Below are 60,948 nucleotides of genomic sequence, written 5' to 3'. Positions count from 1 at the left end.
ATATTGAAAATGCTAATGAGAATGTTAGAAAAACTCTGCCGGTGATGGAAGACTGCGGTGTCTGAGGGCAAACAATTATTTCAGTGATAGTATCACTATTAGCTAAAATTCATAAGGAAATCCACTAGAAAACAACAAATGAATTTTTAAAACTTCAGTGTAAACAAAGCAAACAGCATCAAGTAGGTTCAAAATTCTGGGCCAGTGGAGGCCACAAGTGGGTGGAAAGCTGGAATATCTGGCAGTTCTGGTCCTGAGATGCCACCAGATTTCCAACCCCCCATCCTGCAATGTCATGTGAGAAGTGAGCTGTACTTTAATGGTCAAAGTCAAGGTGTCATCTTAACTAAGACTTGTTGCCTGTCCCATTTGATAAATTTGACTGAAAGCTTCTGGCTTTAGGTAAAGGATTTTGTTTTCAATTTTATTTCCTTTTGACATCTTTCCTCTTTTCTCTAATTGCCCTCCTGTGATAAGAGTCTGGGAGCTTAGCCTATATGTGAATTCAATTTCCTGGGATTTCACAGATTTGTCAGGAGAGGAGTGGAAGATTTGCTTGGACTTCTCTTGCCCTTTTACAAGAGCCTGTGGTTTCCCCAACACTCCTTGGTCCCCCCATGTGGCTGCTGTGTGGCCCTAGGGGAGTGGCTGGAGCTTTTAAGATCTAAGCTCTGTCTGGGCCCAAGTCCAACAAATCACAGAAGGCTCAGACTAGAAAAAAAGAAAAAAATGTCCTGATGGTGCAGTTCTGCCTTAAAGGTCATCTCCTTCTGATTCTCCTGGTATTCCAAGCACATCAATGAATGCGGGGTCCTGGGAGCACCAACAAGCCTCCTCTAGAGTGGGGTTTTTGGAGAACCAGGAAAGAGGAAAGAATTATACACCATTTTCTGCATTTACTGAAAATGTTTAGTTTCTAAACTGGGTATGTGGTGGTTGGGACATGTGTGTGTGAGTGACAGCTGACTCTAAGGAAAATATGAATATTACCACATGGGAACAATCCCAAGGGAAAACCCACAAAGAGACATTTCAAAAAACGTTTATATTTCAAGAAAATTTGTATTTTCTCCTCCAGAGAAATAAAGGACCTGTGAATAGTGACTCTAAAAATACACAGGATGGCTCTGTTAGTTTAAAGGGGAAAGGATGAGATATAGCCAACTTCAAGTATTTTTTCCCAAATCATATAAAAGGGGAGAAGAAAAACACTGAGTTAGTTTTGAACCTGGAGACTTAAATAATTACCATCATTAAAACAAACTGCTTCAGAATCTGAGTCATTTGAGGTTCCTGCCCAACTGGCAATAACTTGAAAAGAATGAGGAAGCACATGTTTTCTCCCCAGCTCATAGAACACAATTGTAAATTGTGCCCACTGCCTTGAACTTGCTAGCCTGGCTGCATAACTGGAAGAAGCAATTGGCAGACATCAATTCCATGCCGCTTATATACAAGGGAGGAAAATAGGAATCAAGGGGCAGGTCCCATGTCCTCAAGGAGCTAAATAAACACTCAGGTTGGAAAGATGAAGCACAGAATTTACACATGAAAAATGAATAGAACAGCAATACTGTCTCCCCCAATAAATTTCCATAATGGGCTGGGTTTCCTGAGGGAAAGAAAATTGAAAAATAAGGATAAAAAGAGAAAACAATTACTTGCAGTATATATTCTGTAGTACATATTTATTTGAAAGACCAATCAACTGCCTAGAAGAGAAGTCTTCTCCCTGTAATATATACATATTTTAACTGATGATGGAAGGAAAACATTCATGGGCTTTAATCAGTTCTCTGATGAAAGCAACCCAGTTCCTCACAGCTGACCCAAGCTGTTCTGGAAACATGGATCCCTACTGTTTTTTTTTTTTTTTTGGCAGCTTGCAAGATCTTAGTTCCTTGACCAGGGATTGAACCTGGGCCCTCGGCAGTGAAATCACAGAATCCTAACCATTAAAGTCAGATTTCATCCCGAAATTATGATGCAATACGGTATGTGCAATAAAACAGAATTTTATATGAACTGTTTTGGCAACATGGTGGGTTGGCTCCATCACTTACAGCCCAAATGACACTGGACAAATTAGTCATTCTCAAGCCTGTTTCTTCATCTGTAAAAAGAGGATAATGTGAGTATCCACCTCGGGTCTAGTGCATAGTAGAGGATAGTAAATATAGTCACCATTCGTTATTTTTATTAGTTGTTATTATTATGTTAATTAGGCAATGGGAGGAAAGATTAGTTCAACAGGTAGAAAACCAGCCCAAAAGAATACTCAAAGCACTTGTGAATATGCAGTATCTATTTTTCTGGAATGAAACTGAGTCACATTTTACAGAGGGCCAGTTCCTCCTCTGCAAAATGAGAGTAATTCCCATTTTGTAGCATTATGAGAATTTCCTGATAATAAACGTCAAGTTCCAGGGTGCAGGAGCCCACCCAATGGGAGCTAGTGTTCCGCATGGGGACATTCTGAGCAATCGGGAAAAGTGGGCAAGGGCAGGTCCCAGACGTCGGCTCCGGCCTTCCGCCGTCCAGGACCGCTGGACATCAGTCCCTGTCCGTGTCCGCCGTCGGGTCCTGCGTTTGGGCGGAATGTCCACAGGCTCCAGCTTCTCCCTGCACCGGGCAGGATGCTCCTACCCTGCCAGGCTTGCCCGGAGTGCGGCCCCGCCTCCGTGCAGCGGTTCCCCACGGGCCGCACAGAGAGCGCCTCCCGACAAATATCACAAAGACGAAAACCAACGAACGTCCCTTCTTGGAGCGACCAGCCTTCTCGGAAGGCGATGCGGTCCGGTCTCGCCTTCCACTCACTACCCAGACCGGACACCAGGTCTCCCATAGCAACTGCCGTCAATAGCAACTAGCGCCCCCGCCAGGCCAGTGCCCTCTGCGCAGGCGCAGAAAGGGGCGGACAGAAGGCTTCCGCTCGCGCCCAGAGTCCCTCGCAAGCAAGGGGCGGTGCCTGCGTGATGGCGTCATGGGGTGAGGTCTCGGGCAGCGGGAAGAGGCGGCGGGAGAATGGAGGCGCCGGAGAGCGGCGTTGGCAGTGGCGAGTGCGGGGCCCAGGACCCTGACCCGGCCCCCAGCAAGGCCCCCTGCAGCGCCGGCCAGTACGAGCTGCCGTGGTGAGGATCCAGGCTATCAATGATGGGTTCTCTGGACATGTGGGTGGGCGAGTGGTGGGCCGTGTGCCCCGGTGTAACCAGGGGCGGGAGCTCATTTCGGGGTCACCTGAGCGGAGCAGGAGGCCTCGGGGTGGTGTCCAGTAGATTACTATTTGAAGAAGGCAAGGGATGTGGGTGTCTAAGCCCACCTGGGGTGGAGAGTGACCAGTCTGAACTCTGGAAGCTGGGTCTTGGTCAGAACAATGCTAATTGTGATAATAGCCGCCCGCTGCGACCACCCACTGTGCACCAGGCGCTGTGCCAGCCGCGACTCCGATGGTCGCTCGGCGGGAAGTGTCGGACGCAGATTCGGAATCGGGACGGTGTGAAGGCACCCGCCTGTTTTCCGTGGCTTGCTCACTTTAAATAGCAGCATCCTGGGCAGCTGGGAGGAAAGGTGACTTGGGAAGTCACGTGCCAACTGGCGCAGGTGTAGGGCAGGCTCTCCACTCGGTTTCCACTCCCTGTGCGCACCTCTCGGAACTCTCCACTGGGCGTGGGAATGGTTTCCTCCCTGTCCGCTGCGTATTCCCATCCCTCCAGCCCACCCCTCTTCTTGGCGAGAGCAGATACCTAAATGAAGGGCCGTATAGCTTACTGGAATATCTACGCTGCGCTATCCAGTCCCCCCGCCACTAGCCACATGAGTCTGATGCTAGTCCGAACTGAGATGGGCTTGTAAGTGTACAATACACACCGTATTTCAAGGACTTAGTTTTTAAAAATCTCATTAGTAATTTTTATATTGATTACATGTTGAAAATGATAATATTTTGAATATATTAGGTTCTCTATATTAGTAAAATAACTTCACCCATTTTCTTTTTTTCTTTCTTTTTTTTTTTTTTTGCATTACACGGGCCTCTCACTGCCGTGGCCTCTCCCGTTGCGGAGCACAGGCTCCGGATGCGCAGGCCCAGCGGCCATGGCTCAGGGGCCCAGCCGCTCCGCGGCATGTGGGATCCTCCCGGACCGGGGCACGAACCCGTGTTCCCTGCACCGGCAGGCGGACTCCCAACCACTGCGCCACCAGGGAGGCCCCACCCATTTTCTTTTTACCTTTTTAAATGTGACTACAAGAAAGTTTAAGATTAAATATGTGGTTTGCATTATAATTTTCACACATGACCCTATTTTAGATGCTTAAGATACTTCAGTGTGCAAAACAAATTGTGTTGTTACAGAGCTTACATTTGATAGAGAAAGACAAAGTAAAAAATAAACAAGTAGACATATAATATATATATATATTTTTTTTTTTGCGGAACGCGGGCCTCTCACTGTTGTGGCCTATCCCGTTGCGGAGCACAGGCTCCGGACGCGCAGGTTCAGCGGCCGTGGCTCACGGGCCTAGCCATTCCGCGGCATGTGGGATCTTCCTGGACCGGGGCACGAACCGTGTCCCCTGCATTGGCAGGCGGACTCTCAACCACTGCGCCACCAGGGAAGCCCCCATATAATATATTTGATGGTGACAGCTTCTGTGGAGTAAATCGCTATGGTGGTCAGGGAAGGCCTCTGATGAGATGATATTTGAGTAAAGACCAGAATTCAGGGAAGAAGCCACGTGGCCATGGAGGCAGAGAGAGCTTTCAGTCAGGGAGCAGCTATGAAGGTCCTGAAGGAGGAGTATGTTTGCCTTGTTCAAAGTCTAGCTGAGAGGGACTTTCCTGGTGGCGCAGTGGTTAAGAATCTGCCTGCCAATACGGGGACACGGGTTCGAGCCCTGGTCCAGGAAGAACCCACATGCTGCGGAGCAACTAATCCCGTGCGCCACGACTACTGAGCTTGTGCCCTAGGGCTTGCGAGCCACAACTACTGAGGCCACGTGCCACAGCTACTGAAGTCCTGGTGCCTAGAGCCCGTGCTCTGCAACAAGAGAAGCCACCGCAATGAGAAGCCCATGGACCACCACGAAGAATAGCCCCTGCTCACCACAACTCTCGAGAAAGCCCGTGCAACAAAGACCCAATGCAGCCAAAAATAAATGAATAAAATAAATTTATTAAAACAGAACAAAATCTAGCTGAGATTTCAGCTCCAAACATTCCCAGGTGGCGATTCCTCCCTCCTCTGGGTTTCCACAGCCCGTGGTTTTCATAAGCAGTTTAGCATTGTAGTGGGATTTGCCAAGCTGTATCTCCCCTCTAGTGGGAAAGCCCTTGAGAGCAAGAACTATGTTTTGCTCACATCTGCACCTTCTACCTTCTTCCCGTTGAGTGTGCTAACTCCTTACACACCGCTTGGCACCTGGAGGGGGCTGAGTATGAAGAATAAATGAGGAGAAACAAGCATGCTCCATCTGTGGACCTTGGAAGAGAGCTGTCTCTGTTTTCTGCAGTATGTGGCAAAAAAGCTTTGCATGCATCTCCTTCTGGTGCAAAACCAGTACCTGGAGGGAGTACAAGCTAAGAGTAAATCAGGGAGTATAATAAAGGCAGAGGAAGTCCTGATGGTCAAATCATTGCAAATCTACTTCCACTACTATTCTCAGAGCCAGAGAAAGTCACTTTCTCTCGTAGCATAGCTTGCTTAGTAGAAGAAGTATTGGTCTGAAAAGGCCACCAGGCTGTCAGTCCACACAGCCTAATAGGATCACAGGATAGGCCTGTGGTTTCTGTCTAGTCAGCCATCTGGGCACCTGGCACAAGTCTGCAGACACTAGCAGGTAAAGGATGAGAAGGGGCCCAGTTGCATCCATGTCTGTCAGAGCAAATGATGTCAGTGCCGCGTGCGCTGGACCTCTGTTGTGATGGGCAGACTGTGTGGCCACACAGTGTCACATTTCTCCAGATGGCCTGCTCTGGCCCTTCTCCAGCACCAGCAGGTGTTTCTCTGCTGTGGCGGGTTTGAAGTCTTTTGTGCACAATTCTCATGCGCTTGACTTTTCACATGGCACTCGGGCATCTCTTTAAATTTAAAACCTGCAACCATTTGATGTATTTTTATTGAATGTATATCATCTTCTGACAAAGCTCCTAGAATTGCCCTTTAGTGCTTTCTTTTGGGTAGCGTGAAAATAGCCGTGTCAACATCTTTATGCATTTTCTTAAAAACAGGGTTGAAAAATATAGACCAGTAAAGCTGAATGAAATTGTCGGGAATGAAGACACAGTGAGCAGGCTGGAGGTGAGTTTTTAAAAGAGGATCTTACATCTCATTATTGTGACTTTGATAAGCTCGAGGCATTTGGAGGAAGACAGCCAACGTAGTGAGCTGGGGGCTGGCCACAAATCCAGAAGAATTAAGGGAATGGGAGACATTCAGTTTGGAGAGGAATCTAGAAGACAGGGTGGGTAACTTCAGCTGTTTGAAGGACTGGCTCATTGGAGAGGGCTTATCAGACTTGTCTTGTATTCTTCAAGAGCAGAGGTCGCAAACTTTGTCTGTAAAAGCCGATGAATAGATATTTTAGGCTTTGCAAACCACATAAAGTCTGTCAAATATTCTCTGTATTTTTTTTTGGCCGTGCCGCGTGTGCAGCTCGTGGGATCTTAGTTCCCTGACCAGGGATTGAACCCGCGCCCCCTGCAGTGGAAGCACAGTCTTAACTACTGGACCCCCAGGGGAAGTCCCTTTGTTTATTTTATTTATTTATTTTTTTTGCGGTACGCGGGCCTCTCACTGTTGTGGCCTCTCCTGTTACGGAGCACAGGCTCCGGACGCGCAGGCTCAGCGGCCATGGCTCACGGGCCCATCCGCTCCATGGCATGTGGGATCTTCCTGGACCGGGGCACGAACCCGTGTCCCCTGCATCGGCAGATGGACTCTCAGCCACTGCGCCACCAGGGAAGCCCCTGTTTATTCTTTAAATAACCCTTTAAAAATGTGAAAACCATTCTTAGCTAGGGAGCTTATAAAAACGGGTCTCAGGGTGGACTACCCCCGCTCCCCCCACCTTCCTCTCCGTCATAATTGCTAAGCCCTGCCTAAAGCAACTAAGTGACAAGGCAGCAGACTTCAGGATGACACGAACCGGGAGCAAGCAGAAACATTCAGCAGTAGAGGAAGCTTTGAATTACCAGCCCTAGAGGTCTTTAGGCAGAATCTAGAAGCCCAGCTATTTGAGACATGACAGAGGCAGTCTCTGCAGTAACTGGGGCTTAGACTTCAGTAGCTACCAAGGTATTTATTTATTTTACAGACATTCATTTGGCAAATATTTGAATATCTTCTCTGGGCTAGTTACGGTGTGGTCTTAGGAACCGTTGATATAATGGTGAACAGACTAGACCTGAGCCCAGCTCTGAGTGGGATTTACAGTCGAACCGGGGCAGCATTAAAGTCCGCAGGCCATGTGATAAGCACTCTGCCAGGGGACGTACAGGGGCTGCGGGGGCATGTGGGTTAGTTCAGGGAGGAGTTAACCTGCTTACAGAGTCCTAATTCCCAAATGGAAGAAGTGACACCAAAGCTAAGTGAGTGGGAGTCAGCCACGCTTGGGGGGTCAGGGGTGGGGAGAGGGGAGGCAGCAGGAACAGCATGTGCAAAGGCCCGGAGGTGAGAGAGCACGGCTTATTCTACGGCGGGGGTGGGGGTGGGGAGTGCCATCTGAGTGGAATACAGAGTAGTGCTTTCCCGACGTGGATGGCATACGAATCGCCTGGGGATGCTGTCAAAATGCAGGTTCTGATCTGGTAGTTCTGGAGTGGGGTCAGAGAGTCTGCATTTCTGACAAGCTCCCAGGAGATGCCGACGCTGCTGGTCTGTGGAGCCCACCAAGTAACGAGGCTGTAGAGCACGTGTACTGGGGGGTGGGAGGGGTGAGCTGGTGAGGTGGGCAGGGCCTCGCGAGCCAGGTTTAAGGGTTTGGGTCATCCAAGAGTTCCAGTCAGGTAAAAGTGTTTTCAGAGATGTGTATTTTAGAAAATTGGTTATGTTACCGTATGGGAAATGGATTGGAGTGGGGCAGGATTAGAGGCAAGGAGAGCAGCCAATGGCCTGTTGAAAGCAATGCAGGCAAGAGGTAATGGGCTAAGAAGAATCTAAAAAAGAGTAGATATATGTATATATATAACTGGTTCACTTTGCTGTACACCTGAAACTAACACAACATTGTAAATCAACTATACTCCAATAAAAATGTAAAAAAATAATAATAATTTTTTAAAAAGAGGTCATGGGCTAAGAAAGTGGCAGTGGGCTGAAGAGAAGGAAGTGGTCACCAGATAAAGGAAAAAGAGGGGCCCAGCCTTTGTCACTGAGGGGCTGCATGGGGTGAGGTAGAAGGCCAGTCAAGGATGACGGTGACGTCCCGGTTCCTGGTGTGGGCGGGAGGGTTGATGCCGTTGACAGTCCATGGAAGGGGAAACATGGGGGGACCTCAGGTTTATAGGGGAAAGTGTTGAATTCAGTTTTGAATGTGTTGACCTGAGTGTTCCACGGGGCATCCACATGGAACAGTTTGTAGCCATGTTTGCTACACGGGCCTGTGTGGTTGGGGAGACCTGGCTCAAGTTTGCGGATGAACCAGTTTTAACGAGCATTTCTCCCTTCAGGTCTTTGCAAGAGAAGGGAATGTGCCCAATATCATCATTGCTGTGAGTACTGGGTCCTGGCCCCGTCGCACATCTTGGAGTCTGGTTTTTGCCCCCTCTTAAGCGCTTTCTCATGTACAGAGCTTCCTCCTCAGAGAAGCCCATGACCACCAGAGCCCATACCATTCCCACCTCCCACTGGTCACGCCTACGGGTTGGTTGCTGTATTGATTTGGTGTGTGCTGTGGGTTGGGGTCGGGTTGGGAGGGCTCTAGGGGGGCGCTGAGCGCAAACAGTGGTGAGCAGTAAATCGGGAGTTCTCGTTACGTTCATTCTGTCGGCTTGAAGCACTTACTGGAGATCTCATTCCTAGGGCCCCCCAGGAACCGGCAAAACTACCAGCATCCTGTGTTTGGCACGAGCCCTGCTGGGCCCGGCCTTCAAGGATGCCGTTTTGGAGCTCAATGCCTCAAATGACAGGTACACCTGGGAGTTAGGCCTGAAGGGTGGCGAGTGTTTTACATTTTGAGCTGTCATAGAAACAACCTTTTTTCAGGTCTCTGTAGCACTTACAGAGCTTGTTTTGCTGGCTTTGTGTTTTCCTTTAATCTTTCCAATGAAAGAGAATGGGGATTGCTGGCTTATTGATGTGGCATCATAAGCACTTGACTAATTGGTTTAGTTTTTTTATTTTAATGGAGATTTTAAAAATTACTTTTAATTGTGCTGAAATACACATCGCATAAAACTTACTATCTTGGGATTTCCCTGGCGGCGCAGTGGCTAAGAATCCGCCTGCCAATGCAGGGGACACGGGTTCAAGCCCTGGTCCGGGAAGATCCCACATGCCGCTGAGCAACTAAGCCTGTGTGCCACAACTACTGAGTTTGCGCTCTAGAGCCTGCGAGCCACAACTACTGAGCCCACGTGCCACAACTACTGAAACCCGCGCTCCTAGAGCCCGTGCTCTGCAACAAGAGAAGCCACCACAATGAGTAGCCCGTGTACCGCAATGAGAACCCTGCCTGCCGCAACGAAGAGTAGCCCCCGTTCGTTGCAACTAGAGAAAGCCCATGCACAGTGATGAAGACCCAACACAGCCAAAAATAAATAAATAAAATAAACAAATTTATTTTAAAAAAAATTTACCATCTTAGCTATCTTTAAGTGTACAGTTCAGTGGCGTTGGGTACATTCACGTTATTGTGCAACAGATCTCCAGAACTGTTTTCTTCTTCCCAAACAGAAACTCTACACCCATTAAACAACAACTCCCCATTCCCCTCCCCCAGCCCTTGGCACCCACCGTGTGACTTTCTGTCTCTATGAATTGACTATTCTAGGAACCGCACACAAGTAGAATCATACAGCATTTGTGCTTTTGTGACTGGCTTATTTCACGCATATTTCAGGTTCCTCCATGTTGTAGCACGTGTCAGAATGTCCCTCCTTTTTCAGGCTGAGTGGTATATACCACCATGTTCTGTTTATCCATTCAGCTGACGATGGATACTTGCGTTGCTTTTATCTTTTGAATGTTATGAACTGTGAATAATACTGCCATGAGCAGGGGTGCACAAATATCTCTCTGAGACCCCGCTTTCAATTCTTTCAGATATAGACTCAGAAATGGAATCACTGGATGGTAATTCTATGTTTCAATTTTTGAGGGACCGCTGTACTGTTTTCCATAGTGGCTGCACCATTTTACATTCCCATCGACAGCACACAAGGGCTCCCTTTTCTTCACATCCTCACCAACACTTGTTATTTTCTGTTGTTGTTAGTAACCATCCTAATGGAGGTGGGCTGCTGGTTTACTTTTTTTTTTTTAATTTATTTTTGGCTGCGTTGGATCTTCGTCGCTACACGCCGGCTTTCTCTAGTCACATCGAGCGGAGGCTACTCTTTGTTGAGGTGCGTGGGCTTCTCACTGCCATGGCTTCTCTTGTTGCAGAGCATGGGCTCTAGAGCGCAGGCTCAGTAGTTGTGGCGCACGGGCTTAGTTGCTCCGCGGCACGTGGGATCTTCCCGGACCAGGGATCGAACCTGTGTCCCCTGCATTGGCAGGCGGATTCTTAACCACTGCGCCACGAGGGAAGTCCCTACTACTTTTATTTTTTTTTAACATTAAATTTACCATCTTAACCTTTTTGTTTTAATTAATTAATTTATTTATTTATTTATTTTCGGCTGCACAGCGTAGCTTGTGGGATTTTATTTCCCCAACCAGGGATTGAACCCCCACCCATGGCAGTGAGAGAGCCGAGTCCTAACCACTGGACTGCCAGGGAACTCCCCAGTTTACTTTTTAGACATGGGATAGTAGAGGATTATAAAATGAGGACCTGTTGAATAAAATGTCTGCAAAGTCTGCCTTTGGTTATTCCCTGAGGACGTGGTTCTCTACTCTGCAACGTTTTCCTGGTTTTGATTATGTATACAGACCTGAAACGGGCTCTGTCGTGTGAATGCAACTAACAGCTCATTGGCTGCCATGAACACTTCTGCAGTCGAGCTGTTTTGTAAATGCCGATTCCAGATAGCAGATACCAACAGAAAACTTTGGTGGCTCTTAACTTTGTTGAAGAGAGAATGGCCCAGAATTGCAAATACTTTCAATTTTACATTTATTAGAGGGATCCATACAATGGCTTTTTTTGGTTCCTTTATCATCTGTTTCCTTCCAGGAACCTTATTATACACACCTGCCTTCAGCTTTTGATCACTTACAAACTGTACCCTGTAAATGTGGGTGTTCGAATATCAAAGATGAACGAATACTGTCACATGTTCTTTTTTTTTTTTAAATACAGTTATTTATTTATTTATTTATTGGCTGTGTTGGGTCTTCGTTGCTGCTCTCGGGCTTTCTCTAGTTGCGGCGAGCGGGGGCTACTCTTCATTGTGGCACTTGGGCTTCTCATTGCAGTGGCTTCTCTTATGGAGCACGGGCTCTAGGCTCACGGGCTTCAGCAGTTGTGGCACGCAGGCTCAGTAGTTGTGTCTTGAGGGCTTAGTTGCTCCACGACATGTGGGATCTTCCCAGACCAGAGCTCGAACCCGTGTCCCCTGCACTGGCAGGCAGATTCTTAACCATTGCGCCACCAGGGAAGTCCTGTCACATGTTCTTTTAGCAAAACAGGATGGTCCAAGTTCTTGTCACAAGACATTGGGGAGCTAAGTCCTTCCTGTTGAGTGACTAACTGGGTGAAAATATGTTTAGTTTTAGAAATATGTTCACACCTTGATTCTTAAGTTTGAGAAAATTCATGGAGGATTTTGGCATCTGAAGACTCGTAGTCTGAAATTTTGTTGATGTGATCTATTTCACCATCATCATCATCAGAGTCTAGAATCCTCCTGTCTCTCTGCATCATTTTCTGACTTGTCTTATAATGATGAAACATCTTCCACCGTCATTTCTTTTCTCTGTGACATTATGGGTAGAAAATGAAAAATTTTGAATTTTTGGCTGTGGTCAACGAAAGCGTTCAGATGGTGTATCTGAACTACTTTTGTATCTTCCAGAAAGAGAATGTAGTACCTCACGAAACAATAAAGCACCGAAGGATGAGGCAGTCGTAGCGGTGTTTCCGAATATTTCATCGATCTTCTAAGCATTTCCATCATTCTTTCATTTTATTATTTTAGGCTTTGTTAGCATAGTTGGGAATAATTGATGAGTAATGATGAAATAAGTACTAGGATGATGAAGTAGCAAACATTTTAAGATATAAGAAGCGTAAGAGGGCTTCCCTGGTGGCGCAGTGGTTGAGAGTCCGCCTGCCGATGCAGGGGACACGGGTTCGTGCCCCTATCCCGGAAGATCCCACATGCCGCGGAGCGGCTGGGCCCGCGAGCCATGGCCGCGGAGCCTGTGTGTCCGGAGCCTGTGCTCCGTAACGGGAGAGGCCACAGCAGTGAGAGGCCCGCGTACAGAAAAAAAAAAAAAAAAAAAGAAGCGTAAGATTACTGAGACCCCCAAAATGTATCTTAGATTATAAAGAGTCCAATGGACCCGTATGATAATTGCAAGATAAAATGAGTTTCATTCTGTTTTTAAAAAGTAAGTAAATTTTTTCCTTTGTTCTTCTGAAGACCTCCAAGAAGGAATAAAAGTAATGAATGACAATCCTTGTAAATAGTTAGATTGCCCAAAAAGAAACTTAAAAACTAAAGTTGGGTCCATGATGGTGTCCTGAGGGTTATAAGTCCCCGTGAAGGTGAGTGAATTGGTCTCAGAAGGTGACAGTAATACTGTGGCTCACTGTTGCAGGGGCATTGACGTTGTGAGGAACAAAATCAAAATGTTTGCCCAGCAGAAAGTCACCCTTCCCAAAGGGCGACACAAGATCATCATCCTGGATGAAGCAGACAGGTAGAGTGCTTTGCCAAGAATTTTTTACCTTGACCTCTAAGTCTTTTATCTGGATGTATTAAATCAGGAGGAAAAGCTCTCACCTTCGCACTTCTGTGACAGATTTGCTTATCACATCTTCAAAAGAGATTTAATAGAGGCCTGAGCCTTAAACCTGATCTTAATTAAGTAATTTACAAACATTTGTCTAAGACAGTTAATGTGTTTGTTCCAGCATCACTTACATGCATAATTTAAATGCTTTTTTTAAATTGTGGTGAAATATATCTAACAGAAAATTTACCATTTCAACCATTTTAAAGTGTACCATTCAGCGGCATTTAGTACATTCACAACGTTGTGCAATCATTATCAGTATAAATGAAAAAATGTTAAGTGCCATTTAGAAAAATAACAGTAATTCATGTTCTTTGAAGAAATTTTTAAAGATATTGGTAATTTCTTGCTTTATTTTATCTCCTGTTTTTCTACACTGCACATTTTTACATAGTTGAGATGATAATAATTATAATTTTTGTATCCTGGTTTTGCCTTTTAACGTGAAAAGCAGAGTTCCATGTTATTATAATCTTGTGAACATAGGTTTGGTTTTTTTTGTTTTTTTGTTTTTTTGTGGTACGCGGGCCTCTCACTGTTGTGGCCTCTCCCGTTGCGGAGCACAGGCTCCGGATGCGCAGGCTCAGCAGCCATGGCTCACGGGACCAGCCGCTCCGCAGCATGTGGGATCTTCCCGGACCGGGGCACGAACTCGTGTCCCCTGCATCAGCAGGCGGACTCTCAACCACTGCACAACCAGGGAAGCCCTGAACATAGGTTTTAATTGCTGTATTCTGTTCCATTCTGTTCCGTAGTGGGAATACACCTTAACCATTTTACTGTAACATTATTTACAGCAGTAATAGCCGCTAACATTTATCCAGCACGTATGTGTAAGCATTTGTATTATGCTAGGTGCTCTGCTACACACTTTACATGTTATTGTTTTATTTAATTGTCGTAACAACCCTGTGAGGTGGGCAGTAGCATTATCTCCTTATAGGCAATGACATTGAGGCTCAGGTAATTTGCCTAAAGGTCCCACAGGAGTGGATGAAGGAGCTTTGAGGTGAGCCCAGGCAGCCTGCCTGCAGGGCCTCTTGCTCTGTCCGTGTGCAGCCTGTCTGCGTGAGACCCGCACGGGGTCCCGGAGAGAGACTGAGCATGCCCAATCAGGAGTGTAGGCTTCCTAGGGTCTGTAGGAGGGGATTTGTGTCCCGTGGACCTTGGGTCCCAGCTGCAAACCACCCCTTGTGTTTTTCTTCTCAGCATGACTGATGGAGCCCAGCAAGCCTTGAGGAGAACCATGGAAATCTACTCCAAAACGACCCGCTTCGCTCTTGCTTGTAATGCTTCAGATAAAATCATAGGTGAGGGTCAGCTCTGCATGGCTCAGGGTCCACGTGCCGTTCACGTTGGCTCTTTAGCAGCAGAAGAGAAGGGGCTTTTTGATCGCCTGCCGTGGGCTGAGCACTGTATAATCCTCTTTCTCATTTAACCTTATATAATTCTATGAAGAGGTATTATTAGCTCCACCTTAGAGATGAAAAAAACACGGAGCTCAGAGAGGTTGAATAGTTTGCCAGAAGTCTCACAGCAAGCCGAAGAGCTGTGATTGGAACCCCAGGTCTGTCTGACTCTTGCATCACAGGCATGTGTGATGTTTTGGTATCCTGTGCGCAGTGTCATGGTCATGGCCCCTGTGCAGATGTGCTCTTGTGCTTTCTGTGTGTCCGGAGCACTTGGCATACAGTGTGTCTGCACGCTGGGTTTTGTCGTTACCAGGAGTTGCCTCCCCTGTGAAACCTCACACACTCATCTTCCTGACCTGGCCTTGGTCCTTCCAGCCCCCTCCCTCCCTCCCTCCCTCCTTCCCTCCCAGCAGTCTGTCTTCTTCCTCACTGCTTTGAGCCCTCCCGCCTCAGTGTCTCAACTTCCTGCTGGTTTCACATCCTTCCCTTTCTGATACAGACTGTGAGCACGGACCAGCTTTTTCTCACTCTCTCTCTCTGACCATTTCTCACAGCTTTCTTGTCCCTCTGTCCTTGCCTCACATCCACCCCGCTAACCCCCAGCCTGTGTAAGCTCAGCCGTCCGGCTCCTCCACCCAGACAAGTATGGTACCAACCATGATGCCCCCACAAAGTCATTGTCTCCAGCCCCAGTGGGCTCGTGGCCCTTGACCTTCCCCAGGTCATGAATCTATTCCACAAACATCTACTCTGTTCCTAGTAGGTGTCAGGCACTGGGGTAGTGCAGAGCAGACAGAGTTTAACAAGAAACGTTCTCTACCTTCAAGATGCCTATGGTGCAGTGGAGGAAACTGTGCTAAAAGGTCTTGATTTATGGCCGTGTATGTTGCTTTTCTCCTTACCAGTGGTAGGACAGGTCTGGGAGGGCAGGAGCCGTGTTATATTTAAAGAACTGCCCCCACCCCCCAATGCATTTTTTTTAATTTAAATTTTTATTATAAATTTTACTGTAAAAGTGAAATGAACAATATCCTAGAAGTCAAAATTCTATCTACAGGTAATGGCAAGAGTAGGGAAACTACAGAGTCCAGATCAGCAGCTTAACTGGAAACAACATGAACTTTGTAAGCAAACAGATTTCAAATCAAATTCCTGCTCCCCTAACTAAAAACTTAGTGGTATCAAACAAGGTAGCTGTGCTATCTTTTTTTTTGTTTTCCGGTATGCGGGCCTCTCACTGTTGTGGCCTCTCCCGTTGCGGAGCACAGGCTCCGGACGTGCAGGCTCAGCGGCCATGGCTCACGGGCCCAGCCGCTCCGTGGCATGTGGGATCTTCCCGGACCGGGGCACGAACCCGCGTCCCCTGCATCGGCAGGCGGACTCTAAACCACTGCGCCACCAGGGAAGCCCTATCTTTTTTTTTTTAAACATCTTTATTGGAGTATATAATTGCTTTACAATGCTGTGTTACTTTCTGCTGTATAACAAAGTGAATCAGCTATATGTATACATATATCCCCATATCCCCTCCCTCTTGCATCTCCCTCCCACCCTCCCTATCCCACCCCTCTAGGTGGTCACAAAGCACAGAGCTGATCTCCCTGTGCTATGCAGCTGCTTCCCACTAGCTCTCTGTTTTACATTTGGTAGTATGTATATGTCAGTGCTACTCTCTCACTTTGTCCCAGCTTACCCTTCCCCCTCCCCGTGTCCTCAAGTCCATTCTCTACGTCTGCATCTTTATTCCTGTCCTGCCCCTAGGTTCGTCAGAACCATTTTTTTTTTAGATTCCATATATATGTGTTAGCATACGGTATTTGTTTTTCTCTTTCTGACTTACTTCACTCTGTATGACAGACCCTAGGTCCATCCATCTCACTGCAAATAACTCAGTTTCGTTTCTTTTTATGGCTGAGTAATATTCCATTGTAGATATGTGCCACATCTTTATCCATTCGTCTGTCGATGGACACTTAGGTTGCTTCCATGTCCTGGCTATTGTAAATAGTGCTGCAATGAACATTGTGGTACATGACTCTTTTTGAATTATGGTTTTCTCAGGGTATATGCCCAGTAGTGGGATTTCTGGGTCATATGGTAGTTCTATTTTTAGTTTTTTTAGGAACCTCCATACTGTTCTCCGTAGTGGCTGTATCAATTTACATTCCCACCAACAGTGCAAGAGGATTCCCTTTTCTCCACACCCTCTCCAGCGTTTATTGTTTGTAGATTTTTTGATGATAGCCATTCTGACTGGTGTGAGGTGATACCTCATTGTAGTTTTGATTTGCATTTCTCCAGTGATTAGTGATGTAGAGCATCCTTTCATGTGTTTGTTGACAATCTGTATGTCTTCTTTGGAGAAATGTCTATTTAGATCTTCTGCCCCTTTTTGGATTGGGTTGTTTGTCTTTTTGATATTGAGCTGCATGAGCTACTTGTATATTTTGGAGACTAATCTTTTGTCCGTTGGCTTCGTTTGCAAATATTTTCTCCCATTCTGAGGGTTGTCTTTTTGTCTTGTTTATGGTTTCCTTTGCTGTGCAAAAGCTTTTAAGTTTCATTAGGTCCCATTTGTTTCTTTTTGTTTTTATTTCCATTTCTCTAGAAGATGGGTCAAAAAGGATCTTGCTGTGATTTATGCCACAGATTGTTCTGCCTATGTTTTCCTCTAAGAGTTTTATAGTGTCTGGCCTTACATTTAGGTCTTTAATCCATTTTGAGTTTATTTTTGTGTATGGTGTTAGGGAGTGTTCTAATTTCATTCTTTTACATGTAGCTGTCCAGTTTCCCAGTGCCACTTACTGAAGAGGCTGTCTTTTCTCCATTGTATATTCTTGCCTCCTTTATCAAAGATAAGGTGACCATATGTGCATGGGTTTATCTCTGGGCTTTCTATCCTGTTCCATTGATCTATATTTCTGATTTTGTGCCAGTACCATACTGTCTTGATTACTGTAGCTTTGTAGAATAGTCTGAAGTCCGGGAGCCTGATTCCTCCAGCTCCATTTTTCTTTCTCAAGATTGCTTTGGCTATTTGGGGTCTTTTGTGTTTCCATACAAATTGTGAAATTTTTTGTTCTAGTTCTGTGAAAAATGCCATTGGTAGTTTGATAGGGATTGCACTGAATCTGTAGATTGCTTTGGGTAGTATAGTCATTTTCACAATGTTGATTCTTCCAATCCAAGAACATGGTATGTCTCTCCATCTGTTTGTATCATTTTTTTTTTTTTTTTTTTTTTTTTTTCTTTTTGCGGTATGCGGGCCTCTCACTGTCGTGGCCTCTCCCGTTGCGGAGCACAGGCTCCGGACGCGCAGGCCCAGCGGCCATGGCTCACGGGCCCAGCCGCTCCGCGGCATATGGGATCCTCCCAGACCGGGGCACGAACCCGTATCCCCTGCATCCGCAGGCGGACTCTCAACCACTGCGCCACCAGGGAGGCCCTGTTTGTATCATTTTTAATTTATTTCATCAGTGTCTTATAGTTTTCTGCATACAGGTCTTTTGTCTCCTTAGGTAGGTTAATTCCTAGGTATTTTATTCTTTTTGTTGCAGTGGTAAATGGGAGTGTTTCCTTAATTTCTCTTTCTGATTTTTCATCATTAGTGTGTAGGAATGCAAGAGATTTCTGTTCATTAATTTTGTATCCTGCTACTCTACCAAATTCATTGATTAGCTCTAGTAGTTTTCTGGTAGCATCTTTAGGATTCTCTATGCATAGTATTATGTCATCTGCAAACAGTGACAGTGTTACTTCTTCTTTTCCAATTTGGATTCCTTTTATTTCTTTTTCTTCTCTGTCTGCTGTGGCTAAAACTTCCAAAACTATGTAGAATGATAGTGGTGAGAGGGGCAACCTTGTCTTGTTCCTGATCTTAGAGGAAATGCTTTCAGTTTTTCACCATTGAGAATGATGTTTGCTGTGGGTTTGTCATATATGGCCTTTATTATGTTGAGGTAGGTTCCCTCTATGCCTATTTTCTGGAGAGTTTTGATCATAAATCGGTGTTGAGTTTTGTCAAAAGCTTTTTCTTCATCTATTGAGATTATCATATGGTTTTTCTCTTTCAATTTGTTAATACGGTGTATCACATTGATTGATTTGCGTATATTGAAGAATCCTTGCATTCCTGGGATAAACCCCACTTGATCATGGTGTATGGTCCTTTTAATGTGCTGTTGGATTCTGTTTGCTCGTATTTTGTTGAGGATTTTTGCATCTGTGGTCATCAGTGATATTGGCCCGTAGTTTTCTTTTTTTGTGACATCTTTGTCTGGTTTTGGTATCGGGGTGATGGTGGTCTCGTAGAATGAGTTTGGGAGTGTTCCTCCCTCTGCTGTATTTTGGAAATGTTTGAGAAGGATGGGTGTTAACTCTTCTCTAAATGTTTGATAGAATTCGCCTGTGAAGCCATCCCCCCAGTGCATTTTGCATAGGGCTATGCGTGGATGAGTCTGTTTAGTGATTTGAAACTGCAGTTATTGGTGGAGAAAAGTTTGGCCCTCCCTTTTCATGAAATTAATTTTTCTGGTATATATAGGTAGCATTCTGATTATTTTTTAATTTCTAAAGGGATATAAGAACCATGTAAACCAAATCTCTAAAGAAATGTATTGCTTAGCTTTAGAGGAAATGGTTCATGATAAAATCACTGCAGAGCTGATTTTTGAAACTGTCAGTAACAACCTCACCTTAGCTCCTGGAGTTATACCAGTTAAGGGAGAGCTCTGCTTTTTTGGAGGAAGGCTATGGCTGCTTTATTCTGACATGTATCTGAATTCGTAGCTTTTGGTACTTCTCCAAAGAGAAAAATATATGAAAGGAAACTTCTAGTGTAGTTTGCATATTAATTGCTTTTAGATAAGAATTCCATTGTGGGTTCTTTGTTTTGTTTTGTTTGTTTGTTTTTTACTTTTTGGCCCACCACCGAGTGTGGCTGCATGGCACGTGGGATCCTAGTTCCCCGACCAGGGATCGAACCCATGCCCCCAACATTGGAAGTGCAGAGTCCTAACCACTGGACCACCAGGGAAGTCCCAAGAACTCCCGTTTCGAATTGGTCTTTCTTTTGTCTGTGCTGTTAAGCCAAATATGTAAATAAGGTTCTGTCATGGATCTTCCTGATTTCAGATAAATTGAAGTGAACTCTTAGGAAAGCTGTTCTTTGAAACGTCTCATCCATTGGACAGATGTTGAGCGCGGTATTTTATGTGCACAGCATCTCCTCTGCCCAAGGCACAGTGGAGGCTACAGACCTGTATGAGGCTCTGTCCCTGCCTATCAGGGGCTCACACAAGGCAGGGGGTGCGTCCCAAAGCCAGCAAGCCCTGAGCCATCTCAGGTCCTCCCTTTTCTGCTCACCACCGCAGCCAGCCCCTCACCAGAATCAGATCCAAGGTCATCCCACCTCCCCAGTGTCTTGAGCCCCTACCCCTCCTTCCCTTACTCTAGGTCTGGCCTCAGTCTCTCCCCTTCACTGGTGCAGTGTCCCTGCAGCTTCTCTGCACCTGAGTCACCAGCTGGCTGCCGGGGTCTTCTCAGCACAGGTCTGACCCTGCCACTCCCCCACTGAACCCTTCGGTGGTCCCTCATTGCCCACACAGCCACGCCCGCCCCCATCCTAGCACACAGGAGCCCATTACCCGCAGCTCATCTCCTTCTACCCTGTGTGATGCAGCTGCACAGTGCCTCACGGTTCCCCAAAGCCCCTGTGCCCTTTCCTCACTCTGGCCTTTGAATGTGCTGCTCCTTTTGCCTTTCCGGCCTGGAAAGCTCGTCCCTAAAGGCCCAGCTCAGAACTCACCTCCACTGAGCTGATCGCTCTCTGGCTGGGCTCCTGGAGCCGTTCCTACAAACCTCTTCCGTGGCCCTGTCCCAGGGTGTGGGAACGTCCCTGTTGATGCTCACTCCTGTATCCCGGCAAACCTAAGCTCCTTGGAGCCAGGGCCTGGTCGTGGTATTCGTCCACTGCATCCCCGGGGGAGGCAACTGGTTTCTTTAATGCAAATAAACTAACAGGAACATGTTCCTTGAAAGTGTATGTGAGAGCAAAGGAGGGGCGGTCACTTCAGTCTGGGGTGGTCTGGGCCGGCTCCACGAGGAGGAGGGTGGGAGAAGAGCTTTTTCAGTGACGGTTGTGATTTAAGTGGGAAGAAGCTGGGAAAGGACATCCTTGGTGGGAAGAGCTGCCGGGAGAGCACAGGTCGATTTTTCCATGGGAGGCACGCGGGCTTAGGAGAGGAGAGACGGGTGAGGTTTGCGGAAGATTTTATGTAGGAGGGTCAGAGGTGGTCTGTACTGTGACCTTGGTGGGCAGTTGAAGGGTTTGCCTGGGCAGGCAGAGGTGACAGATGAACACATTTTGAGGAAGGCCAGTGGGGCAGCAGAGCAGGATGGATCAGAGAGAGACCCACTCGGGGCGTGGAGATCAAGGAGATGCTGTTGTCGTAGTCTGAACTGAAGGTCAGGGAGAGCATCCAGAATTCGGCATTCATCCATCTGCTGGTTCTCATGTGCGTCAGAATCTCCCGTGGAAGCTTAAAGAAGCCACGCAGGTGCCCTGTTCTCACCCCAGACTGGCTGGGTCGTGACCTGCCCAGAAGGGCCCAGACGTACCTCGTACACGGTGGTTCAGGAGTCCACCTGGGCGCGCACTGACTCTCCTGTGGGCTGTGGCACGTGGCTGTCTCTATCCTGGAGGATCTTTTCCCCTTCTGGAAGCCCTGGCCAGCCAAGGTCAGCCTGGGCAGTCCTAGCTGAGGCCACTATTGGTTGATATTTTGAAATTGAGCCCTGTTTGCCAAGTCCCTCTTGAGCACTGCTGGGCAGGGGTTGTGGTGCCAGCATGGCCGGGCCACATGGCTCGTGCGGCTGCTTCCAAGTAACTGAAGGACCGACGGGGTCATGCCGTGCTTTGCTGGGGAGCCTGACTCTCCTCCTGTCTCGTCCAGAGCCCATTCAGTCCCGGTGCGCAGTCCTCCGCTACACCAAGCTGACCGACGCCCAGATTCTTGCCAGGCTGCTGAGCGTCATCGAGAAGGAGAAGGTGCTGTACACGGATGATGGCCTGGAAGCCATCCTCTTCACCGCCCAGGGTGACATGAGGCAGGTGCGTGCGCCACCGCTTGGGCGCCGGCCTCCCGGGCTTGCTGCACCCCTCGTTTGGGGGGAGAGGGGGGTGACCGCTGCCTGGGGATGAGCGTAGCCAGACTGGGGAACGTTGACCCGATACACTGGTGGGGCCTCGGGCCAGTGGGGAGCAGGCCTGCAGGTAGGGGGGTAAGCTCGGATCCCAAGAGGGGAGATGGGGCGGGCAGAGACTGAAAATCACCCTGGCCTTGTTTCTGTTCCTCGGCAGGCATTGAACAACTTGCAGTCCACTTTCTTGGGATTCGGCTTCATCAACAGTGAGAATGTGTTCAAGGTAAAAGCTGGCGTGGGCATCACAGTCGACAGAGCATTGTGTACCTGCCGGGGCCAGCAGAGGAGGGTTGGTGGGCGGTGTTGGGAGGAGGGGCACAGACTCGCCCCTGCGGAGAGCAGGAGGGGCTTGGCTGTGGCATGGTGTGGGTGGCGGACGTGCTCCGCGGCTACAGCAGGCCCGGGGCTTCCACGTGTGTCCTGTTTGGTCCTCACACATCCCTGCATGCAGATGTTCTCATCATCTTGGGGCTGAGGAAACAGGCCCGAGATCACACTGAGGCTGGGGGCCGTGTCCAGGGCAAGCCTGTTCCTATTCCAGGTGGGAGATTGGCCCCAAAGACCTCCCAGTTCTTAAGTGGGTTCAGAGAGTCCACTGGGCAGGTCATCTTCCCAGTGATGTAAGACAGGTGACTCGTGGCTTTGAAGTTGCCCCTTGAGCGTACATTCCTTATTGGCTCTTGTGAATTCATCTTGTGTGAGAAATCTGTAACGATGATGTCAGAGGCTTTTCCTCACCGCACTAGGTCGACACCGAACTCTATTTGGTGACGACTCTGGTGGTGAGAGAGGAATTCCCAAACCTGGTTCTGTTTGCTGGAGAATTCAATGTAAACAGCAAGTGAAGACGGTGGGTACCTAGGTTGCCCAGACGTGGGTCTGCCAGGGCTCCTCCTCGGATGGTCCCCCTCAGCCCCAGACCGGCCTCTCTTTTCTGTTTGGTCAGGTCTGTGACGAGCCCCACCCCTTGCTGGTGAAGGAGATGATCCAGCACTGTGTGAGCGCCAGTATCGATGAGGCCTACAAGGTGGGTCTCCTCCCCCTTTTCTGACTCGGGGGAACCTCTCGCTTCTTGAGCCGGGCAGAGGGCGCTCCCTGTGCTGGGGACTTCGCTCCACCTCATTCTTAACTGATGCTAGGAGTTGGGCACCCTCTACAGGTGAGAAAACTGGCTCAGAGGCTAAACATGTTGCTCTAAATCACACTGCTTAAAAGTAATAGACCTGGAATTCAAAGCCATGCCTTTCTACTCGAATTATATTCTCTGCAAGAGGAATTTGTCCTCCTAGGACATGAGGAAAGAACAGCCCAATTCCTTGCTTTGTAGAGAAAAGCCATCTTTCTCTTTGTGGAGGGGAGCTGTCCCCCTCTATCTTCCTGAAGAACCTGGGAATGGGCATCCTGGGACCCAGAGCCTGGTCCTATGAGCAGATTTCAGTGGGCATCGTTGGGGTGTAGGTGACTCTCAAGTCCACATGGGGGGCACTGGTGTGATCTGAGGCCATCGCTCTGATTGCAGCCGGTTTCCCTCCCCGTGCTGCCACCAAACTAAGCTACAAGCTGAGTGGGTTTAGGGCAGAGCTCGACCTCTCGTGAAACGGGTGTGCAAGGCAGGGAGACCCAGGCACGTGGCCTGAAGGACGCCGTCAGATTTATGGACACGGGGCTTCCCCACCCCCTGCGTTTGCCCCAGGGAGTCAAGGACTCCAGACCCTGCAGTTGGGGTGGGGTGAGCGTTGGAACTGGGGCCTGGCATTGAGAAGGCAGGAGGCTGAGACCACTGCGGTCATCTCTGCCCTGGTCAGGATTTGTTCAGGCCTAATCGTGCTGGGGGTGTTCATTAATAAGAGTGTATTAATAAGAGTGGCAGCTCAGAGAGCATAGCAGACACTCTGGGGTGCTTACTGGGACGACTAAAAAGGCTTTTTAAGAGCCTTGGATAAAGACGTTACAGGGTATGGTGGTAGCCCGTCTTGCAGTATGGTTTAAAACATTTGCGATACTATCTCTCTGCCTGCTGGGAAGATCGATCACCCCACATGACCTAAAGGGTGCGGCCCACCAGCAGGGCCGCTGCGTTGGGCCGATTCTCAGAAGCACTTGTGCTGTCTCAGATGGCCTGTCTGCTCCCAGCTCTGTGACGGGCCTGAGACTGGTGTGGGTTTGACCTCACTTCCCCCAGTATCCTTGCTGTTCACAGAGTTACACGGCCTCTGTGTGTTTTCTTTTGTCTAGATCCTTGCTCACCTGTGGCATCTTGGCTATTCCCCGGAAGACATCATTGGCAACATTTTTCGAGTGTGTAAAACCTTCCAAATGGCAGAATACTTGAAACTGGAGTTTATTAAGGTTAGTGAGTAGAGCAGTGCTTCTCTCGTCAAGAATGTGGGCCACGCTGAGGTTTTGTTTTACTCACAGGCCAGGTGCCTGGAAGATGCTCAGTCAATGACCGGTCATCCTGGGGGCTGGGGGTCTGTTTAAGTCAGTCCTGCCAGGCACTGACCTAGTGTTCCTTGGAATGACTCTCTTTATGAGAGAGGTATTTATTTGTTTGTTGTTTAAGTGAGATTAACTGAGGTGTAATTTAAATAGAGTAAAATTCAGCCTCTTGGGTGCATTCTGTTGACAAAAGCATTCAGTCTCGTAAACACCACTACAATCAAGATATGAACAGCTCTGTAATCTCCCCAAATGTATGGGCCGCTTTGTAGTCAGCTCGTCCCCCTAGCACCTGGAAACCACTGATGTATTTTCTATTTGGGGGACAGAATTTTCCAGAAGGTCATAATCAAGTGGAATCAAGCAGAACGTAACCTTTTATGTCTGGCTTCTCTCACTTCACTTAATGCATTTTGGATTTGTTCACGCTGTTGCCTATGTCGGTGGGTCCTTTTCATGGCTGAGTCGTGTTCGCTTGTGTGGACATCCCACTGTTGTTCACCAGTTGAAGGACATTTGAGTTTCCAGATTTTGATGACAATGAATAGAACCACTATAAACATTTGTGTGTGTGAACTGGTGTGAACATGAACCCCAGTTTTCATTTCTCTTGGGTAACTTCCCAGGAGTGAGATTCATTGGTTGAATGGTAATTGAAGGGTTAACTTTATAGGAAACTTCCAAACTTTTCCAAAGTGGCTATAGAATTTTGCCTTTGTATCAGCAATATGTGAGCATTCCAGATGATCCCCCTTCTGGTCAGCACTTGGAATGCTCAGTTGGTCTTTTTTAAGCCATTCTAATAGGTGTATAGTGGTATCTCATTATGGCTTTAATTTGCATTTCCCAATAACTAATGATGTTGAGTACTTCTTCATGTGCTCATTTGACATCCATGATCTTCTTTAAGGAAGTGTCTAAGTCTACCCATTTATTTATTTATTTATTTTTTGCGGTACGCGGGCCTCTCACTGTTGTGGCCTCTCCCGTTGCGGAGCACAGGCTCTGGACGTGCAGGCTCAGCGGCCATGGCTCACGGGCCCAGCCGCTCCGTGGCATGTGGGATCCTCCCGGACTGGGGCACGAACCCGTGTCCCCTGCATCGGCAGGCGGACTCTCAACCACTGCGCCACTAGGGAAGCCCTACCCATTTTTAAATTGGGTTGTTTGTGTTCTTATTACTGCGTTTTGAGAGTTCTTTATATATTCTGGTTGCAAGTCCTCTGTCAGATATGTGTGTTACAAATGTTTTCTCCCAGTCTGGATTTTTTTTTTTTCTTTTTCATTTTCTTAGCAGTACCTGTCAAAGAAATATCAGCATCCTTTTAGGAAATAAATTGAAGTTCTCAGAGTTCATTTTCCAGCTAGAGTTTGAGTTCACTGCATCAATTTTGAGCAAACCGTTCATTTAGATGTTCAGATTTTAAAAACTAAACTTCTTCCCTCACTATTAACCAGATTTAAATTTGATTTTTTTTTTTCAGGAAATTGGATACACTCATATGAAAATAGCGGAAGGTGTGAACTCCCTTCTGCAGATGGCAGGGCTCCTGGCCAGGCTGTGTCAGAAGACAATGGCCCCGGTGGCCAGTTAGAGCAGAGAACTCATTCGCTGGGTTATGAGTCCTCGTCACTGAGAGGCAGGAGTCACAGCCTTCTGATTTGGAAAAAGTGCTGCCTTGGCCGGCCCTGGAGTGCATCTTCCTGGCCATCACCTTGCTTCCAGTACGTCTCCCCTGCTCCTGGAGTGTTTACCCTCAGCCTCAGACTCGTGGTGGGGTGACAGCATGGAAAGGCCCCAGAGACCCTCCAGGGCCCAGTACCTGACCTGTGCACGTGTTGGCATTTTAGTAATAAAACCGTACAGCTTTGTCAGCAGAAAGGTGGCAGTGCAGGGCCACAAGGAAAGCTGGCTTCCTGTCTCTGTGTATACGCCCCTAGCATCCTACAGGTAGAAAGGTGATTTCGATAATAGACTGGACAGGCTAATCTCCATTTTTCTAGAAGCCTAGAGGACAGTCCCACAGGGTGAGGCAGGGTTTGGTGTAATTTATCAGCTTCTCAGAACAGCCTGGGGCCCTGAGCCCTTCAGAAAGGACTTGGCAAGAATCACAGAGGAGGATGGTGCAGACAGGCATAGGGGACCCTCCCACCAGGTCGCCTTTTCTGTGCAAACGGGTGTACTCATTTGCTTTAGAATTTCCCAGTGAATTTTGCATTAATTTGTAGAATTGCTTTTTCTTTCTTGGCAAGGTGTTATTTTTTTCCATGTTTAAAAATTATGAAAAATATCAATTGTACATAAAACAGAGAATGATACAGTGAACTGCCACATACTCATCATCCATCTTAGCAATTTTACCAACACGTGGCCAGTCTTGTTTCCTCTGTACCCTACCCCAGCACCAGCATCCTACCCCACTCCCAGATTGTTCTGAAGCAAATCCCAGGCAGGGTTAGACATGTGTCCAGACCACGTGGTTGAACGGATACAGGAAAGGCTCCAAGGTCACTGGTTCTTTGCGGTTAGGGTTTTGATTAAGAGGGGGAAAAAAATTAAGGTCCTCAGAAACTGCAGGGTGAAGTTTTACAAAAATACTTTGGCATACCTTCTCAATTTTTTTTTTTTTTTGTCACACGGCTTGCGGGATCTTAGATCCCCAACCAGGGATCTAACCCAGGCCCCTGCAGTGAACGCGCCGAGTCTTAACCACTGGACCACCAGGGGAATTCCCTACCTTCTCAATCTTATTTTTTGTCTGGAGCCTTGGGATCCTTATGAGGCGAAGGGATGCTTGTACCCATTGTGCAAAGTGAGACCCCAGCTTCCCACACTGAGCGACGGCGGGGCAGGACCCCCTCCCGCTGGAGCCTCACTGCAGCCCCACCACACCTGTGCTCAGGCCTAAGCTGTCCTCTCCACGTCGTGAGGCCAGGACTGCGGGGTGTGAAGGGACAAGTGGCCAACAGCTGTGTTCTAGATGTTTTTTCTTCTAATTTCCTAACTTGCAGCATTAACTTCGTCTCATAGAATCGGTGCAGCATCTGGAAAGAGGGTTGGACTCAGGGACCAAGTTCTTGTCCCCAGCCTTCTCTCTCTCTAGGCCTCAGGGTCCCTTTCTGAAACAAGAAGCCTGACTTTCATTGCCTTAGAAGGTTCTACGTGAAGCAGGGAAAGCAAACAGGAGAATCACTGCCCTTAAACTGGAACGGTTTATTGAGATGTTTCGGTTGGAGGAGGCATTTTATTTCCCTGACTCTGGCTTCTCTGACTCAGAAGGTCCCTTGGACCCTGTCCTTCCCATGAGACGGTCAGCTGAGGCTCCAGGCCACTCTAATCCGCCTGCCCCTTCCCCAGAACCATGACGTGCTCTGTCCACAGCAGACGCTCCTGCTGAAGGGTCATGAAGGTGGCCGTGGCCTCATCTCTGATTCAGTCAACAGAGGCCCAAAGAAAGGAGCGCCAAGGCTCCCCCTAACTCTGCTGAAGTTAAGTACATGTAATGCTTACAGGAGACAAGATAGATACAACCTCTACTCTGAAACGCAGAATATTAAATACAACTCCACCTATATAAATTAACTGTACAAGCTTATCCATCACACACAAAAATCCCAGCAACCAACATTAGTAAGCAATTTGGGATCAAAATCCAAAGCAAAAAAGGACACGAACACCCATGTAGTATGATGTTTTAAATGTGGTTAAGGGGATGAGACTGCCCTGAGTCCTGGGCATCTGACCACAGCGGGAGCTGCCCTCGGCCCCAGGCTCCTGCCTTGCCCGTGGGAGCCGGTCAGAGGGCGGCTCCATGCGTAACTGTCCTTTCCCGGGCTGGGTACCCCGTGGCCAGCTGGCTGGTCCTCAGGGTGCATTGGTGCCCCTCCCAGGAGTAGCTGTAGGGGGTCTAGAAGTTGAGCAGCTCTGGGGAGGCAGTATATGGTTCCCTGGCTCCTTCAATGAAAAGGAAAAATATTTGTTAAAGAGGAAAAGGTTTGCCTGGCCTGACGCTTTGTCCCCTCAGCCCTGGAGCAGCCGGCACGGGTCAAGGAGGATGCACAGTGATGGTCGGTGTCCAGTGAGCAGAGAACCCGCCGTCAAGCAGCCTTAAGCATGTTTCTTATTCCAGGAGCGTCTGCTTTTTGTTTGAAATCCTGACTGCTCGGTTCTGGCCGAGGCCCGAGTTACTCTGACGTGCCTTGGGTGCAGGAACACCCTCTGCACAGTAGCTGGTGGCTTTCCGCTGCACGTGTCCTGGGACCAGTACCATTAAGCTGTGTCCTCTCCCCTCGAACCCAGAAAGGACCTGACAGGGGTACCGGGCCCTAACTCCACTCCGCCTTCTCCCTTGCCTGGCGGCCCTTCCACCTGTTAGAATATAGGGATTGGGCCTCTGCAGTGTTGTCGAGCTGCTGTGGGCCCCAGCCTGTGGAGTTCAGTCCATTCTGTGTGTGGGGTCCCGGGTGTAAATTCCAGCCAGCCGTAGCCGACCCAGACTCGAACCTCCAGCATCGTTTGTCAGCGTACAACATACTCTTAGTTTCTTTCATCTGAAGAACCTGCACAGCCTCTCCACTCCTGCCTCTCCCTGAATCCAGGCGCAGATCTCTAACTGCCCATTTCATACATCCTCCTGCACGGCATCTCCAACTAAACAGGCCCAGAAATAAACCGGCCTTGCCCACAAAACCCGCCCTGCCTGTAGCCTTCCTGATCTCAGTTGCTGGCAGCGACGCCCTCTCATTGCTCAGGCAAACCCCCGCAGGCCTCCTCAAGTCCTCGCTCTACCGGGCAGCCGACACGCCGCGCATCAGTGAGCCCCATCGCTCCGCAAACACTCGCTGGATTCCTGCCTGAGCGCACCGGTCTCCCTGCCTCCACCGCGTCCCTTGTATTCATGTCTCTATGCGGCGGCCCGCGATCCTTTAGAAACAAGTCACTCTTCTGTTCCAGACCTTCCCCTGCCCCACCTCAGGAAAACCCAGGTGCTGGCCCTGCACGCCTCCCGCCGCAGCCCTCCACCTCTGCCGACGCTCCCCCATCATTCTGCCCACACATCGTCAGACGCAGATTCCTGCTGGGGGTCTTTGCCAGTCCCTCTGCCTGGGTGTCCTTCCCGTCCCCCGAGGGGCGAGGAGGGGAGCTCAGAAAGGTTGCGCTGCCTCCCGGCTTGAATCACGGCACCGCCTCTCCCCGCCCCACGTTGCTCCCCGCCCCTTCCCACCCCTGCAGTCCTAACGTGCTGCATTTCTCTCCTCTTCTCTTCCAGCTGGTTATCTGTTTTCTCTCTCCCACCAGGACGGAAGTTCTAAGCGGACAGGGATTGTGTGTCTTCTGTTTATCGCCGTGTCCCCAGCCCCCAAGGCAGGACTTGCCCCTGGCAGGGGCCCTCTCGGTACTGGGCGAATGAATGAACCCTGGGCTCTGCCCGTTGGGCTTCAACTGCTGCCACTGATCCTGCTGCTGGTTCTCAAACGGCCCAGGCCGGCCGCCCACTGAGAGGACTGCCCGTGTCCCCCAGATCGGGACTTTGGGCAGCCTTCCGGGGCCCTCGGGTTGACCTGCTCCCCGTGAGGCAGGGCCTGGGCTCCAACATCTGAGCGCCTGGGGGACCGTTCCCTCCTCTACTCACTCTAAGTGGGACCTCGGGCAGGTGGCTTGTCCGCTCTGAGCCTTGGGGGCGCCAAGAGATGGTGTGTGTGAGCGCTTGGCACCATTTCCTCCCGATCCCGCCCCGTCCCTGAGTCCAACTGGTCCTGCTTTCCGTGCAGTGCCTTGTGTGTGTTGTCTAAGACACAGGTCCCAGTAGCTCCAGGTTGCAAGCGAGGAAATGGGTCGAGGGAGGTTAAGTCTCTCGCCCAAGGTTGCAGAGGCCCACCCAGAGCCCACCTTCTCATCCCATGACTCACCAGCCTGCCCTGCCTGACACCCCCTGGGCCTGAGACCTGGTGTCCGCCGTGGATCTGTCACCTCCCCACACCAGCCACAGGAGTGGGGGGTGGGCAGGGACTGCTCGGGAGGCCCAGCACCCAGGGCGGCGTCCCAGCGCCCCGAGGAGCCACCCCGTTTCAGCATCCATGGGTGCTGCCCCACGGTCCCTGCTGTGGCTCCTCCAGCCCCAGCTCTCTGCTTCTCCCTTGGAGTGCAGCCCCTTAGGCCTGTGCGGCCCCCCACCCTGGACCGTACCTTCCTCCAGGGCTTCTCTAGGCTTTGGTGGCTGCCACTTCCCCGTTCACATAATCGGGCTCCCCGCCGTCCTCATCTGGACTTCCTACCGGGGAGGGAGGTGCTTCCCTCCGGACCGGCTCTGCGACCCGCAGGCAGATGGTCAGAGGGTTCACACGCACATGCCCAGCCCTGTTCCCACCACCACACAGCCCGCAGGAAAGGCGACACTGGATGGTGTGTCTGTCCCGTCCTCTCTGGGATTTGCCAGAGGTGTGTCCTGCCCAGGAGTAGGGCGAGTGCCATGCCGTCCGTGCAGCTGGATGGGCAGCCGGCCAGGAGGACCAACCTCAGGAGGCCATGGTGCTGCTGAGGGGGGATCCTGGCACAGTTCGAGCCTCTGCAGCCGCTGATGTGCGAGAAGCTTCTCTGTGGAATCAGCTGGACTGGCCGTAGGGGAGCCCACCCGGCCTTGCCCTCCCAGGCCAGATCCCCTAAGCTCCCCTCTCTCCCCCTCCCCTCGACTGTCTGTCCCAGGCCTGGCCCCTCTGAGTCCGCTGAAGGTGACCATTTGGGAGCACCGGGGCCCCGGCCGCATACCCACGACTCTCCTGGACTCCCGCCACTGCTGGATGTACGCCGAGTTCTGATAATCCTCAGACCCCTCGTCCCCTGCAGGGAGAACACCGGGAGAGGGGCTGGCAGAGGGTCAGCCACCATGGCCAGTCCTTAGGCCAGAGATGTGCCACGTCCACCCCTCCAGAGGGGCAGCCTGCGTCCTCGTGCTGGGCAGCCCCCTCGAGGGAGGGAGGGAGAGCCCAGGACTGATGGAGACTCCTCCCGGGACACAGGGTCTGATAATGGTGAACCGTGCCGCGGGGGACTTCAGAGCTCAGCGGGGCAGGCGGGCCTGGCCTAGGAGGCCCGCCTTCCTGCCCTGCTCCAGGGAGGGCAGCCTCACCTGATTCGGTTTTCTTTGGCTCACAGATGAGCACGTTCTCATAGGAATTGGTGTCATCATCATCTGCCAGGGAGAGAGGAGAGGGCACAGGATGCTGGTGGTCCCTGCCCGACAGGCCTGGCCCTTCCTCTCTCCCTGTGTCTCATCAAGCCCCCAGCCCTCTGGGTTCCCCGGGGCCTCGAGCATTCTCCTGGACAAGCTTCTTAAGGGGCGCTGGCCTGGCTCCAGCAGCCTCCACCCTGGGCTCCTTCTCTGTCTTCCCCTGAATGCCCTGGGGAGGGGAGATTCGGGGGTGGGGCTTCAATCAGGCCCACGAGGGACAGTCAGAGAAGGGAGGCCCATCTCTATGGGGCAAAGAGGGGCAGGGAGAGCCGCTGGGGGCCCAGAAGACAGGAAACTGCCTAACCCTTCAGGCAGTGGGGTGGGCTGAGGATCCTTTGTCCGGGGCCTAGGCTGATTGTGGCATATCAGAGCCTGGTACCCCGGCATTCCCCCCCACCCCACAACGGGGAAGCTGAGCTCTAAACACCACCCCACCCTGCGTCCATCTGTGTCGAAGAGGCTCTGAGAAGTGAGGGCCTCTCTCCAGTTTAGAAACGCAGCGGGGAGAAAAGGACACCCCCTCTCATCCCAGCCCGGCCCCGGCAGGAGCCCAGCCCTGTGCACCTCTCAGCAGGCACTGCCCACCCTCAGTTCTCAGTTTCTGTAGAGGAAAGGTGTTAGGAGCACCTTTGCTCTTAACAAAGGGTGCCAGCATCCTCGGAGCCTGCAGGGCTCAGCGTTTGTCAATAAGGCTGACCGGTCCAGGGCCTTCCTTCAAGGTCCCCTGTGTGCCCAGCCTTGAGAGGGACCTGGATGACAAGGGGACCAGCCTGCCCCCTGCTCCTGCCCTCAGCTCCCCTTCTGGCCCCCCTACCCCTTCTTCCCGCCCATCCCTTCCCTCCTCTGCACCTTGGCTCCTGCGCACAGGGCCAGCCTCCCCCAGGTTCCCCCACCCAGCCTCCTCCAGCCACCTAAACCTCCACCTCTGGCCCCGCCCCAGGGGTGTGACTTCTGAAGCTGCGCTCCCAGGCCACCTCCTCCCTCTCGCCTTCATCGACCTTTGCCTCACCTTCCGGGGGCTTCTGGAACTGCCCATAATCGAAATAGTCCGTGGCAAAGGGGTGTCTGGCAAGAAAACATAGACACAGCACCAACTGCTGGGCAGGCCCATGGTCGGGCCAGGAGCTTCATGAGCGGGCAGCGAGGCCAGGGCTGCTCCGGCCGTCACTGCCCCTGGAGCCCGCGGGGGCCCTGCCAACGTCTCCCCCGATCCTCCCACCCTGCTTCCCTGCACCCCTGAGCCGCCCTGGCTCCAGCCACCTCACCGTGTGGCCTTATGCAAGTTACCTCCTGCCCTGGGCCTCAGTTTGCCCAACTGTGAGATGAGGAGACGTCCTGGGGGCCCTTCCTATCTGAGGGTCGGTGGAACTCGTCTTTGACTGGGTGGTGCAGGATGAGGCCCCCCGATGGCCTCCCACACCCCCAAACAGAGCAGGGCTCCTTCCTGTCCCTGTCCTCAGCCCCCGCAAAGCTACGGTCATGAGGGAAACAGTGCTATGGAGAGCCTGCCTGGGCCAGCGGGTTCCAGGGCAGGAGGGCTTTCTCACGTAAGGAGGCTGCGGGCAGGGCGGGCAGGGCGGGCCGTGGGGCGAGGGGGTGGCCAGGGCCCGGAGAAGCCCGCTCACATGTAGGCTGCATCTGATCTGCATCTACTTCCTGCAGGAGGAGGCGAGAATCAGGCCTGAGCGCGGGCTGTATGCCCCACTGCGGCCCCCTCCTCCGCGGAGCCCACCTACCTTTGCTGAAGTTCTGGTACCTGGAGGATGAAGAATCTGGAAGAAAGGCCAGGCCCGTTGGCTCAATGCTGGTTCCCCAGGCCCCGCCCCCTCCCAGCTGTGACCACCGGAAGAAACCTAGGTGTTTCCAATCTTCACACCTTCACACCTGCTCTCCGTCCCCTCTCGCTGCTGGGCCAGCCCCGTCAGGCCTCCCAGCCCAGCTCACAGCATCTCTCCTCTGGGAAGGCCTCCTGCTCAGTACCTGTCCCACCAGGTACTCACCTGTCTCGGTCCCACCTCGCCCCTGCCCCCAACCCTGTGTCCCAGGGCACTCACCCTCGAGGCTGGGGGAGAACTGCAGCAGCTTGTCCTTCCTGCACGGGAGTGGGGCAGGGGCTGAGGAGGGGCTGGGAGAAGGCCCCGGGTTTCCTGGGGGTCTGGAGGCCACAGTCCCACAGCCCCCCGGTAGGGCCCTCAGAATCAGAACTGGGGCTCTGAGGTCCGAGGAAGGAGCAAGGTCTTGGCCTGGGCTCAGCCAGGTGGGGACACCGGGGCCCACCTCATCGCCTCCCGTGGGGCTGGGATAGGGGCTCCTTCCTACCTTGCTGATGCCGCGTTGGAGGCCGTGTCCACCAGGGGCCCTGGCCAGGCCTCCCTGACCACTGCAAAGGTTGACGGGGTGTTGGCTGGGCCCCCAGGCCAGCTGGCCAGCACAGCCCCATCACCCAACTAGATCAGGCCTGGCCACAGCCTCAGAACAATGGGGACGAAAGGGACTTTGATGTGGACACTCCCAATCCCGAGCCCAGCCCTGGACCCTTCTGTCTGGGGACTCACAGGTATAGGTCCGGGCCACTGCAAAGTTCTGCTGATTTTCTTGCCTGGAAACACATGAAGCTGTGCTGAGCCAGGGCCTGGCCTCCCACAGCCCCAGGGACAGAGGGGCAGGACAGACGGACAGGGAGGGACAGACCAGGGCGAGAGTGAGGAGGGGCTGCCAGCCCCCCAGGACTCAGATCCAGGGCTTCCTGATGCACCCCTTCTCTAGAGTGCTTCCCTGCCTGCCCACCGCGTGCCCACACTTCTCACATGGCCCTGGGCTGGAGCCAGCTGCCAGCCAGACATATGCCCCCACAGAGCCTCCCCAGGACCCCCGGAGATGCCCAGAAGAGTCTGTGGGCAGGGCTGGGGCAGCTGCTCAGGGACCTGGCAGTGACCAGCCAGGAGCAACAAAGAGGCGGCTCCCAACGCCTACCATCCCAGGAGGGTTTAACATTCCTAACAGAGCGCGGTCCTCTTGAGTTGTTCACACACGCCATTTACTCCCCAGTAACTGATGAGGCAACTTCAAGGCTTAGCAGACACAGCCAGGTATCTAACCATCACCTTCTTTCTTTGAAACAGAACCCTGATTTTTATTTAGACAGCCACATGCCCATCCAAAGGACTGTATTTCCCAATAAATGGGACTACATCAAACTAGAAACCTTCTGCTCAACAAAGGAAATCATCGACAAAACAAAAAGACAACCTATCGGGCTTCCCTGGTGGCGCAGTGGTTGAGAGTCCGCCTGCCGATGCAGGGGACACGGGTTCGTGCCCCGGTCCGGGAGGATCCCACATGCCGCGGAGCGTCTGGGCCCGTAAGCCATGGCCGCTGAGCCTGCACATCTGGAGCCTGTGCTCCGCAACGGGAGAGGCCACAACAGTGAGAGGCCCGCATACCACAAAAAAAAAAAAAAAAAAAGACAACCTACCGATTGGGAGAAGGTATTTGCAAATGATATATCCAATACAGGGTTAATATCCCTTATAATATAATATATAATTAACTCAACTCAACAACAAAAAAACAACCTGATTAAAAAATGGGCAGAGGAACTGAATAGACACTTTTCCAAAGAAGACATACAGATGGCCAACAGACACATGAAAAGCTGTTCAACATCACTAATTATGAGGGAAATAAATGCAAATCAAAACCATGATGAAGTAACACCTCACACCTGTTAGAATGACTATTATCAAAAAGACAAGAAGTAACAAGTTTGGCGAGGATGTGGAGAAAAGGAAACCCTTGGGCACTGTTGAGGGGAATATAAATTGGTGCAGCCACTATAAACACAGTATAGAGAGAGATTCCTCAAAAAACTAAGAATAGAGCTACCATATGAGCCAGCAATCCCACTTCTGGGTATTTATCTAAAGAATACAAAATAACTAATTTGAAAAGATATATGCACCCGTAGGTTCATTGCAGCACTATTTACAATAGCCAAGACATGGAAACCACCTAAGTGCCCATCAACAGATGAATGGATAAAGAGGATGTGGTATATATACACACTGGAATACTATTCAGCCATAAAAAAAGATGAAACCTTGCCATTTGTGACAACATGGATGGACCTTGAGGGAATTATGCTAAGTAAAATAAGTCAAACAGAGAAAGAAAAATTCTGTATGATTTCATTCATATGTGGAATATAAAAAACAAACAAACAAAAAACCCAAAATAAATGAACAAACCAAACAAAAACAAACACATAGATACAGAGAACAGAATAGTGGTTATCTGTGGTTACCAGGGGTGGGGGAGAGCAAAATGGGTAAAGGGGATCAACTGCATGATGATAGATTGAAACTAAATTTTTGTTGGTGAGCTCGATGTAGGGTATACAGAAGTAGAAATATAATGTCGTACACATGAAACTTATATAATGTTATAAACTAGTGTTACCTCAATTTTTTTAAAAAGGCTATATTTCCCAGCCTCCCTTGCATTTATGTGTGACCATATAATTCTGGTTAATGAAATGCAAAGCCAAGGTTGTTGGGCTTTCAGGAAAACTCCTTTAAGGAGGCACTGCTAACTGGGATGCCCCATTTCTGTCCTTCTCCTTCATTCTTACTACTGCCTGGAAGGCAGAGATGAGGGCTGGAGCTCTAGCTGCCACTTTGGACCATGAAATGCCCTTGGGAATGAAAGCCACTGCTAAGGATAGTGGATCAGATTAGCTAATCATTAAACCATTTTGGGTTCCTCCCCTGGACCAGAATGGTGACATGCCCCAGCCTTCCAGCCTTGGGGGCTGGGGGTCAGAGTGATCTGATTTAGGAATGATGCCCTAAATCCACAGAAGAGAGTCAGGCATGGCTTCCCAGAGGAAATGATGCAGGAGCTGGGCCTGGCACACACAGGCTGATAGGACTGAACCCAAGTGAGGTGGGGAGAGCCCAAGTCTCCCCTCCCACCTCCTCCCACTTAGGCCTAGTTTTCCCACCTCCCACGTGAGGAGGTTTAACTTGTGCCTCTGACTATCTTCAGTTCTAAGATTAATCAGAGGCCTGGAGTGGGCAGGGACTAAGGGAGGAGGGTAGAGGGAAGATACTGAGGAACTTGCCCTGGGGCAGGGGTGTGGGTGGGCACTAGGGGAGCCCAGCCCAGCCCTGGTGGAGGTTATGGGCTGGCGAGCCAGAGGACCAAGTGGCCCCAAAAGCCTGGGAAGGTCCAGCCCTGGCCCCAGGAGTAGGCATGGATGGGAAAATTCTATTTTCAAATCTCACTGTGGTTTTTCAGTTGCAAAAGGAAATGAGAGAGGGTGTGTGTGTGAGTTTGTATGTGAGTGCTTGCCCAGGCGTGCAAGCAAGTGCCATGAGTGTGAGAAGTGCACGCATGAGCGAGTGCTGGGGGAGCCTGTGGGTGCAAGTGGGCGTGCAGGCCCGTGCACGTGTGTGCACGCAGGTCTCAGAGCCCTCCACCAGGCACTGTAAGGACACCACTGGCTGCTGCTCTCCTGCCTCGAGTTGTTCTTGGGTCGCCCCCCGATCCACAGCGCCCAGCACTGCTGACCCTCCCAGGGCTCACAGAACGGCCAGCCTGTCCCCAAGGTGCCTGGAACTCCCTCCTGCCCAGGTCCTGCAACTCTGCCTGGGGTCAGTGGCCCCGTTTCATCTCACCCCCACTGCCCTGCTTCCAGCTCTCCCGTGGCTCCCTTTGGCCCTTAGGACAAAGGCCAAGGCCTCTCTCCACAGTCAAGACTCTTCTTCCTCCACATTCAGCTGATCTCTCTCAAGACACACTCACAGCAACCACCTCATCCCCAAGACAGTGTCCACCCCGGCCCGACATCGGCAAATGCCCACACCATTCCCTCTCTCTCTGGATGTCCCCTTTCGCCTTCTTTCTCTCTTAAAATCCCTCCCGCCTCCTCCAGGAGGCCTTCCCTGGTCCCCCAAATTTCACACCCATATCCTCCCCAGAGGTCCTTTAGTGTTTTCCAGGGGAGACTCAGACACAGCGCCCGGTCTCTGTCCCCTCCACTGCCCCGGGAGGGTGGGATTCCTCTGTCGACCTCCAGCACCGGCACAGTGCGCTCCCCAGGGCTGGGGTCACCATGGGGATTTCTGGAGATGCTCCTGGGCTAGCTGGAGTGTGGCATCCCTTCCTCCCCTCCTGTGGCATCCCCAGCCCTCCCCATCCAGGGCCGGGTCTGGACAGCCCCTGGGCATCCCCTCACCTCCCCTAACTGCTTAGAACCCACTAGAGCCCGGCATGGAGGAGGTATGAGTGAAGGGTTAGGGGTGGGGTGTGGCGGTGCCCGAGGGGATGCCCACATGGACACCCACGCCCAGGAAACACAGCGTCACCGGGCTGGGGACACTGAGACACTCACAGGCTCCTCTGCTCATAGATTTTCTCGGACCTCTTCGCACCTGCAAGAACAGGACCAGATTAGCAAGCGTCCTGGGGCCGGGTGGGAACTGAGATCTGAGGCCCAACCATCTTGTCTCCCCTGTGCCCTGTGCAGGCCTCAGACTGGACGTGCGGGCTAAGCCACCAATCACAGGGGGCCACCTGACACTGGCGGGGGTTGCTCACCATTTATTTAGGAACGCGGAGCATGGAGAAGGCGGACGCAGGCAGCCCAGCCCCCCTCCCCACGCTTGTCCAGTGCAGTCCATCGGCCTCAGACACATGCCCTTGACACAGCAGAACCAAAGCCCCCAGTGAGCCAGACCCATTGTCTTCAGAGGAGAAACCCAGGCCCCCGGGGTTCACTTCTGCCTCCTGAGGCTTATCTGACTGCCCTTTCCGACTGCAGCCAGGTCTGGGCCTGAGTGGCTCGCTGGGTACACCGCCCGCCCCTCCCTCGCACCCATGATCCCAGCCTTTACCTGGGCGGGAGCAGCGCACACACAGGCCGGCCGCCGCCCACAGCAGCAGCAGCAGTAGGGCCGCCCCCGGCCACAGCAGCTCCGTGCCCGCGCTCATGTCCACTCCTGGCCACTCTTCCTGCAGGGCTGCGACGTGGGGGCACTGTGAGCCGGGGTGGAGGCTGCAGGGCCGCCCCCTCCAGGAACCCCAGGTTTCTGGCCCCCACTGTCCCCTGCCAACCCCACAGCTGAGCCCAGCATCACCTCCCCTCCCTGCTCTGGGACCAGGGGGCGACAGAACCAGCCCTGTTCCCCCATCTGACCCCCGACCCGCACCCCGGGCTCCCAGGGCCATCATCAACTCTTGGTAAGTGCTGGAAGGTTCTGGAGACCCGCCAGACAGCACCACATGTATTTGCACACTCCCACACACGTCTTCGCTTAGTCCTCCCAACTGCCCTTTGAGGGAGAGGCTCGAGCCATTTCACAAACAGAAAAACGGAAGCCAGAGATCCCACAGTTGCTAAGGGGAAAAACAGGATTTGAACTCCAGCCGCCAGACCCTAACGCTGGCTCTGCCCACTGCATCCTGTTGCCTCCTGCCAACTCAGCTTTATTCCCCCACCTCAGAGTCCATGGCCCCTTCTGCCTGGGAGCCCCTGGCAGCCCCCATCGACCCTTGGGTGGTTCTCCGCTCCTACCCATGGCCTCTGGGGAAGCTGGGGGTGGGATTTCCATTCCTAAAACACCCATCTGCCCAGATTCCTCCTGCCCTGGGTGCCGGAAGGAGGGAGGTCAGGAAGGCTTCCTGGAGGAGGTGGGCCTGAGACCAGGAGGGGAAGAAGGGCGCCTGGGCAGATGGACCTTGGTGGCTGGTGGTGGGATGTGCTGGGAGGTGGGGCTAAAAGGCTGCTTCTTGGTCAGTGGCCGGTCCCAGCCTCGGGGCCCCACTGTGACTGCCAGGCCTCAGCAAAGCCACAGGCACCCACACAGGAGGGCCTGGTGAGTACAGCCCACTTGAGGGGCTCTCTAAGGAGAATCGTTACGACTATAAAGAGACTCAGCCCCCCCTTGCAAATGCCAGTGACAGAGCTGAGGGCAGCCGGGGGTCCTGAGGGGGCGGTACCCCGTGGTGGGCACGTGGAGCCCACGCTACTGAGTGTCCCCTCCGTGAACACCTGTTCCTCCTGCCTCGGCCACCTGGGAGGAGGCTTCTCCCTGCTTCCCAGCTGGGGAGGGCAAGGCTTGGGGAGACCTAAGCTTTGTGCTGCCCGCCTCCTGCTCCGGGCTCCCCAGAGGGCTGCATTGTACCCAGCCGTCCCCCTCACCACTCTGAGCTTCCTGAATCCCTGTGGCAAAGATGACAAGGAATCTCCGTGTCCGTGCAGGGCCGAGCCCCGGTCAGGGGCCCGTCATGAAGAAGTCACCTCTCCTTCCCCCAAACTCCAAGTGAGTCAGAGGAAACATGACCATTCCCAAACCTCATGACCCGGCGGCCTCCACATGAGGAGAGAGGATGGCCTGGTCACCCCAGGAGGCTGTCTGAGGGGATCTACGAGCCTGGGCACTGCCCTCCCAGGCCGCATAACCTCCTCCCTCCCCCCCACCTCGTTCTGCCCCGGGGCTGCCTCCCTGCCGGGCCTCCAGCCAAGGCCCAAGTCCATCTCAGGCTGGTGAGGTTGGGAGCACCTGGCCTTGAATCGGGGAAGCCTGCCTGTGCCTCAGGGTCTCTTGGCCTCAGTTTTCTCATCTATAAGACTGGGATCAACCCAGGACCTTCCTCAAAGAGTCGTTGGGAGGACAAACACGTCCAGCTTGGATCACAGTTGGGGCTTCAGGAAGAGAAACTTGCTGAGGATCTTATTTCCAGCTGGCTGGTTTAGATAGGTCCCTTGAGCTCCCACCCTTGACATCTTTGTCCTTTGGTCAAAACAGAGACTCTTTCTGCCCCAGAGGAAGTTCAGGCACAGACACATGGGAGGGTTCCCCCCTGGGACAAGGGTCCAGCACTGGTCACCGCCGGGGTCTGCTTAAGACCCCAGGAGCAAGTCCACACTCTCAGCTTGGCATTCAAGGCCCTGGGACCTGGGCTGCTGACCTCTGCTGCCCTCCCTCCCAGAGGACCCCAACCATCAGAAAGCCCTCTTGCTTCCTGGCCCTGCTGTTTTGGAATGAGCAGCACGCTCGGATGCCCCCAGCCCTGGTCCATCTCCACCTGCCTGGCACTGGGTGAGGGAAGGGAGGGGAACATGAGAACACAAATTCTGCCCCAGCTGCTGAATCCCAGTGTCACCGGCCTTCGGTCACCCCTCTGTTAAATGAGAGAAAGAATGACACTCAACACTCAGGTTTGTCATCTGAGGCCCAGCACTGAGAGGACACCTGTAAGGTGCTAGTGCCGGCCGGTGGGGCACGGTTGGCTGTGACCACCGTGACTTGCCATCATCACGGTCCCTGTGGGATGGGAAGAGACAGCCGCCTCCTGTCGGGGCCAGAGCTGGCTGGCTGGCCTGCACTGAGCAGTGTGGGTCAACCCTACCTGAAGCCCTCCCTGTCGGGTCCCCCAGACATGCAGGCCTGAGCCCCCGCTCTACTGCACCATGCAGGGAGTTGTGGTGGGACCCTGGGAGGGGCTGGGATCTGAAGGAGAGCAGCGCTGTTGTCCCAGCCCTTCGGTTGTCACAGACGCAGGTAGCATCACCTTGGAGATGCCAGCTCCTTTCTTCCAAGGGAGGAGAGGGAGGCCCAGAGAGGTGAGTATTCTCCCCAAGGTCACACAGCAGACCAGTCACAGAACCAAGATCTATACCCAGGGCAGGCTGACTCCAAAACCTACACTCCTTTACGTAAATCCTTTCTTATATTACATTTTTAAGAATCACACAATATTTTTTAAAAGAAAGGCTCATTTGGGGAAAACTCTGTGGCTGCCCCCCAGACTGAATCCATCTGTCCTCTCTCCTTGCTTTCCCAACCAGGCTTGAGAACAAGTGGGGTACGGGAGGGCGGAGGGAGAGGAGCTGGGCCCCTGGTGGAGGCAGGCCCGGCAGCCCCAGGAGGGCCCCAAGGGGCCAGGCAGGGCTGAGTCGGGTGGGGAGGGGAGGGGAGGCCGCCACAGCCCGTGGCCTGCAGGCCAAAATAGCAGAAAGGGAAGTGGGCAGTTTTCATATGAACAAGTTTTGCAACAAGCTGACGGCGGAAAAGCTCTCAGGGCTGGGCTGAGCAAGCCTCTGCACCCAGCCTCTCACCCTGAAAGGCCCTTGGCAACCCTCCTGCTCAGCCTCCCAGCCCTCATGTAGTACATGGGGAAACTGAGGCCCACCAGGGCCGAAGGTCAGGCTGCGGGGGTAGGGGTGGACCCAGAGGTCCCCGTCCGGCTCCTGGAAAGACTTATCCGCTGGGCTCTGCTCCGTTTTCCCAAATAACCTTGGCCTTCAGATGAGGCTGACCGAGAGGTCTCTAATGGAGGCTCTTAATGCACAGGCGGCTGGGGTAGGGACCCGGGCAGCCCTTGTTCCGGGCACGGGTGGGGGATGGTGAAGGTCAGGGCCATCCGTAGGCAGAGCAGGGCATCAAGAGCACCCCAGGTCATTTGTAGAGACGTGGATGCATCTAGAGACTGTCATACAGAGCGAAGTAAGTCAGAAAGAGAAAAACAAATATCGTATATTAACGCATATATGCAGAACCTAGAAAAATGGTACAGATGAACCGGTTTGCAGGGCAGAAATTGAGACACAGATGTAGAGAACAAACGTATGGACACCAAGGGGGGAAAGCGGTGGGTGTGGTGATGGTGGGATGAATTGGGAGATTGGGATTGACCTGTATACACTGATGTGGATAAAATGGATAACTAATAAGAACCTGCTGTATAAAAAAATAAATAAAATAAAATTTTTAAAAAACAAAGAGCACCCAAGGGCCTACAGTTTCTCAGCCCCCCAGCAGAGAGCTGGTGGCCAGCCTGGGGGCTGGGCGGGGTGGCCGGGACAGCTTCTTCCTCCAGGCCAGGGGCAGGACCTGGCTCTGCTTGTCTGTAGCATCTCTCCCATCCTCCCACAGCCCTGGGGCAGGGTTGTTACAGCCCCGTTCTACAGATGAAGAAACCAAGGCTCACAGGTCTGGGCCTGGGGAACTGCTATCCTCGACTCTCACCGGACTCTGAAAGTGATGGAACCCGCCCTGGGGGGCTTCCCAGGGCTGTGCAGGCTGGGCTGGGGAAGGCGGGGCGGGAGAGGGGCCAAAGCCCCAGAATCAGCTGCCCCTCTAGTGCCACAGGGCCTGGGGCGAGGGCTTCCTAGCTGGGGGCACCAGGACAGGCCTGGAGCCAAGGGAGGGAGTGCCGGGCATCCCGGCTTCTTCCCAGCCCACCCGACGGGCAGCCAAGCACTCCTGCTGGGTCAGCAGGGCCACTCCCAACCCCGTGGGGTGTCGGGGGGACAGCCTCAGGACCCCTGCCTTGGGGGCCAGGCTCCAGGCACCCCTGGAAAAGGCTTACCTGAGAGAGGGGGGCTCCTCACTGCAGCCACCTCATCCTGAGCCCACACACCTGCCTGATCTGATGCCAATGCCACAGACACTGGCAGGCAGGATGCAAGGCGGCGGGCTTCCTGTCAGCCAGTGAATCATCCCTCATACATCCGCTGCTCTGCCGGACAGGCTCTGCTCTTAACAGACAGAGGCAGAGAGACAAACAGAGACAGAGACAGAGAGACACATACAAACAGGCACAGAGAGAACAGAAAGACATGGACACACAAACACACACAAAATTCACACTAAATACACACACACAAACACATGTCTCACAAAGAGGAAGAGACACACACTGCGGGACAGGGACAAAGGGAACGAAATGGGGGAGCGCACACAGACGCACATGGGCAGCGAGAGAGTAGGAAGACACGGAGAGACACACTGAAAACATACACATACACAGATATACGTGCAGGGAGAGAATGAGAAACACAGATACACACACACAACATGGGACGTGGGTGGATGGGCACAGAGAGACATATCAGGGCAGACATCACAAACGAACTGGCAGAGACAAAGACAGATGGACAGAGGAGTGGACAGTCCCTGGCAGCAGAGGAAGGGACCAAGCTGAAGGACAGAAGGAAGGACAACCATGACTCCTCTGCCGGGCCTGGGAGCCTCCGCACACCCATTTTCCAGATGAGGCTCACAGAGGCGTGGAGCCAGCCTTGGGCAGGGCGGCTAGAGCTCAGCCCCCACTCTCTCCACCTGCTGCCCTGGTGCCTGGGCCCTTCCCTCAGAGGTGAGGATGGCGCTACAGACAGGTGCCCCGCACGCACGCAGCAAGTGTTCCCCAGTGCCTCCCATTACTGGTCATTAAATAACTTGCCCAAGGCCGCTGAACTCTTAGTAGCGCCCCATCCGCTAGAGACCAGGAAGTCCACAGGGGTCACCCCAACCCCCATCTGTCTGGCATCTCAGAGCCTGGGCTCCCCAGCTCTGGGCCCCTCTCTGCTGGGACAAGGTTCTTCTTTCAGTCCCAGTCCAGGGTCCACAGGCTTCCCAGACCCGGCCAGGCGACAGTGGAAGTGCCGCCAGGAGGCCCAGCGGCAGCCAAAAGAGAAATGCAAGGGCTGGGCGCCCGCTGCTGCCCCCCCATGGGGGAGAAGGGTGGCGCAGGGACTGGAGCTTATGGGAGAGCCCGTGGGCCCTGAGCATCAGCAGTCATCCTCATCCCCGCAAGTGGTGGCACCCGGACTAAAGCCAACATCACCTGACTCCCAAGCCTGAGAATCACTGCTGCCTCCCTCATCCCACGTGGGGCAGTGGTACGTTTAAGTCCCACGGCAACTCTTGGAGGGTGACCTTACTTTTCTTATACAGGTGAGCTGACTGAGGCTCAGAGGCTAAGCTGGATTTGAACCCAGACTCCAAAGCCTCCAAAGCCTGTCGTCTTTTCACCACCCTTGAGCGCAGGTCCTCTCTGGGACTGCCTGCCTGGCTCCTCCTCACCCATTGGGACAAACCTGTGTTGGTTTCCATCCATACCTGGACTATGTACCTGCCCAGGGTTTCCTGCCCGCAGAGACGGACAGAAGCTCCAACATGTCCAACATGTGGGAATGGCGCTCTGTTCTACATGCTGGCTTCTGTCGCAGCCTTAGCGATGGCAGATGCTGGAGAAGTGACCGCCAACCACCGGCAAAGTCTCAGGGCCCACCTACAGTGGCACCTAGTAGCCCTCTTGCACCCTCTCTGAGCCCAGTTTCCATCTATAAAAACGGGGGCCTGTCAACCTAAAGACCCTTTTTGGACTTGAGTGGAAGGAGGATCCTGCCCCCTTTTGGGCAATTCTCAAATTCCTCCAAGTTCTATTTCATTTATAGGCCAGTTTTTTTTCAAAAAAAAAACCAAACCCAAAACCCAAATTAGATATTTCGTGTCCGGTTGTGTAAATGCTAGTGCACTTGGGTTTTGTTTTGTGCTCGTGGCATGTGGAATCCTAGTTCCCTGACCAGGGATCAAATCTGCACACCCTGCGCCTTGGAAGTGTGGAGTCTTAACCACTGGACCACAAGGGAAGTCCCGGGTTTTTTTTATTGTTTATTTTTTTGTTTTCAATTCAATGGTTGCTGGTATATTACATTTTAAAAAGTTGTAACAAAATATATAACACAAAAGTTACCACTCTAGCCACTTGTGTGCAATTCAGTGGCATTAATTATTCACGTTGTACAACCATCACCAGTCTATTTTCAAAGTCTTCATCACTCCGAACAGGGCTAATTGGCTTTTCAGCTCACAGTTGAGTGTCAGTTGTGTACACGTTACAGAAGCAAGATATCTAGGTAGTAATGAAGCAGTTCTAAGAACTCAACAACTCCAAGGCTGAGAATCTTCTGGCGTCATACATCCCTTAAAGGCTAGTGGGAAGTGAGGGATTTTCTTCAGAAAAATGCACCTTGAGAAGCGTACCCAACATTCTAGAAGCCCCTGGAGCCTGTCTATAAAGCTGTCTGCCACCCTCAACTCTCAAGGTACAGACAAGCATCATTCCTGTCCCTCATCTCCAGCCATTTATGCCATTTATCTTTGGTCATGACGTCACTACCCAACGGAACCTAGAATATCCTCCCAGTTCTTCTGCCTCCCCCCGACCTATGTGACTTTTTTGTCATCTATGTGTATTTCTAAAGTGTCTTTTATGTATAAAATTATCATGCTGTGTGGCTGTTATTTCTCTTGGGTACATATCTGGGAGGTGAACTGCTGGGCTAGAGTGTGGGAACATTCAATTTTCAGGTTAATGCTAGTTTCAAATTAATTCCCACAGTGGCTGTACTCAGTCTCATTTGTAACATGTTGAGAGACCCACAAACTTGCCAGCAACTGGTTTGTCAGGCTTCTTGCCATTTGGAGGGGGTAAAATAGTATTTTCTTTGTAGTCTTGATTTACAACTCCTTGATTGCTAATGAGGCTGACCATTTTGGGGCCATAATTCCTCTCCTGTGAAATGCCTGTTCATGTGTTGCTTAGTTTTCTATTGGGTTGCTTTTCTCTTACAGATCTGCAGGAAATCATCATATACCCTTCATGTATTTTTAGCCTGTAATACCTCCGTTTTATTTATATTTTGATACATTACTTTAAAAAAATCTAGTGAGCCTATTTTTAATTTCAAGAGTATAATGCATGTGAGAGACTTCTACCAGTTCCGAGGAGTCTTGGTGCTATTTACAGAACCTCTGGGCTACCTGGAAAGCTTCTCTGATCTCCCTCCCTCCCAATCCCGTTTGGAAAGATAAGCTTCTAGGCCAGTAATTTTATTACCATTTACCTTGTCTCCCACAGTGAACGAAAGAACAGGTACAGGAAACAGATTTTTTCTAAGTGCCTGAACTGAAAACCAAAGAGCCTGCCGCTGCAAAGGAGTGCGTTTCTGTTTGTATATTTAATATTTTACAGTTAGAGTGTGGTTACAGATGGGGGAAGAGATTAGTAGCAGGCTATAATTAAGTACATAGCTTTCATTATTTTGGCTCTTTTTCATGACAAAAAACTGCAAAAGGAAAACTCTCAGATACTAGATGTTTATAAGCCTGTGAATCTCTCCCAAGCGAGAAAGTAACTCAAACATCTCAATGTTGTTAGACTGGCCAAGAAAATGCAAAAGACAGAGCAAAGCTCCTCACCAACAAGGGCAGATGTGGCCAGGCCCAGGCCAGCTGTTCCTGGAAAGAAGCACAAGGGGCCCAGCCTGCCGTCCACACAGCCTCCCTTCAGGGGGACCTTTTAGGATGGTTCACTACCCTACATGCCAGGCAAACTGTCTGGGGAGGGTGGGGAGAACCAGGAGATGGCCATCTGTGACACGCGCCACAGACTTCGGTATGGATGATCCTTCAGAAGTTCAGGACGTGACCCATCTCCCTCCCCAATTTCCCTACAAAAACAGTGGGGAGAAATCCCACTGTGCAGACATCAAGCAGCAGCTGAACTGCAAACAGGCCACTGACCCCATCCTCCACGGGACCAAGTAGCCCCACAGACAGCACTGGGCCCCCTCAGGACCTACTGAGGTTGCCATTCCAAAGAGTGAAACTTGTCACGGTACTAGTGACCCCGCATGACCTCAACAGCCATTTGAAATTTGAGAAGAGGACTGAGAGGAAGCAAAAGTGTATCTGAAGCATAACTCGTGAAGAGAGATTATAATAAGGTTGTTTAAAAAATCAGGCACAAGAATCTCTAGAGGCTGCATTGCACCATCTCATGACATAGCAAAGAAACGCTGTTTCTAACGCATCTCAAGCCAGAGTGGCTTTAACAAACTCAAGTGAATCAGCTTTTGGGTTTTTTTTTGTGGTACTGCGGGCCTCTCACTGTTGTGGCCTCTCCCGTTGCGGAGCACAGGCTCTGGATGCGCAGGCTCGGCGGCCATGGCTCACAGGCCCAGCCGCTCCGCGGCATGTGGGATCTTCCCGGACCGGGGCAAGAACCCGTGTCCCCTGCATTGGCAGGCGGACTCTCAACCACTGCGCCACCAGGGAATCCCCCTGTGAATAAGTGTTTCTTCTTCTAGACTTGATCTCTACCAAGTAACTTTCTTCACTGAGAAAACCAGGCTACTTCTAAGCAATCACGAATTGAAAGGGGATGCTAGGTAACAAGTTCAACACCTTCCTTCCTCACCCGAACATACACCCCTCCTGACTACTTCCCCCTTTCTGCCTCGAGCTCACTAAGACCTCCCTGAAGAAACAAGACATTTGAGTCATGATGGGAAACCCAGGCTTCTGGAAGCCTGCTGTGGAAACTTGTCCTCTCCCGGGACCTGGAGAAACAATCTGGCTTCGGACAAAATGGACTCCGAGGAAAGAACATTCTTAGAAACCTGAACCCCTTATTAAAAGGGCCTCACTTGGCACTCCACTAAAATGTTTCTCTGAAACCAGTTCAAGAATAGCAGAGAGAAACCAGATGTCAACTATCTGTCTAAACCTACCTCTGGAACACTCACATAGGTGGTACAAACTTTTATGAAAATGACCCTATTTATTTAGGTGCTTATTTGGAGAAAGACATACCTTCCCATCTCAATTCAGTTACTTATGGATGAGACACAGGTACTAAAACACTTTCTGTGATGTCTTAATATTACAAAAGTATTACAGGCCAAGGGAAGAGGTGCTTGTGAGAAGCAACCACTGCACAGTAACAGCAACATCTGGGGGAGGCAGAAAGGCAGCTGCAGTCTCATTTCAATCATAAGAAACCTCTGAATTACTGGGAGACCTAGATGACCCTTCCAAGGGTCTGAACATTCCACAGGCCCTTGAAGATGGAATCCAAAGAACCTTTGGAAAAAAGGCTCATAAAAGTTGGATTTCAAGCCTCTGGCCACCAGCCCCAGGAAATCCCTCCAGGAGACCAAGTTCCAACTCCTTAACTTTGGGCAGAGGGTTTCCAGTCTCAGGAATGCTCCCACTCTTTTAAGGAAACACCAGTCGGCATCAAGTCCTCTCCTCCAAGCCCTCTCGGCTGAGGAGCAGCTGCAGTTAACAGTCCCTCACGCACTTGGCCGGAAGAGCACCCATCCTCCCCGCCTTGTTTGTCCAGATTGAGCTGCAGTCAGGCTCTGACCGCAAGGTAAGCAACTTTTGCACCCTCCCCACCAGCCTGGCCTCTCCCACACGTAGTTCAAAGCCCTGCCCCTTGCCCACCGGGTCATAAAATCACTCAACTACACAGCAGCGCCTCCTCAAACACACGATCTGCTTGCCACGAAGTAGCACCCATCATGCACATGAGGAGCACCTAGGATTTCTTCTCAAACAAGCAGTTATTATTTTGTTTGTTTGTTTTGTTTTTTTGCAGTACGTGGGCCTCTCACTGTTGTGGCCTCTCCCGTTGCGGAGCACAGGCTCCGGACGCGCAGGCTCGGCAGCCAAGGCTCACGGGCCCAGCCGCTCCGCGGCATGTGGGATCTTCCCAGACCGGGGCACGAACCCGTGTCCCCTGCATCGGCAGGCGGACTCTCAACCACTGCGCCACCAGGGAAGCCCACAAGCAGTTATTTTTAAAAGTTCCTTTACCCAACCAAAAACTATGACCACATCATGTAACATTTGTTAGAAAAATTAGTTTGGGGACTTCCCTGGTGGCGCAGTGGCTAAGAATCCACCTGCCAATGCAGGGGACACAGGTTCAAGCCCTGGTCTGGGAAGATCCCACATGCTGCAGAGAAGCTAAGCCCGTGTGCCGCAACTACTGAGCCTGCGCTCTAGAGCCTGCGAGCCACAACTACTGAGCCCACATGCCACAACTACTGAAGCCCGCACGCCTAGAGCCTGTGCTCCGCAACGAGAAGCCACCACAATGAAAACCCCACGCACCGCAACGAGTAGCCCCCGCTCGCCCCAACTAGAGAAAGCCCGTGTGCAGCAATGAAGACCCAACGCAGCCAAAAACAAATTTTAAAAAATCCCCCACCCAAAAAAGAAAAATTAGTTTTGGGGGAAAGAAAACAAAACAGGAAAAAAGTTGGCATCCCATCTCTGATCACCAGCTTTTAAAATAATTTCACAAATCTTGTAACTTCCGAAAGCAAGACGCTTTGCTCACTCTGCATAACATTCCACTAAATTTGGACACTACTTTCCAAATTTAAAATTGTTAACTTCACAAGCAGCTAAAAAACAACTCAAAAATAAAGACAAGCATTAAATATTACGTAAGGTTTTCTTTTATTTAAAAGATCATTCACAAAATACCATATCCATAGATTTACTTTCTGTCATATAGCTGAATGTGTTAAGTGTTTGGAATTCCATTCTTACATTTAAAAGTCAACTGGATTGCCCAGAAGTTTAGATGAATTTGTTTTGTTCTTAATCTTTTCCACACTGAAGATGTAAGTAGGTCATCTGAAAGCATCAGGTTTGATTACAACCACATAATGCATGTCTTTCTTAAGGTAAGTATTGGTGTTACACAAATGGTTCTTATTTCAGAAGCAAACATGACAGGTGTACGGAAGGAAAGGAGGGAGAGTTCTGTAAATTGCTGAGACCTGGTGACAAAGACAAAGTAAGAGAAGCCGAGGATGGCAGCTAGTGAGGAGCTCCTTTCTAAGCACACTGCGTAGGCCAGCCTGCCCCCGGCCCTCCAGTCATGCTGGTGAGGGTCTCTCTTTGCCGGGGCTCTAGCTGACCCCGAACTGCTCCCAATTGGATGAAGTGGGACTCGGGTGCTAAAGAATTTGTTCACACAGAGGTGTTCAAGCTCAAAAGCTGCTGCCTAGGCTGGGTGAGCGCTGAACACTGTATGTGGGAGTGAACGTCCTAAAGCTGAGAACTAGTGACCTCAAGCCACTTACCAGTTATCTGACAGCTCTGCCTAGTCAAATTCTCAATTCATCAAGTGAAAGAGAGTAAAATGCCAGATTCTAGGCCCATTCTTTCACTCTAAAATTAAGGGATGGTGGGAAGGGCAGTATCTCATTATTACTTGTATCAGGGAACAGATAAACACAGGGCGTGATGCAGAACACACGACAACAGGGGTTTGAGAGGAAGCAGCGTCCGCACTAGGAAGTGAGCCCAGCACCGCGCTACCACCTGCAGTGCCCAAAGCACCTCTGCAGCCAGCAGAAAGGAAACTAGACAGCAGTTTGTCACATCCAGCCACAGAGGAGCCTCTAAAACGGCCAGTGAAAGAAGGGAACCGGTTTGGACACGGTGTTGAAAGAGCAATAAAGCATGTGAACACAGCAGTGTATTCAATTTATCTCCTATGTGCACACCCCACCAGCAGTTCACATTATCCTTTTAGGTTTTGCTGTTTGAAATGTGAGCCTATTCTCCCATCTGGGGAGGGAGTAATGGAGTCAGGACTATCTATAAATAGTTACAGGAAGGAATTTGCAAAGATCAACAGATATTTTATCCTTGTTTTGAAAGCAAGGTGTCCCAAATTCTGTATGTTGATAACAGCTGAATAAAAACAAGATGCTATCCAATTTGTGACTTTTTTTTTTTCTTGGAAGCCACAGCAATACAGAACTCAACATGCAGGTTGCTGAGAAAAATCAAAGGAAACGCCCAGTGTGGCTAAAGGAAAAACAGAAAAGCAAAGGAGAGAAATGAAGCAGCACTTCAATATAAAGAACTCCCGCATGGCAGCTGCCTTTGTCCCTCTAGAGAAACTCATGTGCTGGAAGGAAACAAGGAGCGAGAAGGAAAAAGGACAGAAGGAAAATAGGAAAGGAGTGGCAGGAAGGAAAAAAAAAAAAAAAAGCACAAAACAGGCACTAGGTAGATACAGCAAAGCCAAGAATGTACTAAAAACCACTTGTTAACTGCTGACATGCACTCACAAGCTCTGTTTCCATTGTAAGAAAGGAGGACAAAGGTCAGGCGCAGGAATGGTAACTGCAGGACTGCCGGCCTGGGGGGCAGCCAGGCTGTGGTCTCGCTCGAACCCCCCCACATCCCATTCCCTCCCAACCGCAAGCTCATTCTTGTTCCTTGTGAACGACTTCCTCTCTGGGCCTGGCTCCCCCGAAGATAGCAGAGTTGGGGTTGGCTACTTGATTGAGGGGCGTTGCAACTGTTCGAGGTTTAAGCTGGAGCCGTGGTCTCTGTGCTCTTTCCTCTGGGGGAGGGAAACACAACATGGCTTACAAATGTGTCACGAAAAGACACCCTCCAGAGCTCCATTTACACGTTCACGTTATTGTCATACCTTCTGTTGGTTCTCTGAAATCCATATTGGACCCTCGAAGGGGAGGGCCATCTCTGAAACGACTTCCCATCGGGGGGCCTGTTCGCCGGTCACCTGGGCGACTCCCTCCCCTGCCTCCTAAGAAGTCATCCCTGAAGCCTGAAGGAGGAAGATGACATTGAATTATCTTTAAAACTACTGGCTCAAAGCTGATAACACAGCTTGTGTGAATTAAGTTTAATTTTAAATTCTTTAGTTTGTCCAGCATCAAAAGTGCATACAAAATGAGTCCAAACGTGAATCTGTTGGGTAATTTCAATGCTAACAGACTTCTAAAATAAGAAAAGAATCTTAGGAGAGAAAAATAAAACGAGCTGTAAATTCTTAGCTTGCAGGAAAAGTCCATAATATTCTAATATGGCTTAAAACAAAAATGCTCAAAGCACATTTTATTGTTTTCTAATACAATCTATAGTTATTAAAAAAGACAAACCTGAAATTTAGAAGTTACAATTTAGAACACAAAATCAAAAGAAAAAAGCTAGATATGAAGACAAAATAAAAATACAAAGTCACCTCTGGGTGACATTCCCCATTTTTCTGTTTCTGCTGCGATTCGGGTGTGGATCATTCTAAAAGCAAAGCACCTGTGTGTAAACAAAGCTGTGATCAGGCCCACTCCCTTCCCAGAGAGGGCGCCAGAGAGCAGGAACCGCAGACCCAACCCACACCTCCTCTGGCTGCAAAGGTTCCCCCCCCCCATTCATTTGTGCACCGCTAAAATAATTACCAACAGAAGTAAAACTGCATCTCATTTAGAATTAAAAGTAAGTTGCAATTTGGACTTCCCTGGTGGCGCAGTGGTTAAGAATCCTCCTGCCAATGCAGGAGACACGGGTTCGAGCCCTGGTCCGGGAAGATCCCACATGCCACAGAGCACCTAAGCCCGTGCACCACAACTACTGAGCCTGCGCTCAAGAGCCCACGAGCCACAACTACTGAAGCCCGCGCGCCCAGAGCCCGTGCTCTGCAACAAGAGAAGCCACCGCAACGAAAAGCCCACGCACCGCAACGAAGAGAAGCCCCCGCTCACCACAACTAGAGAAAACCCACGCGCAGCAACAAAGACCCAACACAGCCAAAAATAAGTAAATTTATATTAAAAAAAAGTAAGTTGCAATTCTCATCAGTGTGAAGAATATTTTCTCAATGGACTTTAAGAACCTTAAGCCTTATTTAGTTTTGTATTTAACTGAAAGTCATGGGGGGAGGTTAAGATAATTAACCTTTTAACAGTATAACCTATTTAAGTTAACTTTCAGTAAAAATTTAAGAAATAAGACTGTAATTAAACAAATGAGCTTGCCCCCTGTTTAAGCTCCTGAAGGTGACTGTTTTTACTCACTCTAAGGATAGTGCCATTGCTCAAAGCTTTGTAAGAACTTATCCTTGAAGAAGGATCCTGAGCTTGAGAAATATTCTTCTACTAAATAGTTGATTCCCATTATTCATAGATTTCACGTTTGCAAATTTGTCTACTCACTAAAATTTATTTGTAACCCCGAAATCAATACCTGGGGCCTTTTGCTGTCATTCAGACATGCACAGAGCAGTGAAACATCTGTCACCTGACACATACATTCCCAGCTGAGGTTGAATGAGCCAACACTCTGCCTTGTCTCAGCTCAAACGGTAAACAAGCGTCCTTTTCACAATCTATTTAGTGCCAGGCTTTCTGCTCTTTTGTGTTTTGTTAGTGATTTTGCTGTTAAAATAAAACAGCACCCAAACATCATGCTGAAGTGCTGTCTAGTACTCCTAAGTGCAAGGCGGGATGTGCCTTGTTAGAGAAGCCTCACGCAGGCATGAGTTACAGTGCTGCTGGCCATGAGTTCATTGTTAATCAATCAACTATATATATTAAACAAGGCGTCTTTAAACACAAACACATAAAGCAAGGTTATGTATTGAATGGCTGACAAAAATATGACCAGAGGCTCACAGGAGCCTATGTATTTCCTCTATGAGCGATGGCTCCGTGTCCGCCAATTTGGTGTTTGCAGTGGTTTTAAAGAACCTAACTACTGTGAATATGGAGAATCAACTATCTGCAATGGTGGGGTTTATTTGTTCTTTAAGGGCAGCAAGGAATTTTTAAATTGATCAAGTTATCTGAAACTCAGTTCAGAGACTAAATCGAACAATTTCAATTTTAACAAAACAAGTAATGAAAACAATTCTAAGAAGGTTTAGACCAACAGGAGCACTGCTTTGGGGGAAAACCCATTTTGGAAGCATATAATCAAGTATAAGTTTCTTTACAAAATCTTTTCTATCAACCAGAGAGGATACACCATTCATTAAACAAGCTTAATTAGTATTCAAACATTTAACCTGACATTTCCCCAAAACTAAACTGTATGTACCTTTCCACGTTGATTATGAAAGTAAAGTTACTTCCCTTTTAATGAGATTAATTTTTGCTACTAGTGTTTAGCATAAAACAAATCAGCTCACACCCACACTGACAAGGCACATAAACACAACTGCTACTTTGTCCAGGTTCATGAGACAAAGTATAGTGGGGGAAAAAAAACCCCAAACCCAGTGTACATTAACATTAAGTGACCACCTCATTTCAAAACTCTTATGATATGAGCGATGGGAAGATTATGAGGGGGGAAAAAAAGCAAGGTTTGACACTAACAATTATCTTTTCATCAAGTTTGATGACAGATTTCTAGGAGGCACACTATTCATGAAAATCTTCTGAGCTTTCTTTACGAAGTTTAGTTTAACACACTGCCTAGGGACTTCCCTGGTGGTCCAGTGGTTAAGACTCCGTGCTTCCACTGCAGGGGGTGCAGGTTCGATCCCTAGTGGGAAACTAAGATCCTGCATGCTGCATGGCACGGCCAAAAACAAAAAAGATAAAAAATAAATAAAAACACCCTGCCTATTTCTGGTTGACAGGGACTTTCTTATTTTTCTTCTTTGTATTTTTTTTGTACTCCTTGAAAAAAAAATTTTTTTTTACAATGAGAGTATGTCATCTAAAAAAAGGCATTATTCTAAAGAGTAAAAAAGGTCTACCTATACAAATAATGTATATAGGCCGTACCCCACCATGTGTGCACTGCTGGTTTTAGATTATCACCAAAACACTGTAGTTTACACTGGTTGGTGGCAAGGTAGTTTCTCTGGCTATGTTCACTGTATGTTTTGCTTCAGAGTAAAAAAGCCCAAGCTAAGCCAGTAGTAGAAAGACATCAGTTCCCTTGGTAACCTCCAAAGCTGTGAGCTCACTGTGCTATTTCTACAGTACTAGGAAATGCAAAACTGGCAGATTGGAGACCACCACTCATCAAGTCACTAACTACTACACCTGAGGTGGCTTTGAGATGACATCTGTTGCATTTTTCAATCAGAGACTAGCTTATACATAAAATTACAGGTTTACTGGATTATACTGTACTTTTATGAATAAGCTCATTTCTGATTGGCTATAGGACTTATAGGAATTAAATTATTCAACAGATATAAGCAGTAATCTGTTTAGCTAACGCAGTACTGGAATGAACTTTTAAAAAATTTCGACTCACAAGACCAGTTCCTCCCATACTTACCAGTTACTTTCTACTGATTTTTGTTTTGATTGCAGGGGGGGTGATGGGGGGGCGGGCACTAATGATCTCATCTTATGTGGTGGCAAATGCAGAGATAATCTCAAGTTTATAGGAAAGAAAACAGACTTGTTTTTCATTCTCTACCTTATGGTTACAATGGACATTTTTACCATATGAATTACCTTCATAATTTAAAAAAAAACAAGAGATGAAGAAATGTTTAGGAGATCAACCCTTCAAAGCCTGGCATGCAAACTGACCTCTTGAGTTGACACAAGGAGGCACCCACTGGTACGCTTTGATGAGTTAAGAAAAGCAATGATAAAGTGGATTATGTCCACTTAAGGGATAGGGGCTCCATGCCCTTTAAGAAACAAAGAGGTCATCAGGACTACCTATTAGCATCTAAGAGGGAGCCACCAGGAACCATTAGTATGAGGCTTTCTGTAAGCTTCTAGAACCTTCAGACTTCTAGAAATAATAGTATTTCTATTCATGCCATACACACAAGCACCATCAAGGGGCTCCCCTGGGCTAAACCCGGAGAAAGACTCAGCATGAGACACAGGCACATATAAGAACGGTAGACTAAGAAAAGGTAACAAAATAAGGCGGATCAGTCCAACTTGCCCACGATGTGGAAGCTTTCAAGTCCTACCCCAAACATTGAGGTTCTAACAGAGGCTTATTGCATGCCTGGGTACCTTTTAGGAAAGTTTCATTTGTGAAAGGAACTAAAGTAGTCCGGCCAGGCGGGCTACTCACAAGAAATGTACAACAGCAGCAAGGCCACTGAAAAGGGTAAGTGGTGATACTTTAAATACTGATACCGGAATTGAAGTCATCCCGGGAATCCCATCCACCTCTAGATTCTTGAGAGCCACCCATTCCTGAGGATACACAAAAAAGATAAAGTTGAGGTCGTATCATTACCTTGCTGCACAAACATGGAAAAATTCATTGGGAAGACGTACAACTCATGTGATGGGAAGTTCAATGAAATTATGAGTTTTTGCTGCCAACAGGAAGGAAAAAAACCCAGGCTTGCAGAAGCATCATCCATTCTTTCTAAGATTTTACACATTTTTAAAAGCTCATAAACACCTATCAGACCTACGAGATAAGAGTTCTTCTGGTAACCTTCAAGAGCTGTTATCAGTGGGCATACAGCAAGTTTTATGTTCAGTTGTAGAAGAACCAATCACCTCTGTCATCTGGTCCACCTTTCCTGAATCCAAAGCCGCCTTTATCTTGTTTTCTGCCTTCTGCAATGTCCACACGAAGTGACCGGTCACCCAAGAGCTAATAAGTGGAAAACACTGTTAAGTACTGGCAAGAAAAAAAACTCAACTACTAACACCACAGAGAAAACCTGAATATACTTACTGCACCATCGTATGTCAAGGCTTCCTTAAGGGAATCCACTTCATCAAATTCTACATAGCAGAATCCTGTAAGAGAAAACAAACCCCGATTTCCTCAAGGAATTCCGGGTTAAAGATAAGGTGGGATCCCTGTCTGTACCATTTCCCTACATCATAACTACCACTTCTGTTGCATCTAGATGGCAGCAGACTTGCAGAACCTGAAAGAGCATATTTTACTTTCTAATAAATAGAACTTGACTGGTATTCCTCCCTCTTAATTATATTTTTTCCCCTCTTAATTATATTCTATCAGAAAGTGCTAATCAAATAGGTACTGAAATAGTAGCTGTGTTTTTATAAAGCTTTATGTTTTAACCATAATATTAAAACCTTCCTTGGGTCACTGAAGAGCTGTTAGTTCTGACTTCTGAATGACTTTAATATAACCTAACAAGGGCTTTAAGACACAGACTTCAAATTCAATACCAAATATGCTTTGATGGAACAGGCTGAGGGTGCCATTACTTCCTACTCAGGTAGTTGGTATAAAATTTGTTTTACAAAGCTAAAAAACATACCCTTGGCCACAAGCGTATCCCCCTCAGGATGCTAATTAATTAAAGACAGCTGGCCTCGGTGTAGCATGCTTTATTGACAACTTGAGTCTCTAATGCTAGATTCTGACACAGGCCTGTAAGCAGAGGACACTCCAGGCAGAAGAAACCACACCCTCTCTCTCACCTCCAACCTCTGAATAAGCTTTTCCTTCTACCTGCAATACTCTTGTCCATGCCGTCTCGGTTAAATCTGGGTTAAGCACTCCCTCTGCCCCGTATGCTCACACCGCATCCTGTATTACCACCCTCCCACCCCCATCCTGTATGATGATTACACTTCACCTTCAGAGCCCACTAGACTGCAAGTGCTTCTAAAGCCTGGGTCCAAACTTTTCCTGTTCACCATTTGCTTACACAAAGAATGTACTGCTTGGCTGTAGAGTTCCCCGTCCTCCACCCCCAACCATACTCCACCTCCACAACCATGCCTTTTCCCCTAAGTGGATTCAATGCTTAGAAGAACTGAGAAAACCACTTGCAAGTTCAAAGAGGCAACAAGAGCCTAGTCGCTCCAGAGCTCCCACTCATCTCACACTCCAGAGCTGCCGAAACGAAAGATGCCCTTCTATGAGACCATCTCTGCTGCTAATGACTCAGCCCAAAGCCTGGTTTCACCCACACATTTTTACCTTAAATTTGAATTCCTAATGCTTCCTAGCAGCGGGACTTACTGCTCCAAGCTTAAATGATACATTCTTTTTCACTGTTTGATCACTTACTATAACAAGGCTCCAGGTTCTTAAGTCAGAAAGCTTTCAGAACGACAGAACTACGGAACCGCTCTGCTGAGCAACACCCCTGCTTCTTCTACAGCCCCACAGCCTCTGTGTGCCTTTCATGGATGTACTTCTGGGTAAATAAAGCAAACCAAATGCCCTTGTATCTGGCATCACGCACTTAAATACAGGGCACATTTCCCTTCAGGAAGCCTTGGAAGTTGGATGATAATGCCCATCTGGTTCCTCATGCTCACTCCTCTGCTCAAGAACCCGAAAGACTAACCTACAGACACAACTTTATCTGAAATTTGAGCCAATCATTTCCCTAAACACATGCTCTGAAGTCACAAATGTACAGTGACAACGAGTACTGGGTTACCTTTTAGACTTCATAATAAACTAGATTACAGTAAAACTACCCCCTAAAAATGCATGAGTCGGCCAAGGTGATATGCACCTGAAGAGTCCTGAGTTTTATCTGTTCATTTCTTTCCTGGTAACTCCCTTTCTGGCAGAGACAGGATTGCTATATAGGTCAGGAAAACGCCAGATTTACTTGGGCATATGCCACATACTTCTACAAATTAGATTATGTATAAAACATTCCCCCCCCCAAATAGAACTGAAGGCCTATGCGTTAAAGCGCTAATAAATGTTTATTTCAACTACTTGGACTGGGCAAACGTTCGGAACACTTTCATCGAAACACTTTCATAATTAGAGCCCTCTGGTTTAGACCCTCCTCCCCTTACAATAATGCACAGTAAAAATCCCCCAAACTCACCTTTAAATTTGTCTGTGTCTTTGTCTCTGACTAGCCGTACACTCCTTATGCTGAGATCCTTAAAGATAGCGTCTATGTCGCCCTGCACCGTATTAAAAGGTAGATTTCCTACATATGCTGTGTAGGGGGGCTCTGTGGGCAGCTCCTTCTGGCTACGGGAACCATGGCCACCAGCACTGCCACGGGACCTAGGAGGGGAAACAGACAGGATTCAACTCTGCCCATGTGTTCTTGCCCCAGAGGGCCAAGGAAAATGTCTCCCACTCAGCCACACCACCCAGGCAAAATAATCCTATATAATGTATACAGTAACATCTCCTTGAAATAATAGTATTCCAAAATATTTATGAAAAACATGCCTATTTCTGGATGACAGAAATGTCCACAGAAACACAGAATCTCTGTGAACGTATATTTCCCTGGAGAATCAAATCCCAACATAATATCCTCCTACAAACAAGTGGTTCTCTCCTATTCACTAAGAATAGGAGAAAAGAACCTAAGCCAATGCCCTCCTTCACACCCGATAATACTAACACAGAACACAGAAATGGAGTGTCCACTTATTACCCTGAAGCTGAAGTTTAACTCATTCACAATACAATTGTTTCTTGCTGATTATAGATAATATGTTCTAATAAAAATTTTAGATTTTGTGCAGCAAGTACTATGTATTGTACATACTACTCTCCACTCCCCCATGCACTACCTCACTGGGTCCTCAAATACAAGGTGCATATTACTAATTCATTTAAACGTCAATGCCATTTCCTCAGCTAAGTCAAGAGGTGTTTAGCTTGTCCACGGTTACAGAGCTTAAAAGTGGCAGGACCCTGACTCCACCATGTGATGGCTAATCTGCATAGGCACTGGTTTAAATCCGAGCTCTACCACATACTTACTCCACCATATAATCTTGAGGAGTAACTCAATTTCTCTAAGCCTTATTTGGAAAACTGGGTTAATACTAAGAGAGACCTTGAATTATTGAGAAATAACATTTGGTGCGTCATATACTGCCTGTCACATAGTACACATGTGTAGAGTAACAATGACCATAATAACTGCCATCTAAGACCTGAGGTTTACCATGTTTTATAGAAAATTTAAAAACAAATGGGATCAGCTTCCCTGGTGGCGCAGTGGTTGGGAATCCGCCTGCCAATTCAGGGGACATGGGTTCGAGCCCTGGTCTGGGAAGATCCCACATGCCACGGAACAACTAAGTCTGTGCGCCACAACTGCTGAGCCTGCGCTCTAGAGCCTGTGAGTCACAACTATTGAGCCCACGTGCCGCAACTACTGAGCCCACACGCCTAGAGCCCGTGCTCCGCAACAAGAGAAGCCACTGCAATGACAAGCCCGCACACCGCAGCAAAGAGTAGCCCCCGCTTGCCGCAACTAGAGAAGGCCCACGCGCAGTAACGAAGACCCAACTCAGCCAAAAAAAAAAAAAAAAACCACACACACACACAAAACAAACAAACAAACAAACAAACAAATAAATAAATGGGGCCACGGGACATCCCCCTGGTGGCCCAGTGGTTAAGACTCCGCGCTCCCAACACAGGGGGCCCAGGATTGATCCCTGGTCAGGGAACTAGATCCCACATAATGCAACTAAGAGCCTGCATGACGCAACTGAGGATCCCGTGTGCCTCAACTAAGACCCGCTGCAGCCAAATAAATAAATATTTTTTAAAACAAACAAAAAAATAAATGGGGCCATTATACATTTGCCAAAACCCATAGAACAGAATGGACAACACCAAGAGTGAACAATAATGTTAACTATGGACACTGGGTGATAATGACATTGTCAATGTAGATTCATTGATTGGAACAAATGTACTACTCTGGTGCAGATGTTGACAGCAGGGGAAGCTGTGCCCCTGTGCATTTGTGAGGGCAGGGGGCATATGGGAACTCTATACTTTCTGATCAATTCTGCTCTGAACCTACATTGGTCTAATAGATAGTCTACTAAATTAATGAATGGGAAGGGGAGCTCTTCTTTACATCAATAAGGCTGTCAGCTAAAAAATGTAGGAGGAATCATATAATTAGAAAACCACTACTCTGCAACCACCAATGTAGTAGTGACTGATTCAGGCAAGGCTCAAAGGATGCCAAAACACTGATAAAATGAATCTGCCAGTCACTACTGCAACCAGGTAACTGAACTTAGTATCACTAATAATGGGAGAAATTTAAATGTGCCTTCTATTTTGGCACAGATTCTTCAAATATGTAAAAGTCATGAAAGACAAAAAAAGCAGGGGAACTAACGAAATGATAACCAATGCTACATGTGATCTTTGGATCCTGGAACACACAGCCATA

At 49.6% G+C, this 60,948-nt stretch overlaps 3 protein-coding genes across 6 annotated transcripts in view; 1 reads left to right on the top strand and 2 right to left on the bottom strand.

Annotated features, from left to right (window-relative positions):
• Nucleotides 1–2,975: 2,975 nt before the first annotated feature.
• Nucleotides 2,976–26,377, top strand: RFC2 (replication factor C subunit 2; the record flags this gene model as incomplete). Its single annotated transcript, XM_081256571.1, is given in 12 exon segments — nucleotides 2,976–3,011; nucleotides 3,013–3,131; nucleotides 6,230–6,299; nucleotides 8,669–8,710; nucleotides 9,021–9,127; nucleotides 12,927–13,028; nucleotides 14,334–14,434; nucleotides 21,490–21,647; nucleotides 21,897–21,962; nucleotides 22,686–22,766; nucleotides 23,975–24,088; nucleotides 25,663–26,377. Coding segments are annotated over 12 exon segments (1,107 nt in total). The 3' UTR covers nucleotides 25,774–26,377.
• Nucleotides 26,378–27,861: 1,484 nt separating this feature from the next.
• On the bottom strand, nucleotides 27,862–42,935 carry LAT2 (linker for activation of T cells family member 2). Of its 3 annotated transcripts, XM_081256575.1 has the most exons (13): nucleotides 42,784–42,935; nucleotides 38,304–38,429; nucleotides 37,802–37,841; nucleotides 33,963–34,006; nucleotides 33,727–33,787; nucleotides 33,462–33,499; nucleotides 33,144–33,179; nucleotides 33,033–33,063; nucleotides 32,417–32,472; nucleotides 31,306–31,368; nucleotides 30,945–31,016; nucleotides 30,366–30,486; nucleotides 27,862–28,133 (listed from the first exon to the last, which is right to left on the bottom strand). In XM_081256575.1, exons 2-12 carry the CDS (start codon nucleotides 38,398–38,400, stop codon nucleotides 30,383–30,385), a joined length of 642 nt encoding a protein of 213 aa, XP_081112701.1. In that variant the 5' UTR covers nucleotides 38,401–38,429; nucleotides 42,784–42,935; the 3' UTR covers nucleotides 27,862–28,133; nucleotides 30,366–30,382. The 3 variants fall into 3 exon arrangements, with proteins under 3 accessions (XP_081112701.1, XP_081112702.1, XP_081112700.1); XM_081256576.1 differs by lacking the exon at nucleotides 33,033–33,063 and having other exon boundaries at nucleotides 33,164–33,179; XM_081256574.1 differs by lacking the exons at nucleotides 33,462–33,499; nucleotides 33,727–33,787; nucleotides 33,963–34,006; ... (1 more) ...; nucleotides 38,304–38,429; nucleotides 42,784–42,935 and having other exon boundaries at nucleotides 32,695–33,063; nucleotides 33,144–33,455.
• Nucleotides 42,936–49,490: 6,555 nt separating this feature from the next.
• Nucleotides 49,491–60,948, bottom strand: part of EIF4H (eukaryotic translation initiation factor 4H) — a 26,923-nt gene continuing 15,465 nt past the window's right edge. Inside the window, exons 2-7 of one of the 2 annotated variants that reach the window (XM_081256992.1) lie at nucleotides 58,606–58,793; nucleotides 56,505–56,569; nucleotides 56,324–56,420; nucleotides 55,949–56,008; nucleotides 51,514–51,651; nucleotides 49,491–51,423 (exon numbers count right to left, since the gene is read on the bottom strand). In XM_081256992.1, the coding sequence (XP_081113118.1) occupies nucleotides 51,284–51,423; nucleotides 51,514–51,651; nucleotides 55,949–56,008; nucleotides 56,324–56,420; nucleotides 56,505–56,569; nucleotides 58,606–58,793 (688 nt within the window). In that variant the 3' untranslated portion in view covers nucleotides 49,491–51,283. The remainder of the gene's footprint in view (nucleotides 51,424–51,513; nucleotides 51,652–55,948; nucleotides 56,009–56,323; nucleotides 56,421–56,504; nucleotides 56,570–58,605; nucleotides 58,794–60,948) is intronic. The other variant, XM_081256993.1, reaches the window with a different exon arrangement.

The sequence above is a fragment of the Mesoplodon bidens genome, assembly GCF_964165515.1.
Source record: "Mesoplodon bidens genome assembly, chromosome: 15".
Lineage (NCBI taxonomy): Eukaryota > Metazoa > Chordata > Mammalia > Artiodactyla > Ziphiidae > Mesoplodon > Mesoplodon bidens.
The sequence above is the reverse complement of the archived record's forward strand: the minus strand, read 5'-3'. Positions and strand labels throughout refer to the sequence as shown.

What these genes read in the sequence shown, in the direction of transcription:
- LAT2 (XM_081256574.1), bottom strand. Translation starts at nt 33,056, where the DNA reads ATGCAGATCAGATGCAGCCTACATGTGAGCGGGCTTCTCCGGGCCCTG. An exon ending in ACTGAGGCCCAGGGCAGGAG is followed by an intron (nt 32,473 to 32,694) that starts GTAACTTGCATA and finishes TTTTCTTGCCAG; the next exon opens with ACACCCCTTTGCCACGGACT. An exon ending in GCCAAAGAAAACCGAATCAG is followed by an intron (nt 31,017 to 31,305) that starts GTGAGGCTGCCC and finishes TTCTCCCTGCAG; the next exon opens with GGGACGAGGGGTCTGAGGAT.